This window comes from Eleutherodactylus coqui, chromosome 6 (genome assembly GCF_035609145.1).
Source record: "Eleutherodactylus coqui strain aEleCoq1 chromosome 6, aEleCoq1.hap1, whole genome shotgun sequence".
NCBI classification, from domain to species: Eukaryota; Metazoa; Chordata; class Amphibia; order Anura; family Eleutherodactylidae; genus Eleutherodactylus; species Eleutherodactylus coqui.
Window position 1 is genome coordinate 219,819,877 of NC_089842.1, and position 56,063 is coordinate 219,875,939.

Below are 56,063 nucleotides of genomic sequence, written 5' to 3' on the forward strand. Positions count from 1 at the left end.
GAGACAGCACACTTCAATGTTTGAGAGAGTGCTCCTGCACCGAAGAGACAGCGTATTAGTGAGAGCCTGTGCTCTCCTGCTGCAGAACTAATTGGCTTGTACAGAGACTCATTAAGGAGTAAGTGCAGAAGACTATATTCAAGTATTACTCTCTAGAGTTTCCTTGCCAATGTCCAGGGGTTCAAGCTGAACCAACTTATCCACACTGGGGGGTATTGGGCAAGTCCATTGCAACACATTTCTAAACCTGAAAAACAGCAGTTACCCTATACCGGTATTGATGGGATATGCTGAGGACATGCCATCAATAGTTGTCAACCCCCTAAATACAGACTGTAAGTTCATGAACTGGTTAACCTGTTCCACTTGGTGACCATCTAGTTAGCAGTCCATAAGTCTACAGTTAACAACTCCTAATCCATTCACAGTCACCAGCCTCGCCTGTGATCAACCAGTTGGTGAACATGTAGTTTAGCAGTCAACAACCTGCTAGTTCATGGTCAGCGAGCGTTATCGTGCGCGCTCCGTAGCTCCGCTCGCTGTGGTTCTGTGATCGCTGATGAGGGAATCATGGATCGGAAACAATCGGTGGCGCTCAGCTCTTTGGTGTCCGTTCTACCCCGATGGGTTCCATTCAGTGATGCCCTGACAGCGCTGTTCTCAGCAGAACCCGAGCGGAGTCACGTAGTGCGTACAATAACGCTGTGTGAATGCTCCCTTAGGCTGGCTTCACACGGACAGGAAGACTGCGCGAGATTTGGGCATTGTGACACGCACAAATATGAATCCCATTCATTGAATGGAGTCATACACACAAGCAATCTTTGGGGGGCTCTTGCATCGTATGGGGTCCTTTTTTTGGGCATGACCTAGCATAGCATCGCCACAATCGGAGAAACTCCGCAATCCTCTGCCGTGGCTGACAGCCGCAATGGAAGATCGCTACCTCCCTGAAATGATGAGTCACGGCCCGATATTGCGCTCGCCCGTGTGAGGTTAGCATTACGCTGTTTTCACATATGGCCTTTTAAAAAAAAAAAAAAAAAACGCTAAACCAAATACTGGATGTGTACGCAGAAAGCGGAGGCGGGTTTTAACAATATGTTTGCTGTTTAAAAAAATTGCAGGTAGTTTTTGGATGCGGTTCCTAATTGGGGCTAAAAACCGCAACAAAAAACGCCAAGTGTAATAATAGCCTCGTTTGGTTAATAGCATTCTAGTCCACAGTTAGCCAGTTGATTACCTTTTCTATAATTAACCAGTTGATGACCATTTCGTTAACCAGTCGATAACCTTCTGCTCCATAATTAACCAGTCCTAAATGGTCAGCGTATTACAGTCCAGTCAGAACTGACTCAGTGACACTATTGGCTTGATGAAGGTGCCTGTGTGCACAGAAACGCGTCGCCAAATTTGTTGTTACTTGCTATTCCAAACTAATAAATAGCAACCAGAAAAAATACTATCCTGGCTGGAGTTCCCTGCGTCTCCACTCGACAACCCGGATTTAATTAAAGTTTACCATCACTAGGAGGGGGCTTTTGTGTTCATCATATCCCCCTCCTTCCAAGTAGGTTTTCGGCCTATGACCAATAGTGCCAAATTGATTCTATTCCTTATTATATGCTCCTCTTATGAGCACAGGATTTTTTTTGACCTTTTTGATTTATACTATTGGGGCGCCGACTGTTTTGGAGCCCCTGTGGATGGCGCCATTACATCTGGTGTTTCTGTCCACCTCCTGATTATCAAGCGCTGCTGGGTGAGATTATCCTTCCTGCTTTTTCCTGGTAATCCGCGGTGCAGTGACCTTTCTAGGTGGTCATTAAGTCTCAGTTTAGCCTTCTTTCGTTACCGTTGGCCTTTAGTGGTTACAAGGAGAGGCGGGTCGGAACGACATGTGACCATTCCAACACTGGCCTCCATTATTCTTGGTCTATGTTTCAGAGGTGGAGTGGCACAGGGGCATGGCAGGGCATCTGAAAAGTAGTCCTCTACCTGTTCTCTCAACCCAGCTTTCCTGGCAGTTACTGACGTCATACCAGTGTCGCGGTTACATGCGCCTACTTATACTTACAGCAGGAAGTTACCATTCTCTGCAAATATTCTTCTGCTGGTACCACTGACATCGCAGGAGAACTAGCGGGTAGAGAGGATGAGTTTGTGGGAGTGGGTGCTGTGCCTGCAATAGTATGGGGTCAAATTATGACTGGCATTGTAAAAGAAGAGGGGCATACTGCAGATGACATTGTATGAAATGAGGCACCTGAACATGAAGAGGCATGAGATCCAGAGAGTATCATGTTCACAACGGTCTGATCTGGGGTCTGAATTTATGTTACTGCTGAGGCTGGTGATGACTTCAGGAGGAAGGGGCCAAAGATATCTCATCTTTGCCATCATCAAAAGTGGTTATGGCAGTCTGGGCCAGATAGAGAAGAAAAAGTATGAGCATCTATATTCAGAGAATATGTCAGCTGGGATCAGTGAAGGTAATTGCACTGTAATCATAGTCTTATGTGGTCCAATTTTGTAGAACTGGTATCTACCATTTATGTGATCACTGTAGTGCCAGCCACAGACATCCCCTATACTGGGGCCTGGCCGCTGACACCTTCATAAAAATGCACGGGTGGTTCAGGGGCTCCTAATGGCCTAGGGGTGTACATAAACTCATGGGGCCCTTGAGCAAAACACAGAGCTGCCTTTTATAACATGGCGGACTTTGCTGCAGTGGCTCAGCTCTAGTATAGCTCTATATAATAGTCAGATACGGTTATCACAGGTGACATCAAACCTGTTTGGTGTCTTCTGTTTCAATATATAGAGCATATTACAGGTCAGGGTGGAGAAAGTTTGGTCTGGTGCTGTATACAGGTATATAGAGGGTATATTACAGGTCGGGTGGAGTAGGCTCGGTCTGGAGGTCTATATAGAGGGTATATTACAGATCGGGGTGGAGCAGGCTCGGTCTGGAGGTGTATATAGAGGGTATATTACAGGTCGGGGTGGAGCAGGCTTGGTCTGGGGGTGTATACAGGTATATAGAGGGTATATTACAGGTTGGGGTGGAGCAGGCTTGGTCTGGGTGTGTCTGTCCTCTATCACTGGGGAACACCTCGCCTGGACTCTCACTGCCCGCTTGCTCTCCACCATGGTAAGTGGCTTTCATCACCCCCTGCAGTACCTTCTCTCCTGGCACTAACACTCTCTCTCCTCTCCTTTCCTAGGTGGCTTGTCTGGACATAAAGCTGCGCCTCGTCGTCATCTTCTGTCTGTTTTGCTCTCCTGTGCTGTCTCAGGTAAAGTCTCATCATCATCATACAGTGAGATCTCTACTAGTGGGGTAACCGTTCCCCTGAGCCCGTAGGTCCAGCACCCTGACAGCGGGACATCAGGAAGGTGCAGCACTATAGAGACAAAGTCACCAGCACAGAGGGGACGCTATTACTCTGAGGGGCACAAAGGGGACAATATTACTTTGTAGGGGCACAGAGGGGACTCTAGTACTCTGGGGGGCATAGAGGGGCCTGCATCATTCTGAGGGCTTAGAAGAAGCACTAAGGCTCTGAAGGGCACATAAGGGGCAGTATTACTTTATAGAGGCACAGATGGGGCTCTAAAACTTTGTACTGAGCTTCTAAATCCAATCCTCTCCTGTGTGATACCTTGTTTACCCGAAAATAAGACAAGGTCTTATATTAATATAGGCTCCAAAAAGATTACACTTTTTTCCATATATAGCTGCCTGGACACTATGTAAATTGACTTTTTTATTACCTTTAACTAGGGCTAAATTTTGTAGTAGGGATTATAGTTCAGAGCGATGTATCTAATCCTATCCTGTGTGATACTGCCTGCTGAGCTCTGTATCTAATCCTATCCTGTGTGATACCGGTACTGTCTGCTGTATCTAATCCTATCCTGTGTGATACTGTCTGCTGAGCCGTGTAGCTAATCCTATCCTGTGTGATACTGACTGCTGAGCTGTGTATCTAATCCTATCCTGTGTGATACTGACTGCTGAGCCATGTATCTAATCCTATCCTGTGTGATACCGTCTGCTGAGCCATGTGTATCTAATCCTATCCTGTGTGATACTGTCTGCTGAGCCATGTATCTAATCCTATCCTGTGTGATACTGTCTGCTGAGCTGTGTATCTCATCCTATCCTGTGTGATACTGTCTGCTGAGCCGTGTATCTAATCCTACCCTGTGTGATACTGTCTGCTGAGCTGTGTATCTAATCCTATCCTGTGTGATACTGCCTGCTGAGCTGTGTATCTAATCCCCTTCTGTGTGATACTGTCTGCTGAGCTGTGTATCTAATCCTATCCTGTGTGATACTGTCTGCTGAGCTGTGTATCTAATCCTATCCTGTGTGATACTGTCTGCTGAGCTGTGTATCTAATCCTATCCTGTGTGATACTGCCTGCTGAGCTGTGTATCTAATCCCCTTCTGTGTGATACTGTCTGCTGAGCTGTGTATCTAATCCTATCCTGTGTGATACTGCCTGCTGAGCCGTGTATCTAATCCTATCCTGTGTGATTCCGGTACACACTGAGTTTTGGCGCTAGACTCCTGGCTGTGGATTTACGCATTTCCGTTTTTACAGATAAACACGATGTCGCTGAAGGACACAGTTATTGCGGACATCTTTAAAAACTACGACAAATATGCAACGCTGGAGGGGAAGGAGGACGCCATGAGCGTCACGGAGTTCACACTCTTCCTAAAGGAGAACTTTCCGATATTCATGGAGGTGAGTTCATGATACAGTACATTGTGGGACACGTGCTGGCGCCCCCTATAGCCCGCTGATATACAAGCAGCTCACCCCAACCCTACTGCTACTGCTTAAATCTCCAGACCAGCTTCATCAGGGGCTCTGCTCCAGTCACATGCAGAGCTGCATTCATAATTCTGCCCTTACATCTCCCTGCTGCCCCCTGCTGGGTCAGTGATTACAGCAGGGACTGTACATCTAGAATGCATACATATAAGCCCTCCATGTAGCACAGCAGTGCATTGTGGGAGTACAGTGGCAGGAGTGCATCTCTGGACGCCACTGAAGTGACATAACAGGACTGTAAGTGCTCTTTCACACAGGGGTACTTACCTCCGGTCTGTGAGTACGCTGCATATTCACGGACCGAGTCTCTGCCTATTTATTGCAGATTTTGTGGCCCTTTTCGCTTCGCATGTACGGGTCTAAAAGAATCTGTCAGCTGGTCACATTGACTTCACACGGAAATGTGCATGTATGGCGTATATTCCCAATATTGCTCATTCAGCTTTATGGGTGCGATTAAAAAAAACGGATTGCATTTGTTTGATGCAAGGAGATCCAGATACGCAAGGAATACGCAGGTCGGTCCGTAAAAACGCTACCTATTCACAGACCGAAAACTGCATATGTGAATGAGCCCTAAATGCTTGCTGTGGGCACTGCTTTGGCTGTGACTGGAGTAAAACACGTGCTGCAGCTTTGAGTGTAACTGTGAGGGGCTACATGGATGACGGGTCGGTCACTTTCATCTGCAGGGTAAGAAGCCGGACGCGGTGGAGAGGTTGCTAGCTTCCATTGATGACGATCGAGATGGTGAGCTGTCGTTCAGGGAGCACGGTAACTTCCTGATGCATTACCTCGTGGCCCTCGGCAACAAAAATATGTAGCGGGCACGCCGCACCCTATGCCATGTCTGATGTTGATAATAAAGACCGTGGCTCAAAAGAATCCACCGCAATCTAGAAAACGGGTGTCGGCCATTTCTGTCATCTTTGATAAAACGTTAAAATACAAAATGCGGAAGTGCCTGCAGGGGGCGTAACAATGGCGGGCTGAGAGATATTACTGTAAAGGGGCAGAGAGGGAACACACTGCACAGAGACGCTATTACAGTAGGGAACACAATGATGTACTATTTCTGTATGGGGGCACAAAGGAGGGTACTATTACTCTGTGGGACCTAAAGGGGGCACTAATATTTTATGGAGGCACATTTTACTGTATGGGGTATTAATACTATATGGGGGCGCTATCACTATATGGGAGCACTAGTGTTGTATGGGGAATACAATGGGAGGTATTACTCTATAGGGGCAGAAAGGAGTCACTAATACTGCACATGGACACTATTACTATATGTGGGCACAAAGGAGGGTGCCATTACTTTGTATGGCCTCAAGAGGCACTAATACTGTATGGAAAAACTATTGCTGTAGGGAGACATAATAGGCACTATTACTATATGGGTGCACTAATAATGTAGGGAGCCCTACTGCTGTATGGGGGCACAATGGGGGCACTAATACTGCCTGGGAGCTCTATTTCTGTATGAGGGCACACAAGAACTATTACTGTGTGTGGCCTAAATTGGGAACTACAACTGTATGGGGGTACTATGGTATTACTGTAGGGGGAACAGACACGGTGGGGTACTACTACTGTATGGGAGGAGAAAGGGGATACTAAATCTGCAAAGGGACGCAAAGTCGAGTACTATTACTACCTAAAGGGGCACTGTTAATGTTTGTGGGACACTACTGCTGTGTGGGCAACCAAGGGGGACATTATTATAGTTTGGGCCGCTATAGATGGAATATTTAGGTAGAAGTGGGGATGTGCTAGAAAACAGAGAAGCCGAAGCTGTCTGTGTTAAATATTGCTGAGGTGAATCATGGCTGGAAGAAGTCGTCATGGCAATCTGGGCTGGATTAAGAAGAAGCATAAATGATATGAGAGGAGGTCACCTGTGATCAGCGGTTTTAATTGTCCTACGATTACTTAAATGGTCTGCAGACTAGATATATACATAGACCCCGGCAATGCAACTGGGCCCCGAGTATACAAGCAACAAGCTCGGCTGGGGTCCAAGTCTTGCTCTGGGGGTTATTCTACTTATTAAGCCCATCCTCCCTGGACAAGAGGCAGGTTGGGTGCACATACTTTTTGAGAATAAGGGTGCAAACTTTTCAGTGACACATACGTTCATTCTCTTGGGGTTTACACATAATCTTGGGGCTGCATATACTTTTCAGGCCAGACACATATTTTTCATAGGGGGTGCACAGACTTTTCAAGAAGTGAGTTGTCACTAACTTGCCTTTTACAGCTTAAGATTAGTTTACAGCCCATCGCTCCAGAAGTCCATAGACACTGCTGCATCCCCTTTCTTCTGTCTTCTTTCTCCCTCTGTGGAAGGAAGGGGGGGGGGGGGGGCACCAGCCTGGCTCAGCACTAGGAGGTGTATGGGCACTGCGAGGGCAAGCATCAACCCCTGAAGAGCGCCGCCTGCAGAGGACGGGGACCATTACTTCTGCAGACTTCTGGCATGTAAGGAGGGACTGATGTGCGCAGAGACCCCTCCTACCCGATCTGATCTCTGATGCTCCATTATGGGGTCACTTGGGATAATTGAGAAAAATAAAGAATTCCGTATAACGCTGCGGCCACATGGCGATTATTTACTAGCTACATTACACCAGATTGGTAAATGCGCAGTTACAGCCGGATCAGCACCTTCTGGAGCAAAACAGAGGATGATGGATCAGAAGTGGTGATCCTGAAAAACAGCACTATTGCAGTACCTGATCTTAAGCAGCAGGTGGCGCCAGGGGCATGTTAGACTACTGTCCTGTGTCAGAGCTGCTGCCCTTTATGTCACCTGTCACAGAGCCTGCAGTGACATTACTCATCTGTAAGCTTATCATGGAGGCCGGTCACTATGGTCATGATGGATCATTCAGCAATCTGCTGTCATCAAAGCTCTGCAGCCAGGGGGCGCTGCGGGATGTGAACAGAGGCAATGCACAGAACCCCACACATCACACATATATCCAACCATCACACAGTTATCATATATACATTCCTACATCACACATACATGTTCATTGCACATATATCCTTCACACATATATATATAGTACACCTGCTGCACACAGAACCATCACGCATACAACCATCCCACAAATCGAGTAATCATACATCTATCTATGACGCAGAGCATCATTGAATCCATCACACAACCATTACACTAAGAATGATCACACATCCATGACTCATACAGCCACCCTCCATCCATCACACATCCATGGCCTACAGTATATTTGACACACATAGAGCCATGATGCATTGAGCCATTATCACACACAGAGCCATGACACAGAGATCAAACATACATAGATCTAAAGCCATCGAACATACGTCTATCACACACATAAAGTAATCATACATTCATCTATCACACATAGACCCATCACCCATCCTGATCATTTCATGTGCTGCATGCAGCATTATTAATAACGGGACACGGTTACTGGGAGCTCTGATACACACTGCGTACAACTGCCCCTAACACTCCTGCGCCTCGCGTACGGGCTGTCACAGCCCCGCGCCTCGCGTACGGGCTGTCACAGCCCCGCGCCTCGCGTACGGGCTGTCACAGCCCCGCGCCTCGCGTACGGGCTGTCACAGCCCCGCGCCTCGCGTACGGGCTGTCACAGCCCCGCGCCTCGCGTACGGGCTGTCACAGCCCCGCGCCTCACGTACCCCGCACCTCATATACAGACGATCACAGCCCCGCACCTCATATACAGACGATCACAGCCCCGCACCTCATATACAGACGATCACAGCTCCGCACCTCATATACAGACGATCACAGCTCCGCACCTCATATACAGACGATCACAGCTCCGCACCTCATATACAGACGATCACAGCTCCGCACCTCATATACAGACGATCACAGCTCCGCACCTCATATACAGACGATCACAGCTCCGCTCCTCACATACAGACGATCACAGCTCCGCACCTCATATACAGACGATCACAGCCCCGTGCCTCTACAGCTCAGGTTAAATAGAGGAGTAATGCCTAATTAACCTCACAGGTGAGCTGAGAGACAGAGAGCTGGTTAACCCACTCAGTGTTGGATTAAAGTAGATATGTAGGATCCATTAACACAGGAAGAGCAGAGCAACGCCTACAGCTGCCTGGAACCACGTGAGAGTTCCATACACGTGTAACAGACCTTACAGTGAGCAAGGAAAGGAGAGAGGGTTGTCCGACAGCCGCCTTGTAGATAAGTGGACTTCTGCTTGTGAGGACGCTTACAAACTACTGAAGAAGAGATTGACAAAGGCCCCTGTACTAGTGTATGCCAACCCGCAGAAACCGTATGTGCTCCATGTGGATGCCAGCTTCGAAGGACTAGGTGGTGTGCTGCACCAGCAATACCCAGCTGGGTTACAACCCATATCTTTTATCACCTGAAGCCTTGCTCCCAGTGAACGAAACTATCCAGTCCACAAGTTAAAGTTTTTAGCACTTAAATGGGCTATTGTCAATAAGTTGCCTGACTACTTGTATGGAGCGCTGTTCGAAGTAAGAACGGAGATCAAGCCATTGACGTACATCCTGATGTCAGCTAAACTTGATGCCACACATTAAGTGCCCCTTTAAGTCGAACCTCTCATTCCTGCCTCCAAGACTTCTACAGAGCAGCAGCGGTCCTCTGGAACGCACTGCCAAAAGCTATCTAGGCAATCACTGACACACTAAACTTCAGTCGTGCTCTGAAAACGCACCTCTTCAGGGAGGCATACCATATCCCCTAAACCAAACCCCTCTGAACTCTGCCTGATAACATGCTCCCTGACCTACTGACTGCAGCTCCTGCTAGCCGTAATCAACCGGCAGCTGCAGTTATACCGATTCAGCCACTATAGGACCTGACGATTGTCTGTGTGTATAGCATCCCACACTCTCCACCTCGCCATACAGTGCACATCTCCAGCCCCTTTACCTTCTGTATCCCCCCATTATTTGTAGTATGTAAGCTCGTTGGAGCAGGGCCCTCACCCCTACTGTCTGTATCAATTGATTACTTCATGTAACTGTAGTCTTGTTTTTATTTCCCCTGTATTGTAAGCACTGTGGAATATGTTGGCGCTATATAAATAAAGATTATTATTATATTATTATTGTTGGTTGGCAACGTTATCTAACTACCAGTTCATGTTAGAATATAAACCAGGACTTTAAAACACTGTGGTCGATGCTCTCGCTCTCTCTCGCCGACCAAGATTACCTAATGTGGAAGAAGAGAATAAGTGGGAAGAAGTTCCTAGGCCTGGAGTAAAAGTTTTATGTGCTATAGCTGCCATAGTTAACGACCAAGTAACCTTTTCTGAAACACAACTTATAGACTCCATTGGAGGTGCGTCTGACGCTGTACCCGACCTGTTTGTGTACCGTCACCCTGGGGTCATTAGAGAAGTGCTCTTTATCCCCTAAGTAGATGAAAGTCAAAAAGCTGGTCCTTTTTATTAGAGTGTGAGTGCTAAAGATATGTTATGGAAATCTTTGCCTATGGAATGTGGCTAATTCCTACAAGACTAGGAGAGGCTCAAGATCGGCAAAAGTTTGCTCTATCATGTGATACTGTACCATGATCAACCTTGGAGACGTCAGTTGGTTATCCCATACTGCTTCCAGCAAATGTTTTCCAGAAGTTTACATGATCACCATGGCCATTTGGGGCCCAAAAAGACTTGTGGTTTAATACAAGGCAGATTCTACTGGTCCAGGATGAGAGACACTGTGATTTGGTTGTGTAAACGCTGACTCTCCCAGCTCGAGTGGTCTTCATGGGCCACTTGAAAAGTTCTGGCCCCATGAATCTTGTCTACATGGACTTCCTCTGTATCAATAATGATTCAAGAAGATGTACTGGTGGTGACTAACCATTTTACTTTATATGCTCATACCTTTCAAAAACCAGTTACCATCGCAAGAGTACTTTATACACTACGGTTTACCACGCCAGTTGCATTCTGTTCAAGGCAGGGACTTTGAGAGCAAACTAATTAAAAAGTTGCTTCAGTTGCTGAATATCCACAAAAGTCGGACAACACCTTCTCATCCTGAAGGGGATGCTCTCCCCGAAGGATTTAACAGGACTCTGCTGGATAGAACTCAATAATAAACTGGGTTGGAGTCGAAAGGTCAGAGCCAAGGTGCATGCCTATAAAAGTGCCAGACATGAGCGTACAGAATATTCACCGTACTTCCTAATGTTTGGAAGGGAGCCTGGATTACCTATTGACATCCTACTGGGAGTTTCTACTGATGGAGTTAGTCATCAGAATCATTATCCATACGTGGCCCGTTTGAAGGAGACACGTAGGAGAGTCATCAACTGTCTAAAGAGAATGGTACATAATACCCACAGTGTGGTCAGTGCACTAGACAGGGACTGGTATCCAGTATAGGGATAGCGATAGATTAGGTGACCACGGGCCCATAGGAGGAGTAGTAGTCCGATCATAGTGGTAGACTGGATAGAGGTAAGGAACTAGTGTAGTATAGTTAGGATGATCATCAGATGAAGAAGCTTCCAGTCATCCTCACTTTTACTGTGTGAGGGTCATTATAAGCAGTCCGGTGTGGGGCTACAGGGGCACAGTACTACTTGGTGGGGTACCACCTGTGGCATTATTACTATCTTGGGTACTATAGCAGAGGCATTGTGTAGAAGGTAGATAACGTAGGGAGGGTCTTGGAAAAACAAGAAGCCAAAGATATCTGTGTGTTAAAGACTACCTGCACTTTGACCTTCGGAGCGCTTCTGCTCCATCTGTAGTTTTCAGCTCCTTCCCACAGCTGAAGGCAACCGCATACAGCACTCTATGGAGCCATTTTTGGCTGCAAGGAACCAAAAACTGCCACCGGCACAGAAGCGCTACAAAGGTGAAAGTACAGGTGGGCTTTAAATTCCATAGAGACAATTTGGGGCTGAGAAAACTTGTTATGGCGATCTGAGCTGGATACAGAAGAAAAAGGAAAAACTGAATGATTCAAGTCAGAGAGAGGACATCGCCTGTGATCTCCAGATGTAATGCTACTGAAATCACATCTATGGTCTGTACAGCTGGTATCTACAGGTATGTGGCCATACACTGAAAAGGGGCAGTAATAGAGAAAAGTGTTTGCCAGAAGGGCCCTTTAACTAAGTGATCATCAAGTGGTTAACTATGGAATAGCCACTAGTGCATTAATTGGGGACGACCATTGATATCTGCAGGCCAGTGGGCGCTCTCTGTCCTCCACAGCTTATCTACGAGTCGTAGAGCGGTACACCTTTACATTCTCACGGGTCATCATCCCCCCCCCCAAAAAAAAAACGAAAAAAACCTGGTTATGCAGAATGAGGGGTTTGTCAATTTCACACACACTGTCAGCGAACAGGAGGCACCCCCATAGCAGATGGTGGAAACAAGGGTCCCTGCCCACCTGACATGGTACAGCAAGCCGGGCAACCCACGAGATGTGATCAGCATCTACTGTAGAGGGCAAAAACATAGATGAAGGTGGTTAGAATATGCCCCACTAGTAGGAGAGGGCATTTTGGCCCATTAACCCAGCCCCCTCACTTTGAGGCTTGGGTTAGTTGGGGGTCTCGTGTTCCAAGACCCATTGATAGCCACTAGGCCTTCCACAGTTCAGGAAGTAGAAGTCATAGTCGGCGCCCTCAGACAGACCGCGGCGCGCACGCTGAACATTTTATCATTTTATTACAACAAAACTGTCACTCCGCACATGTAATACTGGCGAGACACAGGGGACACAGCGGCTCACACTCTCTTCAGGTGTTTCATGAGAGCGGCATGGCAGCCCACCATTATCCCTCCTATCATGTTCATGAACTCCTGGAAATTCAGCTGTCTGTCTTGTTTGCCGTCAACCGTTCCATCCACAGACTCCATCATCTTACGGACGATGTTCGGGTCCTTCTGGTTCTGTGGGTGAGAGGTGAATGAAGGCATATTGAGGGGTCAATGAGCAGAAACCAGGACCCTTGTGGCAGACAGGAACAGGTCACCCCTCCTAAACTAGAGGAGCACCCTCTTTTACTCTCCCCCTACTGTGCAACTCTCAGGACTGCCCACATCAGTCTGCTCATTCTCAAATACTCTGTGCTGCTGGGAGCAATTTCCACTTACATCTGTGAAGGACTTCAGCTCAGTTTTCATGAAGGCCTCAAACTCCATATAATTCATCTGATTCATGTCGCCCTTCTTGCCGGCGTAGTGCTGGAAGCAGCGGATGATGCTCTCCATGGCGGATTCCATCTCTGTGGGAGGGCTGGTGGGGACTGGGTTCTGAGAAAGACACCATTTAAAAAAAATAAAAAAATAAAAAAAATTGGCACGCACACACGCACGTCCTGATGGGCAACTCAGAGTGTACAACCAGTATATGTGAATGATGAGGCCTCTTAAAGGGACCCTCCAGTCAGTCTACTATGTGAACATATAGGAGTGCTGTGCTTTCACACCAGGTAGCTGTGAAGGGTGCATGGAGCGGGCCTTGGAACAGAGTGAGAGAGTGCGAGTGAGCATGACCCCTTCCTGCACCCCATTGGCACTCCTCACAACATGACTGTAGGGCATTGGTGGGTCCACATGGCAGTTTGGAGCTTACTGAAGGCCTCCAGGGCTGCCACAGATGCCTGTTGAATAGAGATGAGCGAACCTACTCGTTTCGAGTGCGCCGCGATTTTCGAATACTTCCGCACTCAGGTGAAAAGATTCGGGGGTCGCCGGGGGGGCAGGGGGAGGTGTGGCGGAGCAGCAGCGGGGAACAGGGGGGGGGGGGGGTGAGCCCGCTCTCTCTCCCTCTCCCCCCCCACTGCAACCCCCCACTCACCCACGGCGCCCCCCGAATCTTTTCGCCCGAGCGCCGCGATTTTCGAGTACTTCCGTACCCGGCGTGGCCGGGTAGGTTCGCTCATCTCTACTGTTGAATCCTCCCCGTAGCAATATCAAAAGTCACACTATACTGCAGTATATAGTTAAAGTGATCACATGACCGACCACAAGTTAAAATCCTCTGTGGGGATTAAAAGTGTTCAGGGGGGAAAAAAAGAAAGAAATTATATACTAGATAATATACATAGTAAAAAAAAGAAATGAAGGCAAAATGCTTATTTTGTTCATTTGGTCTCCCACAAACATGCAATAAAAGTGATTAAACAGCCTTATGTACCTCGATATGAAACAAAAACTACAGCTTATCATGCAAAAAGCCCTCTGTGAAAGTGTAGGAGAAGCTATGGGACTTTAAATGCAGCCATGAACAAATAAGATAAATATATATTCGAAGACACTGGTCCTGAAATGGTTACATCCTCTCCACGGCTCTCTCCGGAGGTTGGCATCCGGTATTGCACAATACATCGCTGCTGAGATAACAGGTGACTCATTTTACATATACACAGATGTCACTGGGCAACAGGAACACAGAAGCCGTCACCCCACGATGCACTATCAATACCTTTTGTGTAGGAGGACACTTGGCCAAGGCGTCATTACACGCCACCATCATGCCCCCGATGAGGTTAAGAAACTCCTGGAAATCCAGCTGCTGGTCCCTCTTTCCGTCAATCCCGCCGTCCACGGAGTTCATCATCTTCTGTAGGACGTTTGGGTCCTTCTGGTTCTAATGGGGAAGAAAGGGGACATTATATAGACTGGAGACCCTTGTAGCCGTGGACAGCGACATCACTAGAGGTGGCAAGGCCATGAACGCCAGCCCCACCCCGAGATATGCAGCAGGATACATGGCGCATTCAGGATTAGGGGTCTCCTTCACAACGATGCCCAGCTGTGCAGGGAAAGTCCATAGAGGGCCACAGCGCTCAATCAGTCTCAGAATTATAGGGGCACTAGAGGTTGAACCCCACCAAAGTGACAGAACATCCCAGGAAAGCTTCTTCAAGACACGTCCACAAGGAGTACTAAAATTAATGATACAAGGAGTTTGTACTGTGGGGTTTATGTGGGCCATTAGTTCCTCAGGGGAGGGACTACATCTTGTACTAATCCAATAAGGACAGTGCAAATACTACATGAGCCTTGATGGAAAGAGATGCCCGTAGCTGGTGTAGATATACAGTGTGAACCTGTATGGAGTCCTCCCAACTGTTCCAGGAAAGCCGGCTCATGTCCCGTTATCTCAAACCAGACCTTCCTTCTCTGGGTTGCTGGAACCACGTGACTGGCACCGGACGTCAAACGCAGTGCACACAATGGCAGGAGTCAGTACGGCGGCAGCAGCAGCGACCAGAGGGAGAAGGGTTTGAGATAACAGGACATTAGCCAGCTATCGACTGAGTGTAATTAGGGAAATCATTGTTTACAGAGCATCACTGGGGGCATCATACTGTGTGAGGGGCACTGGGACTGAATATTTACTGTGTGGGTGCATCATGATGTGGTAGAGTTATTTCTAAGGGGGCACAAGCATCTTTACTTTATGGTGGGCACTATTACTGTGTGGGGGGGCACAAAGGAGACTGGGCAGGGTAAGCAGCATGGCTTAAAGGGAACCTGTCACCACCTATGAGCAGCATAAACTAAGTTATAGTTCACACAGGGCAGGTTGTGAGGAGCCCAGGGATGTTTTTATACCTCACCCGGCTTTCTGCTATCCCATTATCACCCGTGGAAGTCAGTGCCAGCAGAATTATCTCTACACGCAGGAGCAGGAAACTGGGCAAGTAGAAAAACCTACATCTCCGACTCCTCAGGTTCCCTCAAATTTGCCAGTAGTTAGCACCTCTTCATGGTTTGATAGCTAGGAGGTATGGGTGAATGGGGCACTAGATATTCAGCTAAAAATTCTAGGATGGTTGTAGCTTCCTGTAGCGGTAAGCCCCCCCTACCACCACCTCACCCACACCCCAACTACAGAAACCAAGGGGACATTCCTGATCATTATCTGCAGGACCAGTAGCCTAAATGACATGTGCTACTTCTGGCCCACAAGTTGGTGTGGTCAGGTCCTGGCTCTGCAAGGAGGCAACTGGTCATACCGGTATGTAGGACTGCCCTCAAGGAGCTATGGTTCCACCCAATACGATGACACAACCCGATAGAGCGGAGTTGGTGGGCACTTACCTTGGTGAAGGAGCACAGCTCAGTTTTCATGAAGTTCTCAAACTCCTTGAAGTTCATGGTGGCCTGGTTCCCCTCCTTGCCAGAGTATCTCTGGAAGATGGTGATAATTTTCTCCATGGAGCGCTCCATCTCGGTGGGAGGACATTGCCGACTTTGTGCCTAGAAGTAGTATAGATCCTGGAGTCAATTCCCTTGAAGATGACCGCCCCTGGCACCAAGGGGTGTCAGATTGGAGTGAGTCCTTAGCTTATAATGGAGCTAACAGATTGTGTGCGGGGTCGGGGGGAGGGGGTCACCTAATTAGGACCCCCCCCAGCATCAGGTTGGGAGACTGCACCCATCTCCACTACATGGACAACCCGTTCAAACAACCAGTTACTGAAAGAAGCGGACAATGTTGGCCAGTTTGGGTTCAATCACGGATGCTGGGTCTCCAGGTTGTAGATAGGAACTTCGACTGCTACCCAACTGCGCCCTATAGCAACACTCCTGTGCCATTTATAAGAGGGACGCTTCACTTTATCCACAGCAAACTCTCTGACCTGCATGGAAATGTTGCTTCACCTACACAGAATAATAAGTGGTGGCCTCCATCTTGTATCTACGGGGCGGTGGCTGCACCCCAACGTCTCCCATGGTGATGGGCCGGGAATCTCTGGAATGTCAGAACATGCAGGCATGCCCAGCCGCCGCAGACGCGACAGACTGTCGTTAGCATCACGTGTCTGCAGAGGGAGGGAAATCTCCTAAAAGCCACAGGAGTGGAACGTGCCCCAACACTAAAAAGGGGGCACAACCGTCTGCCCAGCGCCATAGTGAGCCGGACATCACCAGGCCCGCAGATGGAGCAGATTATATGTAGCCTATGGAGGCCCTCGGGTTGCTGCCTCAGATGCATCACCCATGGGCATGAGTCAGGGCCTTTTGACTTCTTTGCTGTGACACAATAGGTCATCGGAGATCAAACAGGATTAGTCACAGCGAGCTTGCAAAAAAACATTTTCCCAGATATTGGAAGCCCCAGAATTAAAAGGGACAGTCACCCATAAGCAGCCCCGCCTTCACAGCGCTGGCAACCGTTATAGGTCAGGCCCCTCCCAGTCTGTATACAGGTGGAGATAAGGGCAGTCAGCCACAGATTAGAGACTAGTGACAGATAAGGAGAGGTAAAAGCTGTTCCTGCCCCTCACCTAACGGTCCCTGATGACATCACACTGCACAGGATCCATATACAGGTTATGAGAACATCATTATTTTGGCATGTATGGATCCTGTGCAGTGTGATATCATCATGCAGTCTAATAACATGTCACAAGACTGCATTAACCCTTTCCAATCCAATTTGTATCCTGGTTTTCTTAGGCGGCTTACTCTTTTTCTGCCGTTATACAATGGCGCTATATGCTGGCTAAAGCCAGTACTGCATAAGGTGACACGTTGGATAGGCTCCGACAGCAGAAAGGCTGGCAATATACAGTAAGAGACCCCCGACAGGCGTCTTCCAAAATTGGAGCTGTACAGCCTTAAATCATAATGTCTTCAGAGGTCAGACAGTGGATTGGAAAGGGTTAACCTTATGTGATGTTGATAGAGACTGTGTGCTGACATCATGCTGTACATAATCCATATGGAGTCTGACATTATTATAGTGCGATGTCAGCATGCAGTCTTTAGTGACATAGTTTGATGACATCATCCAGCACAGGATCCATACACTAGAATAGTGATGTCAGCAGATCCTCTACAGCACAATGTCATCAGTCTCTGGTGACATCATGCAGGAGACATAGACTCCAGTAACCTCGCTATAGACTGGTTAGGACATTATACGGCACTCTGCGCATGCTGGAAGTTGTAGTTTTGCAACAGGTTAGAGACGACTGAATAACAGGACATCATCTGCATGGGATCTCGCGCGCTTCTTTAGCAGAGGCCTCTCCAGACTGCGACGGCTGCCCTAAACTACACTAAAATAGTCTGCGAAGTACATAATGGGGCAGCCCAGCCAGAGGAACTACAAGGCCTAGCATGTCCTAAGCTCACAGGTTGACTGCGTATATTAGTCACTAAATGCCAACAATCCCAGTGCACACTCACCATGGTGAGCCGAGTGGAGGGCCGCTGCTGCTCCTCAGTAGGTGAGACTGCTAGCACTCAGGGAAGCTTTAAGAGAAGGCAGCCGCACCCACCAGCCAACGCCCGCCCAAACTTCCACATTCCTCCTCATTCTGCCTGTCTGGTGACTAATCGCAGGAGGAGGGGGGAGCCGAACTCCTTCACTACTACTGCTCTCATTTCCTCACTGTTTTCAAGATCTCTGCTTGCTGATGGTGAATGAAAATGGTCTTGTTTACCTTATTTAATCCTCTGATTGTAAAGACCTGCTGCTCCTCACAGCTGAAGGTTGTTACAATGTATCAGTGCAGACAATCCTCTGTGAGCTGAACACATCAGCAGCACAAATCTCTCTGCTGTGCTGATAGTTTGCTACAATGTATCAGTGCAGATCACATGTATCAGGCTGGATACATTGTGTCTCCTCATTCTCAGCTTTGACAGTCCGACTGGAGTCAGGTCAGGTGTTTGTTTTTTCATTTTTTTGAGCCAATCACAGGAGTTGCTATGGGCAAGTTAAAAAAAAAACAAACAAAAAAAACGCATTGCACTTGCATGTACATGTGAGTGCAATACGATTTTTTAACTCGCCCCTAGGAAATAATGGGTGTTTTCTGCAGTATCGCTGTAAAATAGGACATGATGCAGATCTCCCCTTCACAGCATGGCTGCAAAATTTGCAAGAGAAAATCACCTTTGTATGGGTGCGTCCACACGGGCGTTTGCGTTTTTGGGCAGGCAAAAAACGCAGCGATAGTCCAAATGTGCGTCTGCTTTGGAAAGTGCGTCGTCTTGGCTTTTTTTCACCCAAATCGAACAAATGATGGCTTCATATGGAAACTTAGGTGCATAATAAAGCGAAAAAAGCTGAAAGATAGAACACGCCCCGATTTTTTTTTACTATCGTAGCATCGCAACAGAGAACACAGCGCAGATGTAAATAAAACCATTGAAAGACATTGGTTTCGTAAATCTGCCTTTTTACTCACTCTCGCATAGAGAAAAAAACGCTGCAATTTAGCGCCCGTGTGGAGGCACCCTAAGGCTGGATTCAGATGAACGTATATCGGCTGGGTTTTCATGCCCATCCGGTATACGTCGTCTGTCTCTGCAGGGGGGGAGCCTGGAAGAGCCAGGAGCAGTGCTCTGAGCTCCCGCCCCCTCTCTTCCTCCTCTCCCCCCCTCTGCACTATTTGCAATGGGGAGAGGTGGGATGGGGGCGGGGCTAATTATCTGAACTTAGCCCCGCCCCCACCCCAGCTTCTTTCATTGCAAATAGTGCAAAGGGGCAGAGAGGGGGCGGGAGCTCAGTTCCTGCTCCTGACTCTTCCATCCTCCCCCCCTGCAGTTGAGGACACCGTATATCGGCTCGGCGTAAAAACCGAACTGATATACGGTTGTCTGAATCCACCCAAAATAAGACGCTGCAGAATATTCCACTGTCAAAATCCGTAGGTCAAAATGCGGATTTTGACTTGGAATTGCCAGCAGGATTCTGCCATTTTCAATTCCGCATTAAAATCCAATTAGACCTGCAGATTTTTATGCTGATGGTGAAATATTCCGCAGCGTCCTGCAGAATATTCCTTCTCTATAATATAAACTTTTTCTTCTCTTTGGGTTTGCTCTTGACTCAAAAAACTGCAACAAAAACGTCCACCTGTGATTTCAGGCTACTGACAGCAAGCGGAGATCTTTTAAATAGTAAAGAATTGCAATACAAAAAGTAAAATAGAGTAAAACAAAAAGTTGCAGGTTTTTTTGCAAATCTCAGAAATTTCTGGCATTTGAGCTTTGACAAGTTTCTCTAAAATGGGCGGGATTTAGAAAAAGCAGCAACCTTGTAAGCCTATCAGATTTATTATAATTTATGCCAAAAACTGCTGTACGTTATAGCTGATGCTGGGGCCATCAGCGGCATCTTTACATAAGTTGGCGTACAAAACTGCTGTCTAAGGGCTTATTCGGATGATTTTAGTCCCTTAAAAACGTACCAGTTTAGTCCGTGCTGCATTCGTATGCGTTGCGTGTGTCCTTTTTTTTACTTCTTTGTGTCATTTATTTTTTTTGGCTGGAGGGGAGAAGACAAAAAGAGCTTAGATCTGTGATTGTCAGATAAGACCAGAATAGCCCCAGTGACTGTGATGGGTCCGTGTGCTGTCCACACGCAGTCAGTTGCAAACACGCACAGCACACAGATGTGAAAATCACTGTGTGAATAAGTCCTAAGTAGATTCCCAGTACAATGTATTAGAAGTGTATCACAGCACCCTCCACTCTGACTAATAGAGGATGGTCTGAAGCATGAACTTCCCATGATGGAACACCCCTGTCAACATTATTTATAAGGTCCTCAGCATTCCCACCATAGAACTACCTGAATAACTATATACATGACGCCTGAAGCTTAGATTTCTTAGCATGTCAGGTAGAGGACATCACTCCCACCTCTAATCACTCCTCGGAGGTTCAGCAAAGCAGAAGGGCTGGTTATGTGGTTTCCAGATTTATGCACTGGCCCTGAATGCATCAAGTGAAAGTGCTGTTCATCCTGCAGTCACCGGGTATATAGATCAGTCTTACTGTGTCAGAGCACCCCCTGCTGGTATAATGTACAGTACGTTATAAATACTAAGTGGCCTCTTATCGGTACTAGACTAGTTAGGGTCTCACTGCCAACTGCGGGGAGTTTGTCATTCAATGATGTGGAGAGCATACCGAGAATGGCGTGATCGAGGAAAACATGCAGCTAAAGGGGATCCTGTGGATGGAAACAACTTGTCATCGAAAGGGGTCAGACGAGGATGTCAGGAATCGTTCTAATGAACAGGAGCTGCACAGTCAGATGAAGACAATGCTGGGGCTCTAACTAACATGTCCGAAAGCACAACTCGCCATTCCTTAGCACAGATAGGCTATAACAGCAGTCGACCAGCTTCAACGCCATTGTGTCTAAGAGAAACAGAAAGGCAAGGCTCCAATGGGCAAAAGAGCACAAAACTTGTATCATTGAGCAGCGGAAAAACATCTCCCGGTCAGATGGATCCAGATTTCTTTTGCACCGTGCTGATCGGAGATCAGAATTTGGCGCAAGCAGCATGAATCGATGACTCCTTCCTGTTAGGCTGGTGGAGGTGGAGTAATGGTGTTGGGAAGGTTCTCTTGGTGCACCCGGGTCCTCTGATACCTAGAGTTGGACACCATGATGAATTACTGCAGTTCTGAAAGCCAAAGAAGGTCCAACACTGCAGCGGTTCTGGCACTAATGTGGAATCTCAGGTGTAGCAGCCATAGGTCTGGAGAGTAGTCAAATGGAAAGCCAGGAGTCAGCAATGGGTAATCATGGTATGCAGTACAAGGGATGAGGCTGGTAACATAGTCAGGAGAGAAACCCAGAAGTCAGTATCAGGAAGTCTTGCAGCAATTGCAGGAAGAAGGGAAGCTGGATCAAATGCTGTAGAGCAAAATAATCTCACACTGAGGGAGTGGCAGGGCTAGGCTTTTATAGGAAGTCCAAGGGCTACTGCTTGGAGTGCAGGAGGCTCCCAGTTCAAGTCCCGACAGTCTATTCCAGGATGGCCTCCGGATGTCCCAGGGGCTGGCTCACAGAGGTAACTCCCCTGTGAACCAGGGAACTCACTTCCCTGTGAGTCTCAGGGCATGCACATTTTGTTCTGGTTCCTAGGAGATTTCCTGTGACCCATATCCCTGCCACTGTATGAGCTATTGTAACCTTCCTCAATGTCATCTGGAGTCAAGGATCTCCTCTACCATAAATTCCTCTTGGCCGTGAACCCTTACAGGAGGGGGAGGTGGTTGATGTCTTCCTGAAATGGTTTTAATAAAGACACGTGGAAGACAGGGTGAATCCTTAAACTGCCTGGGAGCTTTAAGCCACCTGGCTGACCCCGATGAGATTAGGAAAGGCCAGATAAACTTTTGACCAAGTTTGGGAGAGGGTACGTGGCCTTTCAGATCCTTGGTGGATAACTACATCTTAATCCAATCCTGAAGGTTGGAGTTGCTTGGCGGTGTTAGTCTGCCGCTTTTCTATAGGCAACCTGGGCTTCTTGCAAGGTCTTTTGAATTCTTTTTGAATCTCTGCCAATGCTGCAAGTCTGTGGTTGACGGTTGGGACAGGAGTGTTAGCAGGAAGGCTAAGAATGAAAACAGGGTGCGTCCCATGATTGGCATAGAATGGGCTCTGGGTGATTGAGCTGTGTTGGGCATTGTTATAGGTGAACTCCGCAGTTAATAGATAATTATCCACCCAGTCATCCTGAGGATAGGAGATGAAGCAATAGAGATATTGCTCAAGCCTACTGTTAATTCTCTTGGTCTGGCCGTTAGATGAAAGGCAGAATAGAGACCCAGGGTAATTCCCAGGGCCATGCAGAAATGTCTCCAGAACTTTGAGGTGAATTGAACCCCTTTGTCCAAGATGATATAATCTGGAATTCCATGTAGTGACAACACTTCCCAGATCATCAACTCCGCGATGTGCTCGGTGGTGGGAATTTTTTCAATGGGGACGAAGTAAGCCATCTTTGTAAGTCGGTCCACAACAAACAAGATGGTAGCCATTCCTTTCGAGGGAGGGGCAGTTCCACTATCAAGTCCATCGATATAGATCCCATGCCCTGGATGGAATTGGCCGAGGTTATAGGAAACCCAGTGGACAGGCTCATGGTGTCATGTTCCGGACACTTACATCAGAAGAGGTGACATATCTCTTCACATCCTTCTTGCAGTCGGGCCATCATAAGTAACAAAGCAGGAGTTCCAAGAGGTACCTAAAAAATTCTTTAGAGATAGAATTGTGTGGTCTGTATTTAACTTCTCTTCAGGCTCTGAAAATATTCTGGACAATGTATCTGCCTTGCCATTTCGGGAACCAGGGCGGTGGGACACAACAAAATTAAACCTGGAAAAGAACCGGGCTCATCGTGCTTGTATCACAGATAACCTCTTGGCAGTATGGAGAAATTCTGAATTTTTATGGTCAGTAAGGATTGTTACTGGATGTTGGGCTCCTTCCAAGAGGTGTCTTTATTCGGTGAAAGCCACCTTGATGGCCAGAAGTTCCTTGTTCCTGACATCATAGCTTTTTTCCGCGGATGATAAGGTGTAGGACAGAAATCCACACAGATATAGTTGCATTTTATCTCCTACTCATTGTGATAGGATAGCTCCCACAGTGGAGTCAGAGGCATCCACCTCCACGACAAAAAGGCAATTCTGGTTTTGAGGGGATCAGCATCAGTGCTAAAATAAGTAAACAGAGTCTTTAGCTTCTCCAAATCGACTTGTGCCTCTGAGGACCAGGAAAACGTGTGCTTTCTTTGTGAGGGAGGTGATAGAAGAGATGACTTTTGAGAAGTCCCTTAAAAATCTTTGGTAGAAGTTCGCGAAACAGATCAAGCGCTGTACTTCCTTCAAATTTCTTGGAATGGGCCAATCCATAATGGCTTTAATCTTGCTAGGATCCATACTTAAGCCATCTGGGGAGATAATGTATCCCAGGAATTGCATTTGGGACTGTTCAAACTCACACTTCTCTGACTTGATTTAGAGATTATTCTTTTGGAGTCGTTCCAATACCACCCGAATGTGCCTGCGATGTTCCTCCAAATTGTCAGAGAAGATGAGGATGTTGTTGAGATATGCTACTATGAATTGATCCAGCAGGTGTCGAAATACATCATTGATAAAGTACTGCAAGGCAGCGGAAGCATTGCAGAGACCGAACAGCATCACTAGAGATTCATAGTGTCCATATCTTGTTCTGAAAGCTGTCTTACATCTATCTCCGGGGCAGATCCATACCAGATTATATGCTCCTCTGAGGTCAGTTTTAGCAAAGACCTTGGCTGCCTGAAGCCTCTCCAGCAGTTCTAGGATTAACGGGAGAGCATAGTGATTTGTAACAGTAATCTTGTTTAGTTCCCAGTAATCGATGCATGGTCAAAGCGTAGAATCTTTCTTTTCAACAAAAGAAGATGGGAAAGAAGATTTTCATTCAAATATTCCTGAAGAGTTCTTAACACTGGTTCCTGAAAGGTTGTAGATACGCTCAAATTTAATAGAAGATCCGGGGAACAGCTTAATAGGACAATCATCTGGCTGGTGAGGTGGCAGCTGGTCAGCTTTCTTCTTGCTGCAGACATCCCTGAAATCTGGTAGTGAACTGGTAATTTCTCAAAGTCCAGTTGACCATCCTCGAGGTCTTGCATCGGTTTAGAGGTGGATGGTGCCATCAGACAAATCTCTTTATAGTATTGTGAAGGAAGGCAGTGGTCCTTGTTTCGCAGTCGATAGGGATTATGGGTAGAGAGCCAGGGGACCCCAAGAATCACTGGAAATTTAGGGGACATGATGAGCTGGAAGCTGATAGTTTCTTGGTCAGGGTTCATGCGGAGCTTCCGTTCACTTATCTCCTGTGTGACGGGACCTTAGGACCAGGGTGACCCATCCACGGTTTCCATATCAATGGGTATGGGCTTAATCTGGTAACAAGGTTTTTGTCACGTGGAAACCTTAAATCCATGAAGCTTCCTCATGCTCCGGAATCCAACATCGCTGAGCACTGTGTCTTCAGATTACCTGGTAAAATTTCTATTGGGAGGACAAAATGGTGGAGCAGGGGAAGGGTTTTCACACCGTTTTGAACTACTGGTGCAAACGTGTGTTTGGTGACATCCCTTTGTTTCCTGACGGCTGGACTGGTTGTGCTCTTCATGTTGGCTAGGGCAATAGTCCTTTGGAACTTGTTTGGCTTGTATAAGGCATAATGTCCTGAGCTTCGACGATAAACAGTGAAATGTGGATCGCGCTCCAGAGGGTGAGTACAGATAAAAGGGTAGAGAAACTGTAAAAAGAACTCACCTGACGACATCGGACCAGTATATAACAGGCACCGGTATGTCACAATCCAAGATGGCGTATAGCTCCAATGGTCTGGATTTTTCACCAGGATCCAAATATGGCAATATGCACTGGTCAATTAAGACATCCTCAAGAGAGCGTCATAGTAAATTCCAAGGGTAAAAATACAGCCAAAAGTGGTCACCTTTTCTTCCTGCAATATTCCTGTATCATTTTATCCTCACCACTCTTGCACTGGAGAGCTGGTAACTTTTGTTTTACCTTGCTGTTGTGAGCTTCCACAATAAAAGCACAAATTTGCAGCCCGGCGCCTTTCTTTTTCAGTGGTGGAGAGGGGTTTGCGGATGGCGGTAGCCTGCATTGGTTCAGGTGCAGGTTCAGTCCTCGGCTGGGGACTCAACATGGATTGACTGAAGGAGTGAGGGGTGTTGGTGCCCAAACCCCGCAGTCTCTTCTATCGTTACTTGGAAAGTCTCTGATTAATGCGGATGCACAGCTGGATGAAATCTCCTAGGTTATCAGGGGTCTTCACCCTACCAAGTTTGTCTTTTATCCACTCCCCTACGGAATTGGCTCTGCTGTGTGGCTGGGTTCCAGAGGATATAATTCTTCCAGCAATGAAACTCCGCCATATACTCTGCAATGGAACGTCATCCTTGTCATAGGTTATGCAACCTCCCTTCGGCCGTGGCACAATGGTTTGGATCATCAAAGATTTGACCTATCGAGGCTGTTGATAGGAGGCACAGAACTTTGGGGGCACTGTATCTTGCTTTCTCAGAGTGATTACTACAGACTCTATTGTGGATGACATTATTTTGTAGCGGTTCAGGCACTAAGGTCGAGCCTCAGGTGTAGCAGCCACAGGACTAAAGAGTAGTCAGATGGAAAGCCAGGAGTCAGCAATTAGTAATCACGGTATGCAGTACAAGAGATGAGGCGGGTAACGTAGTCAGGAGAGAAAGCCAGGAGTCAGTATCGGGAAGTCTTGTAGCAATAGCACGCAGAAGGGAAGCTGGATCAAACGCCATGGAGCTGAATAATATTGTATTGAGGGAATGGCAGGGCTAGGCTTTTATAGGAAGTCCAATTAACAGGTAGGGTGGAGCCAAAACAGGGACTAGATCAGGGTTGCAGAAAGAAGGTTGAATTTCGGAAAGGGAACTGTCCAAGCATCGGATAGCTCCGTAACAAGGGCTACCACTTAGAGTGCAGGTGATTCCTGGTTCGAGTCCTGAAAAATGCACTATTAGATGGGGGTCTAATTAAGAGGTCGTTTAGTGTATTAGAAGCTTCTGCATCAAATATCCAAAAAGTGTGTCTACTTGTAATAATGGAGGACCTGTTGCCATCTAGTACCCAGGTTGTCATAGTCCTGTGGTTTGCTGGTTATATTCAACACCAGTATGGATAGAGTTATATAGAAAATGGTTTGTTTTCATTTTGTAGTTTTGCCGTAAACGTCTCAGATGGGAATACTTCTAGAAGAAGATCTCCCATCTTCTACGTCAGGGCTGTGACCTCTGACCTGCATACAGGATGTGCAGGACACAGATGCTATGGGGGTGGGGAGAGGTCAGAGGTCACAGCCCTGACTACAGCAGCAGTGCCCGAATTGGAGAGAATGAAATATATGATGGTGTGAAGTGAGGAGGGCACAAAGAGGAGGCACTGTTATTTCTGGAGCAACTACAGAGGGCACTATTACTACTGGGGACACTGTTACTACTCTAGTCACCCAAAAAATAACCGAGGAAATTGTAAGTATATGGGGATTAATGGTTTTGGGTGCACTCAAAATACGGGCCTGTTTTTATATACAGTGTCCATTAGTAGTAGCTGTAATTTGCCCAGCAATGAGATTACCTGTAATCGGCCCACTAATCAGAACCCCTTGCTATTGGCCATCTCTAAAACCCTAGCCATTGGTCAGCCTGGATAATGAGATAAATCCCCTGATTGGCTGAGCGCTGTGGTATGACATAAGGTGAAGTTCAGAGACAGCATCTGATTGGTGGCCAGTCCCAGGGGTTGTTGGAGAAGGAGGTGCGTGTGGTTGGCACACGAGAGACTGATATTCCTGCAGGACGCCAAGAGACGGAGTGAGAGATGGAAGAAAGAGAGTGTCTGAGAGAGCATCCAGCAACAGTTAAAGTGCCTCAGATCGAGCGCAAGACAGTCACACCAGGTGCAAAGATCCTGCATCGGAGGCCCAGAACACGCGGCAGATGGGGAGAGAAGATAGGCCCATAACTGATACTGTAGAACCGCATTACAGGGAGCAGGCTTATGCAGGGCTCACACGAGCCTGGCGGAATACAGCTGTACCAATCTCCCATCGGTGGCCATGTTGCTGCTCATACGAATTGTGCACAAGACACGCTCATACAGATCAAGATAATACATGGTGATTGGCAACACAAAGCCAGTATGCAATGTCTGTACTGGCTGTACTGTGTGTACTGGCTGCGTGCCACGCACGTGTCTCTCGCAGGCGGCACGCTGCAAGATATGTTCCTGTGAACCCGGCCTAAACCTCATTCATCAAGGAGACACAATCAGGGTAACGATGATCACCTCACCTGATGACTGCGGTGATAAGGAGGTATCGCACCCCACCTTAATGATTTGAAGTAAAATCCTCAACTGTTTGCACCCAGATTTCAGCCTCAGTGTTTTCATAAAGGTTACTGTGCTAATCAGCACTGGTTTCACAACAAACCTTATCAACAGTACCATCAAAGTCAAAATCCCTGTTTAACGCCCAGTAGAGATGAGCGAGCACCAAAATGCTCGGGTGCTCGTTACTCGGGACGAAATTTTCGCAATGCTCGAGGGTTCATTTCGAGTAACGAACCCCATTGAAGTCAATGGGCGACCCGAGCATTTTTGTATATCGCCGATGCTCGCTAAGGTTTCCTTGTGTGAAAATCTGGGCAATTCAAGAAAGTGATGGGAACGACACAGCAACGGATAGGGCAGGCGAGGGGCTACATGTTGGGCTGCATCTCAAGTTCACAGGTCCCACTATTAAGCCACAATAGCGGCAAGAGTGCCCCCCCCCCCTCCCAAAAACTTTTACTTCTGAAAAGCCCTCATTAGCAATGCATACCTTAGCTAAGCACCACACTACCTCCAACAAAGCACAATCACTGCCTGCATGACGCTCCACTGACACTTCTCCTGGGTTACATGCTGCCCAACCGCCCCCCTCCCCCCCACAGCGCACACCAAAGTGTCCCTGCGCAGCCTTCAGCTGCCCTCATGCCACACCACCCTCATGTCTATTTAGAAGTGCGTCTGCCATGACGAGGAACCGCAGGCACACACTGCAGAGGGTTGGCACGGCTAGGCAGCGACCCTCTTTAAAAGGGGCAGGGCGATAGTCCACAATGCTGTACAGAAGCAATGAGAAATCCAATCCTGTGCCACCTCCATCTGGAGCTGCACACGTGGGCATAGCAATGGGGAACCTATGTGCCACACACTATTCATTCTGTCAAGGTGTCTGCATGCCCCAGTCAGACCGCGGTTTTTAATTCATAGACACAGGCAGGTACAACTCCCTATTGTGAAGTCCCTGTGGACCCACAGCATGGGTGGCTCCCTGGAACCCACCGGCGGTACATAAAAATATCCCATTGCATTGCCCAACACAGCTGAGGTAGTAATGTCGTGCTTAATGCAGGTGGGCTTCGGCCCACACTGCATGCCCCAGTCTGACTGGGGTTCTTTACAAGTGGAAACAGATGCATTTATAATTCCCTGTGGACCCACAGCATGGGTGGGTGCCAGGAAGCCACCGGCGGTACATAGAAATATCCCATTGCATTGCCCAACACAGCTGAGGTAGTAATGTCGTGCGTAATACAGGTGGGCTTCGGCCCACACTGCATGCCCCAGTCAGACTGGGGTTCTTTACAAGTGGACAGATGTAGGTTAAACTCCGTGTGCACCTACAGCATGGGTGGCTCCCTGGAACCCACCGGCGATACACAAAAATATCCCATTGCATTGCCCAACACAGCGGATGTAACGTCAGCTGTAATGCAGGTGGGCTAAAAATTCATTTAATTACACTGTAGGCGAGGGCCCACAAAAATTGCTGTATCAACAGTACTAATGTACATCCAAAAAATTGGCCATGCCCAACCAAGATGGCAGGTGAAACCCATTAATCGCTTTGGTTAATGTGGCTTAAGTGGTAACTAGGCCTGGAGGCAGCGAAGTTTAACGAAAAATTGGTTCAAGTTAAAGTTTCAACGCTTTTAAGAGCATTGACACTTATAAAAATTGTTTAGAAAAATTATGAGTGAGCCTTGTGGCCCTAAGAAAAATTGCCCGTTCAGCGTGATTACGTGAGGTTTCAGGAGGAGGAGCAGGAGGAGGAGGAGGAGGAATATTAGACACAGATTGATGAAGCAGAAATGTCCCCGTTTTGGATGGTGAGAGAGAACGTAGCTTCCATCCGCGGGTGCAGCCTACGTATTGCTTACGTATCGCTGCTGTCCGCTGGTGGAGAACAGAAGTCTGGGGAAATCCAGGCTTTGTTCATCTTGATGAGTGTAAGCCTGTCGGCACTGTCGGTTGACAGGCGGGTACGCTTATCCGTGATGATTCCCCCAGCCACACTAAACACACTCTCTGACAAGACGCTAGCCGCAGGACAAGCAAGCACCTCCAGGGCATACAGCGCGAGTTCAGGCCACGTGTCCAGCTTCGACACCCAGTAGTTGTAGGGGGCAGAGGCGTCACGGAGGACGGTCGTGCGATCGGCTACGTACTCCCTCACCATCCTTTTACAGTGCTCCCGCCGACTCAGCCTTGACTGGGAAGCGGTGACACAGTCTTGCTGGGGAGCCATAAAGCTGGCAAAGGCCTTGGAGAATGTTCCCCTGCCTGCGCTGTACATGCTGCCTGATCTCTGCGCCTCCCCTGCTACCTGGCCCTCGGAACTGCGCCTTCTGCCACTAGCGCTGTCGGATGGGAAGTTTACCATCAGTTTGTCCACCAGCGCCCTGTGGTATAGCAACACTCTCGAACCCCTTTCCTCTTCGGGAATGAGAGTGGGAAGGTTCTCCTTATAGCGTGGGTCGAGCAGTGTGTACACCCAGTAATCCGTAGTGGCCAGAATGCGTGTAACGCGAGGGTCACGAGAAAGGCATCCTAACATGAAGTCAGCCATGTGTGCCAGGGTACCTGTACGCAACACATGGCTGTCTTCACTAGGAAGATCACTTTCAGGATCCTCCTCCTCCTCCTCTTCCTCCTCCTCAGGCCATACACGCTGAAAGGATGACAGCCCAGCAGCATGTGTACCCTCACCAGTGGGCCAAGCTGTCTCTTCCCCCTCCTCCTCATCCTCCTCAGATGGCTGCCAACCAGGGCCACTCTTCTGTAAATAATTGAGGAGGCTGACTCCCACTGCGCCGCGCAAGTTGGAGTTGGTATTCCACTATAGCTCTACGCTGCTCATAGAGTCTGGCCAACATGTGGAGCGTAGAGTTCCACTGTGTGGGCATGTCGCACAGCAGTCGGTGCACTGGCAGATTAAACCTATGTTGCAGTGTCCGCAGGGTGGCAGCGTGCGTGTGGGATTTGCGGAAATGTGCGCAGAGCTGGTGCACCTTTCCAAGCAGGTATGACAAGTGGGGGTAGCTTTTCAGAAAGCGCTGAACCACCAAATTAAAGACATGGGCCAGACATGGCACGTGCGTGAGGCTGCCGAGCTGCAGAGCCGCCACCAGCTTACGGCCGTTGTCACACACGACCATGCCCGGTTGGAGGCTCAGCGGCGCAAGCCAGTGGTCGGTCTGCTCTGTCAGACCCTGCAGCAGTTCGTGGGCCGTGTGCCTCTTCTCTCCTAAGCTGAGTAGTTTCAGCACGGCCTGCTGACGCTTGCCCACCGCTGTGCTGCCACGCCGCGTGACACCGACTGCTGGCGACGTGCTGCTGACACATCTTGATTGCGAGACAGAGGTTGCGTTGGAGGAGGAGGAGGAGGAGGAGGAAGGTGCTTTAGTGGAGGAAGCATACACCGCCGCAGATACCACCACCGAGCTGTGGCCCGCAATTCTGGGGGTGGGTAGGACGTGAGCGGTCCCAGGCTCTGACTCTGTCCCAGCCTCCACTACATTCACCCAATGTGCCGTCAGGGAGATATAGTGGCCCTGCCCGCCTGTGCTTGTCCACGTGTCCGTTGTTAAGTGGACCTTGGCAGTAACCGCGTTGGTGAGGGCGCGTACAATGTTGCGGGAGACGTGGTCGTGCAGGACTGGGACGGCACATCGGGAAAAGTAGTGGCGACTGGGAACCGAGTAGCGCGGGGCAGCCGCCGCCATCATGCTTTTGAAAGCCTCCGTTTCCACAAGCCTATACGGCAGCATCTCTAGGCTGATCAATTTTGCAATGTGCACGTTTAACGCTTGAGCGTGCGGGTGTGTGGCGTCGTAGTTGCGCTTGCGCTCAAACTGTGGCACTAGCGACGTCTGGACGCTGCGCTGAGAGACATTGCTGGATGGGCCCGAGGACAGCGGAGGTGAGGGTGTGGGTGCAGGCCAGGAGACGGTAGTGCCTGTGTCCTCAGAGGGGGGTTGGATCTCAGTGGCAGGTTGGGGCACAGGGGGAGAGGCAGTGGTGCAAACCGGAGGCGGTGATCGCGCATCGTCCCACCTTGTGGGGTGCTTGGCCATCATATGCCTGCGCATGCTGTTGGTGGTGCCTCCCCAGCTGATCTTGGCACGACAAAGGTTGCACACCACTGTTCGTCGGTCGTCAGGCGTCTCTGTGAAAAACTGCCACACCGTAGAGCACCTTGACCTCTGCAGGGTGGCATGGCGCGAGAGGGCGCTTTGGGAAACAGTTGGTGGATTATTCGGTCTGGCCCTGCCTCTACCCCTGGCCACCGCACTGGCTCGGCCTGTGCCCACACCCTCACTTGGCCCTCCGCGTCCTCGGCCGCGTCCACATCCTCTAGGCCTACCCCTACCCCTCAGCATGCTGTATTACCAGTGATTTGATTTCCCAGGCAGGAAAGAAATTGGCGCAAGGCTGCACTCAACCGTAGCTGGTTGCGTCTGATTTTTGTAAGTTGTCCACGCAGCACACACGTACACGGAGACCTTAGGACTGACACAGGCAGGCCAAATATAATTTTTTTCCTTTTTAGCAAAGGGAAGACCCCACTGCGTGTATTCAATGAAAAACAAGAAGTTTAATATCTGTGGTGTGGCCCTCAAAAAGTGTCACACAACTATAGTGTAGCAGAGTTATTAACTCTAGCAGAGCAGGTATTTGCCAGTCAGGAAAGACAATGGCGCTAGGCTGCAGTAAAGCGTAGCTGGTTGCGTCTGATTTTTGTACGTTGTACACGCAGCACACACGTACACACGTACACCTTAGGACTGACACAGGCAGGCCAAATATAATTGTTTTCCTTTTTAGCAAAGGGAAGACCCCACTGCGTGTATTCAATGAATAATAAATGTCTTCTGGCCCTGCCTACACAATTCTATCCCTGTAGTATTAATGCCGGGTGCAATGGTCTGCACAGCCGGTTTTGAGAATAAAAAAAAAAAAATGCAACACTGCTAACAGCAGCCTGGACAGTACTGCACACGGATAGAAGTGGCCCTAGAAAGGACCGTTGGGGTTCTTGAAGCCTACACTAACTCCTAACACTCTCCCTGCCTAACCCCCACTTCTGTCCCTATTGCAGGGCGCAATGCTCTGCAGATCCAATGTTGGACAAAAAAAAATAAAATACTGTGCTAACACAGTACTGCACACTAGTAGATGTGGCCCTGAGAAGGGCCGTTGGGGTTCTTGAAGCCTACACTGACTCCTAACGCTCTCCCTACAGCAGCACCAGCAGCAGCACTTTCCCTCAGCTAAGTCACAAGGCATGTGTGGCGAGCCGCGGGAGGGGCCGACTTTTATACTCGGGTGACATCAGATCTCCCCAGCCACTCACTGCAGGGGGGTGGTATAGGGCTTGAACGTCACAGGGGGAAGTTGTAATGCCTTCCCTGTCTTTCAATTGGCCAGAAAAGCGCGCTAACGTCTCAGAGATGAAACTGAAAGTAACCGGAACACCGCGTGGTGCTCGTTACGAGTAACGAACATCCCGAACACCCTAATATTCGCACGAATATTAAGCTCGGACGAGTACGTTCGCTCATCTCTAACGCCCAGCAGTCCAGTCTCCTGAGGAAGGTGGTACTAATAGCCACCGCGACAAGGCTTAAAGAAACCTAACATTCACATAACTCCCTTCCCACTCTGGCCTGCTACACTACTGTGGGCACTATTACTACTGGGGCCACTACTGGGGTATTATTACTATTGGGGACACAGTTGTTGGCACTATTACTATTGCGGATACTACTGAGGTATTAGTACTATTGGGGCCACTGTTGGTGGCACTATTACTATTGGGGCCACTACTGTGGGTACTATTACTATTGGGGCCACTACTGTGGGTACTATTACTATTGGGGCCATTACTGGGGTATTATTACTGTTAGTGGCACTATTACTGCTGGGGCCAATACTGAGGGAACCTTTGTGGCCACTACTTGGGGCACTGTTGTAACAGAGGGCACCCTTAACATTGGAGCTCCTACCAGGGGCACCATTACTACTTGGGGCGCTGCTACTACTGGGGCAACTACTGAGGTCATTGTTAGTATTGGCACCACTACTGGGAGTCACTATTATTATTGGGGACACTGAGAGGGGCACAATTACTAGTTGTGGCTACTAGAATAACGAAGGTAAAAACATACACTGTAATAAGCCACACCCCCTAACCATACCCCCTTTGACCTTATCCAGTATTTTTTATGATAGAAGTGGCAACCCTATCCGGGATGTTCGCTTCATTTCCTGCAAAAGTCTCTTCATTGTTAACCACTAGACACTGGTAAGTCGCTGAGCAAGTGAAGCGGAAACCCAATTGTATCACAGCGGATCAGGAACTGCTGGACATCACATGGGTCACAGACGCCATGCAGTTGCATCTGTCTGGTCATGTGAACAGCTAAAACACAGCATAATTGGGAAAAAAATTGACATTTTTTTCACATTTTCAACTGCAATATACCAAGTATGTGCAAACATACTGTGCAAATTTTTGATAAGATAAATAATTCCATCTGTTTACTTTATTTTGGAAGCACATCGGAAAAAAATTAGTTTTTTTAAAACAATTTAGGAGATATACAAATTTAACATTAAATTTGAGGAACATTTTGTTTTTCTCCACCAAGCCAAGATTGCAAAGGCTCATAGGTGTCACAATGATAGATACCCCCATAAATGACCCCATTTGAAAAAAAAAAAAAATACATATCTTAATATATTCACTGAGGGGTGTCAGGAGTATTTTGGCCCCTACAGGAGTCTTTCAGGAGTTAATTCAATTTAGAGGAGAAAACATAAAATTTCATATCTTTGAAAATATGTTATTTTAAAGACCATTTTTTTTCTATAGTGCACATGAAAATGAGGATTTGCACCCCAAAATGGATACCTCTGTTTGTCCTGTGTTCAGAAACATACCCATTGTGGCCCTAATCTTATGTCTGTATGCATAACGGGACCCAAACCAAAAAAGGGCAGCCAGTGGCTCTCAGACATTTTGCTTGAAGGTGTTTTAGGCCCCATTGCCCACTTCTAGAGCCCTTAGGTGGCCAAAACAATGGAAAACCCCACAAATGACCCCACTAGACCCCTTAACGAATTCATCTAGGGGTGTACTGTGTATTTTGACCCCACAATTTTTGACTAAATCTAAGCAAAGCAGAAAGGAACAAATACGATTTTTATTTCTTTGACAATTGTGCCATTTTAAAAACAGGTTTTTTTTGTACAGCACACATATGAATGAAGACTTTCACCCCAAAATGGATACCCCTGTTTGTTGTGTGTAGCCCCAATCTGCTTCTAGGACACATGGCTAGGCCTATAATGGAGGGAACACCCGTTGGATTTCAGGGCACAACTGAATAATTCCAGGCCCCATTGCCCACTTGTAGAGCCATCAAGCTGCCAAAACGATAGAATGCCCCCCACAAGTGATCTCATTTTGAATTCTAGATCCCCTGGCGCATTTATCTAGGCGTGTACTGAGTATTCTGATCCCACAGGTTTTTGTAAAAAAAACTATTATAAAGCAAGTGAAAAATAAATAAAATATAATTTTTTTTTCAGAAATGTCACTTTCATGAATGTTTCCCTTGTTTCAAACAGGAAAAACTGGGAAAATACACCCCAAATTTTATTTTTACCATTTTGGGGTACATATGGCTCTTATATCACTTTTAATTTCTTTGGGAACTGAAATAAACAAAAAAACTATTTTGGCCTCATCTTTTAGCTTTTTTTCCTTTTACAGCATCTGCTGTGCAGGATAAAACATATTCAGTTTATTGCGTGGGTCGTTACAGATGCGACGATACCAAACTTTCCTTTTTTTTTTTAAACAAAGAAAGCAAGGTAGTCAAAAAAGTTTTTTATTCCCATTTTTATGGTTATTTTTTTTACAATTTTTTAGATTTTTTAGGCTAATTTCACAAGGGCGAGCGCAATATTGGGCCTGAGGATTCCGGGCGTTTTCATGTTAAAACAGCTTCACATCACTTCGGGGAGAAGCAATCCTTAGCCGCACCAGAGGATTGCAGAGTTCTTCCATTGCTTTCAGTGGGAGACTTTACGCTGCTGCCGCCAATCCCATTGGAAACAATGGGGCTGCGATGCGAGATCACGCAGCCAGATAGAACATGCCACGATTTGTTTCCCACATTGCGGTGCCTTGCAGGAAAACATTGCTCATGTGTTTGAACCCATTAGAAACAATGGGGTTCATATTTTGCGACATTTGTGCGTCTCGCAATACAAAAATCTCGTACGATTTTAACACGAGTGTGAAGGCAGCCTTATGTCCCTTTAGGGGACTTGAACCTGTGAGCCTATGATACTAAGATAACACTTTACAGTACTTCTGTACTGCAATGTATTATCGTTAATAATAGCAATTGTAGTTTTCTTTTTACAAAAAAGGTCTATTTTTTATTACAATTTAATTTTTTTTTAAACATTTTTATGTTTCTGTAGGGAACTTGAAACTGTAATGCCATGAGCGTGCTGTTAATACACTGTAGTACTTTTGTATTGCAATGTATTATTGCTAATAACAGAGAACATAGGATACTGCAAGCCATTGGCCTTCAGCAGTTATATAGCAGAGAGCGAATGAGAGCTTCTCAGCCCGTGCCATCCATAGGATATAAACTTTTGTCCATTTGTGGGAAGGGATTAAAGGGTAAAGAGTTTGCCAATTAACCCTGCACCGCTGACGCACTGAAGAATAATATTAACTATGCACTCTCAACAACTTGGAGTATTGGGTTCAGAAGTGCCTGGAGGTGGGCAGAGGCCACTTTCATCTTCTTTTGTGATGACTCTGAGCTCACCAAGAACTGACATAGGCGTAAGTATTAACTCTTGTGAAATGTCATAGTCCCTAACACAAGTATTGCATCATTACTGGGTTACAATTTGAGTAAATCACCCTGTATTATGGATGTAGAGGTCAGGTTGTAATGATAGCTATTGGCACTAGATGGCTCTGTCATAGCAAATCTATATATATAAAGACGAAAGCCCTGACTGACTCGCCAAAAGCTCTCCAACTTCCCGATGTCGTAGAAACATGAATTTTGGCACAAGCATAGATTATCTCCAAAATAGGAAAAGTAATTGGGTCCCAACTCGATTATTTAATTCTAGCGCAAAAGAATTAGCGTCGAATTTAACGTACATAATCTAAATCTCTCACTTCCCAATGTCATAGAAACTTAAAATTTGGCACAAGCATTGATTGTGTCATAAATATGAAAAGTTAATGGGTCCCAACTCGATTATTCAATTGTATGCGCAAAAGAATTAGCGTCCAAATTTTACGTACGGAATGTAATTTTCTCACTTTCCGGTGTCATAGAAACGTGAAATTTGGCACGAGCATTGATTATGTCATAAATAGGAAAAGCTAATGGGTCCCAACTCGATTATTCAATTCTAAGCGCAAAAGATTTAGCATCTAAATTTTACGTACGTAATCTAATACTCTCACTTCCTGATGCCATAGAAACATGAAATTTGGCACGAGCATTGATTATGTCATAAATAGGAAAAGCTAATGGGTCCCAACTCGATTATTGAATTCTATGGGCAAAAGAATTAGCGTCCAAATTTTACGTACGGAATGTAATTTTCTCACTTTCCGGTGTCATAGAAACGGGAAATTTGGCACGAGCATTGGTTTTGTCATAAATAGGAAAAGTTAATGGGTCCCAACTCGATTATTTAATTCTAGCGCAAAAGAATTAGCGTCAAAATTTTACGTACATAATCTAAACCTCTCACTTCCCAATGTCATAGAAACATGAAATTTGCCATAAGCATTGAATATGTCATAAATAGGAAAAGTTAATGGGTCCCAACTCGATTATTCAATTCTAGTGCAAATGAACTAGCGTCCAAATTTTACGTACGGAATCTAATTCTCTCACTTCTTGGTGTCATAGAAACAGGAAATTTGGAACGGGCATTGATTATGTCATGAATAGGAAAAGCTAATGGGTCCCACCTCGATTGTCCAATTCTAAGCACAAAAGAATTGGCGTCCACATTTTACGTATGAAATCTAATTCTCTCACTTCCTGATGTCATAGAAACTTGAAATTTGGCACGGGCATTGATTATGTCATAAATAGGAAAAGCTAATGGGTCCCAACTCGATTATTCAATTCTATGGGCAAAAGAATTAGCGTCCAAATTTTACGTACGGAATGTAATTTTCTCACTTTCCGGTGTCATAGAAACGTGAAATTTGGCACGGGCATTGATTATGTCATGAGTAGGAAAAGTTAATGAGTCCCAACTCGATTATTCAATTCTAAGTGCAAAAGAATTAGCGTCCAAATTTTACGTACGTAATCTAATTCTCTCACTTCCTGATGTCATTCTATATAAAGGAAACATCGCATGGTTACCTCCCCGTGGTGTTTCCTGGGTAATGCAGAGAACTATGCAAAATGGTGAACATATGTTTTTCCAGTATCTCTAAAGTAACCACGACTTCATAAGATTTTCTGTGTGAACACCAGATAAACACCAGTACCAAATTAACTCGGGCGAAGCTGGGTATTTCACCTAGTATACGGTAGTATGTAACACAGTAACTTAGTATGTAAGGCCAAAAAAAAACATAGGTCCATCCAGTTCAGCGTTTTATCCCTCAATGTTGACCCAGAGGAAGACAAAAAAAACCCAAATAAGGTAGAAGCCAATTTTCTCCATTTAAAGGGGTTGTCTCGCGAAAGCAAGTGGGGTTATGCACTTCTGTATGGCCATATTAATGCACTTTGTAATATACATCGTGCATTAAATATGAGCCATACAGAAGTAATTCACTTACCTTCCCTGCACTGGCGTCCCCGTCTCCATGGCTCCGTCTAACTTCAGCGTCTAATCGCCCGATTAGACGCGCTTGCGCAGAAGGGTCTTCTGCCTTCGGGTCTGTCCGGCAGCAGCAGCGTTTTGGCTCCGCCCCCTTCTACGCGGCATCACGTAGCTCCGCCCCATCACATGTGCCGATTCCAGCCTCCTGATTGGCTGGAATCGGCACACGTGACGGGACGGAGCTACGCGATGACGCGTAGAAGGGGGCGGAGCCAGAACGCCGCTCGTGCCAGACCGAGATTCCAGGAAGATAATTTGCATATTCACAATGCATTCTGGGAAGAGTGAAGAGTCACTGTGAGCGTGAAGATTGCTGGATCTAGCTGCTTGAAGGACATCGCCAGAAGTTTTACACTCAGTAGCATCTTATGGGTTATATATCATCACTAGAATCCTTGATTATGTAAGGGAATAATTACCTCACATGATCTAGAAACATAGAGTCTAGATCACGTGGGGTAATAATCCCCCTCTATTCTTCCTAAGGCTGCCTGTCCACGAGCGGGTTTGAATTGCATTCCCTGCGGCGATAATCCGGCTGTGGGGAACGCAGTGAAAGCTCTCCATTGCTGACAGCGGAGATCTGCCTGCCGGCTCCTGCTTCCGAATCTCCGCTGCGCGATACCACAGCGGCCGTGGACAGGCAGCCTTAGTCAGACAAATCTGGAATACTGTGTCCATTTCTGGGCACCCCACTTTAAAAAAGACATCGACAAACTGGAGCCAGTTCAGAGAAGAGTGACCAAGATTGTGAGCGGTCTCGGAGTTCCAGAAAGTGGGATTGATTATGTCCTTATTTAGGGTTTCCCTTAAGACATGGGCCTACTCCTTACCCAAGAGTTCGGCTTGCCTGCAGTCAGTTGATTTGTTTTTTTGGGAACTTGGAGGTATATTTGATGAGCTGGACTGTGTGGGGTTGGCCGTATCTCAGCTCATGTCTCTACGTCAGGAGCAGCTGTGGGTAGAGGACTATTGCTCTAAATTTAGACAGTATGCAGGTGAAACCTCCTGGAACGATAGCGCCCTTAAAGATGTGTTTTTGTTGGGTCTTTCTGATGCTGTCAAGGATCTACTCATTCCCCATCCTGCTCCCGTGACACTCAATGAGGCGATGGAATTGGCAGTCAAGGCTGACAGAAGGCTGAGATCTAAAAAAGAGGAACGTCAGGCACATAAGGCTAAGGAATCCAGCAGACCTGCTCCCACTCTCCCAGGCCAACTTCTGGTGCCGAGCCTATGGAAGTGGGCCAGCTAAGTCCCGAGGAACGGCGACGGTTCCAGATGACGCAGCATCTCTGTCTCTATTCCGGGAAAGCTGGACATCGTGTAGCAACCTGTCCTCAGAAGCGGATGCAGCATCAGCCTGAACCGGCGTAAAACTTCAGATCCTAGGCGAATGTCGGTAGGGTCGCCTAGGATCACAGGTACTCTCTAAGTTGTTGGTGCCCTGTCATATTGGCTTCCGGAATTTCACTCAGTCCGGTCAGGCTTTTATTGATTCGGGTGCTGCCGTTAATTTGGTTAGTCTACGCTTTGTCAGACCCCTGATGGAGGTTGGAGACGCCCACATGCTTCACTAGCATTGATTCCACTCCTCTGTCTGCAGGTATTGTCCAGTGGAGGACTCCCATGGTTCAGTTTACTGTGGGTGTTCTCCATTCTGAGAATCTGTCGTTCTTAGTAATGGAGAGGATGTACGTTGATGTAGTGCTTGGTATGCCCTGGTTGGCACTGCATAATTCCCAGATTTGATTGGTCCACTCAGGAATTGACACATTGGGGGTTGTCCTGTCATAGTCACTTAGCTACTATACCTATGTATTCAGCAGATGCCATATTTATTCTCGAGTATTTGTCTGATTTCCATGACGTATTTTCCAAGAAACTGTCTTTGCCTCCCCATAGGGAGTGGGACTGTGGTATTGATTTGATCCCTGACAGTCCAATCCCAAGGGAGCCATTTTCAATTTGTCTGGGCGTGAGCACGAAGCCCTTAAAGGGGTTGTCTCGCGAAACCAAGTGGGGGTATACACTTCCGTATGGCCATATTAATGCACTTTGTAATGTACATCGTGCATTAAATATGAGCCATACAGAAGTTATTCCACTTACCTGTTCCATTGCTAGCGTCCCCGTCTCCATGGTTCCGTCTAAATTCGCTGGCAGCTTGCTTTTTTAGGCGCGCTTGCGCAGTCCGGTCTTCTCCTTTCAGCACGAGCCGCTTCAGTGTGCTCCCCGCTACAGCTCTTCTGCGCATGCGCAGACGAGCTGTCACTGCTCGGGAGCGCGCTAGAGCGGCCATTCTGTACCATCCTCTGTTAGAGGAAGGTGCAGAAACTGGAGCTGCCGTCCCGAGAAGCCGCCCAGGTGTCCAGCTGTCCCGAGAAGCCGCCCAGGTAAGTGATGGGTCGGGGGTGATGTTCACTGACAGGTGAAGGCCCCGGAGCCCAGCGCTGGGCTCCGGAACCTAGCGCTGGGCTCCGGGGCCTTCACCTGGGCTCCGGAACCTAGCGCTGGGCTCCGGGGCCTTCACCTGGGCTCCGGAACCTAGCGCTGGGCTCCAGGGCCTTCACCTAGGCTCCGGAACCTAGCGCTAGGCTCCGGAACCTAGCGCTGGGCTCCGGGGCCTTCACCTGGGCTCCGGAACCTAGCGCTGGGCTCCGGAACCTAGCGCTGGGCTCCGGAACCTAGCGCTAGGCTCCGGGGCCTTCACCTGGGCTCCGGGGCCTAGCGCTGGGCTCCGGGGCCTAGCGCTGGGCTCCGGGGCCTTCACCTGGGCTGAGGGTCTAGCGCTGGGGAGCCGGGAGCGTAGCGCTGGGGAGCCGGGAGCGTAGCGCTGGGGAGGCGGGGGCTAGCGCCGGTTACCTGCTGCCTGGCGGTGGGTGACTGGTCGGCGGCTGCGGTGGGTCCGGTCGGCAGCTGCGGGGCATCTGGTTGCCATGGAGACACAGCTGGTAGCGTCTCGGGAGCGCGCACGTCGGGCTGCAGCAAGCGACGGGAAAAGAGCCGGCGGCCATCTTGGGGAAACTTTTATAGGTTGCTGAAACGCTGGAACGGTAAGTACAAACCAGCTAGAAAAGTCATTTACAGGGGGGCTTAGTAATGTATGCTTAATGGGGGGGACTGGGCAAAAAAAAAAATTCACTGCTTCCTCGAGACATCTCCTTTAAGTTCTATATCTCAGAGTCTCTGGCCAAGCAACACATCAGGCCGTCCAGGTCCTCGGCCAGGGCAGGTCTCTCCTTTGTAGAGAAGAAGGATGGCACATTAAGGCCTTGTGTGGATTATCAAGCTTTGAATAAAATTACTGTGAAGAACCAGTACTCTTTGCCCTTAATTCCTGACTTAATGAATTAGGTGGTAGGGGCCCACTGGTTTTCCAAATTGGACTTGGGGAGGGGGGGGGGGGGGTACAATTTAATTCGCATTCGAGAGGGAGATGAGTGGAAGACCACGTTCAACACCCCGTTAGGACATTTCGAATGCCTGGTCATGCCCTTTGGACTTTGTAATGCCCCCTCTGTGTTCCAGGGTTTTATGAATGCAGTCTTCCACGACTTCTTGGGGGTATTCCTGGTCATATATCTCAATGACATTCTGGTGTATTCCCCAGACTGGGATTCACATGTGTGGCACCTGAGGCTGGTTCTGACCCGTTTGTGTGAGTACCAACTTTTTGTCAAGTTGGAGAAATGCAATTTTGGTACTAAACAAGTGTCCTTCCTCGGTTATGTGATTTCACCCACGGAGATTCAAATGGCATCTGATAAAGTGGCAGCAATCTCCCAATGGGTCAGACCAGATAACCTGAAAACTCTCCAGTGGTTCCAAGGGCTCACAAATTTTTACCGCAAATTCATTAAGAATTATTTGGCTATTGCGCAACTCCTGACCGATCTTACCAAGAAGGCGGCCGACTTGGTAAGATCATCGCCAGAAGCCCTAGAGGCTTTTAGTCATCTCAAAAGGGCATTTACTGCTGCACCGATACTAGTACAGTCTGACGCGTGGTGACCGTTCTTCATTGAGGTCAATGCGTCTGAGGTGGGGGCTGTATTGTCTCAGGAAGTCAGCGGGAGATCTGGGTATAGCCCATGCGTGTTCTCCTCGCGAAAGTTCAGTTCGACGTGGGTAATCGTGAGTTATTGGCAATTAAGTGGGCTCTAGAAGAGTGGCGTCACCATCTTGAGGGGGCAAGGCATCCCATTACCGTATATACTGATCATAAAAACTTGGTATATCTCGCCAATGCTAAGAAACTCACAGCTCGCCAAGCCAGGTGGGCGTTGTTTTTTGCCAGGTTTAACTTCATTGTTACTTATATTCCAGGGGAGAAGAACGTGAATGCGGATGCCCTCTCACGGAGTTTTGGTTTGCCGGAAAGTGAGACAGTGGTTCCGAGAATATCTTGTCACCTAGGGCGGTGGTGGCAGCTGTAGGATCTGATCTTGTCCCTTGTCTACAAAATTATCAGCAAGACACTCCCTCGGGAGTGCCGGAGGACAGATGGTTTGTGCCAGAGACCTTGCGTTTCAGGGTCATTGAAGAATGTTACTCATCTGTGCTTGCAGATCATTCAGGAGTTTAGGGGACTCTGGATCTTTGTTCTAGACACTTCTGGTGGCCAGGCATGTCCCGGGAGAGCCGCGACTTTGTTAAAGGATGTTCTGTCTGTGCACCCAGTAAAAGTCGGCGTCGGCGTCCGAAGGGGCCTTTGAGACCGTTACCGGTGTCTTCTCGTCTGTGGTCGCATTTATCGGTAGATTTTATTACCGATCTACCTGAGTCTCAGAAGTTCACCACGATCCTGGTTGTTGTGGACCGCTTCTAAAAAATGGCTCATTTTGTGGCGCTAAAGAAGTTACCTACCACGATAGAATTTTCCAAGGTTCTTGTAAAAGAAATCATTCATTTACATTGGGTTCCCGAGAACACTGTATCTGATCGCGGGGTTCAGTTTGCTGCACAATTCTGGCGAGCATTCTGTAGAAACCTGGGAACGTCACTTTTCTTCTTGTCAGCATTCTACCCGCAAACTAATGGTCAGACTGACCAGGAGAACCAGGATTTGGTGCAATATTTGCGGTTGTTTGCTAGCAAAAAGGCTCATCAGTGGGCAGAATTCCTGCCACTGGCCGAGTTTGCGCTAAATAACCATACTTGTTCTTCCACTGGGGTATCTCCCTTCCTTTGCGTATATGGTCAGCATCCTCGCTTCCTTACAGCTATCTCTACTCTGTCTGCCTCTCCTGCAGCAGATGTCGCCACAGATGTGCTGCAGGGGGTATGGAAAGAAGTACAGAAAAATCTGGAAGCAACGGGGGCTCGTATGCAGTTGCATAGTGGGAGGAGTCTGTCAGTATCTGAACCATACAGGATGGGACAGAAGGTGTATTTGTCTTCTAGAAATCTCAAATTGAAGGTTCCATCCTTGAAACTGGCGCCGCGTTACATGGGTCCCTTTGTCACTACGCGTGTAGTAAGTCCGCTGGCTTATGAACTTGATTTGCCAGCTACATGGAGGGTACACAGGGTTTTTCACAAGTCGTTATTGAAATCTTTTGTCCCTATTCTCATCTGCACAAGAAAAGACAGGGTAGATTACTGTAATACGCCCCTCTCACACCCCTAGCTCCCGATAGGGTGAAAGCAGGAAGGTCCTAGCAGCACAGTAGGGATAGATTGTCGGCTGGGTGAGTGACAGGCAGCCCTCACAGAACCTCGAATTATTACTCAGGGAAGTCTGTAGCTCCAATTTCTTCTCCGCCCTCTTCTGCGCACCGTATTCCACCAGAGCCCCGCCTCCAGGAGTGCCTCTATGCACATTTATAGCCAAACTAATAAATTACAGGGATGGAGATAAAGTGCTAGAACTGAACTGCAGGATGGACCCCTAAAAGTACAGGGACAGTATGTGAGAATCTTCCCCGACTATTCCCTGGAAGTACAGAAACGTCGCCAAAGTTTCATGGAGGCAAAGCTTCTCTTACGCGCTAAACAGCTGTAATATGCAATGATGTATCCGGCTAAGCTTAAGGTAATCAAGGATAACCGGTCTCACTTCTTTGATAGGCCAGAGGATGTGATAATCATTGATGCTATTAGTTTTGCATTTGCACTGTTAATGTTGGAAGAATACTTGACTTTGTACTATGTTAATGCAGAGACTGTTCTATGCTTATATAAAGAGGACATTGAAACAACTGTTTGGAATGCATAATCTCTCCTTCCTTTTCAGGCTACTGACCGACTGACCCTAAAGCCAAACTTTGACCAACAAGGTCTGGTATACTATAGCCTTATTTATGACCCCTTTGCTGAGGGGGATATTCCCCCCCCCCCCCACCGAAGCTGAATGGGCCACTGTTATATTTTTCGTATTGAGTTTTTCTGCCATGGCTGAACGGGTCCTTCTCCTTTATTGAGTTACTTAGTACGCTGCAGAATATGTGATCTCCGGTTTTCTATATGGGTTTATGGATGTCAAAATGTTCTGGATATAGACAGGGGAGTTCTCTTTCTTCTCTTCTTTCTTTCAAACCTTTCTGCTGCTTCTTTCACTTTTTTTTTAGGAATAGCCTGGTGGACCTGTGCCCCCCTTCTGATTGTAATAGTTATGGGATTCAAACCTATCCTCGGTTGGGTTGGATGGGTAGGGCGAAAAGGGAAGTTGATGTTCGTTCATAACAGTTTAAATCTTAAGCTTGACCCACAGTGCGGTTGTCCATGCGCAGTTAAACAATTGATTTGTACAGATGTGACCTCTTCATATTATTTTTATGAGCCATGGGTTCCCAATGGCTCATAAGCTTAAGCTGATTTCATGGAATGTCAGAGGCCCTAATTCCAAGATAATATCATTTTTCGGTGGCCCAGTTGCGGACAAACACCCATATATCTAAGCAGTTTTCCCTTGGTAGAGGGATGCATCAGGGCTGTCCTCTGTCCCCAGCCCTCTATCGCAATTGAGCCACTTGCAATACAGATTCGAGTGTCAACGGCAGTCACGGGGTTCCAATTGAGAACTCATGAAGAGCGGGTGGCATGGTACGCGGAAGATACTCTTCTGTTTCTGCAAGACCCAGAATCCTTTTAGCTTCTGTGCTCTCAATTTTTAACATTTACAGAAAGTACTCCGGAGTAAGGGTTAACTGTGATGAAACTGGGCTGTTGGCGGTCGAACCTCCTGCGGCATCACTAGCCCTTCCTGCCCCCCTGGAGTCAACAAATAGCATCACCTATTTAGGAATAGTGGTGCGGAGATCTACTGACCATTTTTACACAGATAATCTTGCTCCACTTTAGGACTGGGCAAGAGACATGGCAATGCAATGGGCTTCACTCCAATTGACCCTAGTTTGTTGTATAAACCTAATTAAAATGAAGTTATTACCCAAATTTTTATATATATTTTAGAACACCCCTATCCTGATCCCTAAAAGATTCTTTACAGCTCTTCACATATTATGGTGGGGCTCCACCTCAAGAATCAAATTGAAAACTCTCTGCCTGCCCACAGATGGAGGGGGTTGGCCCTTCCCCATTTCTACTCTTACCACCTGGCTAGTCAATTGGTATGTCTGGGGTGGTGGTTGTCGCCTACTGACTATAACCCAGTAGTGGGACTCAAGGGCAGTGTGGTGGGCTCAAAACAACGTTTGAGAGGCTCATTACTAAGGGGCCCAACCTCGCTTGTAAGTGCCCTACCTGCACCCATGTGGGTGATTCTCAAAATCTGGAACACCACCCTTAATTTGATACCTGATGAGGCAGCCAAGTGGTCTCCTCATACCCCTCTATGGTGTAACCCCAACCCCCTACACTTGCAATGTATGCCTGATATAGCCTCCTGGAGATGGCATGGGATCACTACCCTGTCAGATGTTGTTTAAGGTGGCATTTTCTGTACCTTTTTACAATTGCAGACACGCTTTGGCCTCCCTAGTAGCTCCCTTTTTAGGTATTTCCAACTTCGCCACGCCCTCAGGGCCCAATTTGAGGGCCTGAGTATCCCCCTTGTCTTGACTCAGCTGGAGGGGTTGGCACAGATGGCTAATATTCTGAAGCCGCTCTCCTGTTTCTATAGACAGCTGACATGTAGCCTTGCTTGGATATACCGGACCTGGACTCGGATGACCGGATAGGCCTTTCGGCAGGCTCTGGGCCTCCCTTAATAAGTACTAGTGACAGGCTAATACAAATCAAGTTCCTACATAGAGTCTATTATACTCCTAGCTGTCTAAACGCTATGGGCTTATCTCCTAGTTCAGACTGCCCAAGGTGCTTGATGGATACAGGCACAACTATGCATATGTTTTGGGAGTGTCATGTTTTACAAGCTTATTGGAGGGATGTTCTTGAGTTCATGGAGACACATCTGGGAGTGCCACGTATCCTACACTCTAAGGTCTGTCTCTTTGGCCTTGTGGAAGACATTCCGGTCGATGCAGCAGCACGCACCTTATACAGATTGCTTTTTCTATGCTAAAAAGGTAATATTACCTATTTGGAAACATCCCCCCCAAAAAACACCAGGGCAGCCTGGCTGCGTGAGTTAAACAGTGTTACCCCGTTATATAAATTGACATATATGGCTAGGGAATGCCCTGCCAAGTTCACCAAGATATGGGGTCGGTGGGTTGACTTCCCCAATACTGCGCTGGACGTATCTGACTAACTGCTCTTTTCTGGGAAAACTGAAGGTCTTTTCTCCATTGGTTGTTGTGACTCACATGGACAATATGTATACATAATATTGGTACTGGAGCTGTGGGATTAGTTTAAAGTTGTTCCTTCTATGTGTTACGATTCCCTAGATTGGGAATCTTGGTCTCCTTTGGCCAAAATTGTTTAAAAGAAAAAAGGGGATTTTATTATAAACTCTGACGGGAGTGAGAAAACTATAATGTTTTGATTTTGTGATGGCTCTCCCTTGTTCTGTATTGTGATGTATGACATGCCCAAAAAACAATGAAGAGGTACAGCAAGAAAAGACTATTCACAAAAAAACTGTGTAGTAAGCACTCAGAATCTTCTTGGATAGAGAAAAAGAAGTGCTGTTGTGAAGAAGAAGAGGAGAGTGCTGGTTGTGGAGGATTCCCTAGAGAGGAACAGACGCCACTGTCTGCAGCCCTGACATAATCTCACTAGACATGTGCTGTCTTCCAGGAGTAGCAATTAACCCCTTCCCACTCCATGTCTTACCGGTACGTCATGGAGCGGCGGGATATGTATGAAGTGAGGCTGCGTGGCAACCTCTCTTCATACAGTGCGGGCGTCAGCTGTTTATAACAGCTGACACCCGCGGACAATAGCCGCGATCGCCCATTCGGCCGATCGTGGCTATTAACCATTTAAATGCTGCTGTCAATTCTGTCAAACGATGTTCTGGGGTCCTGCATGGCCCCCCCGCAGTGAGATCTGGGGAGTCGTGCAGGTGTCATGGCAGCCGGGGGCCTAATGAAAGGCCCCAGGGCGGCCTTACCAGACTGCCTATCAAGTCATCCCTGTGGGGTGGCTTGATAGACTGCCTGTTAAATTGCAGTATGATGTAATACTATAGCATTACGTCATACTGCAGGAGCGATCAAAGCATCACATGTTAAAGTCCCCCAGGGGGACTTCAAAGTAAAGTAAAAAAAAAAAAATTAATAGTTTTTTTAATTGTAAAAAAAAAAAGTTATAAAAGTTTAAAACACCCCCCTTTTTCCATATCTATTATTAAAAAATCAAAATCATAAAATAAAAATATGTATTTGGTATCGCCGCGTCCGTAAAAGTCCGATCTATCAAAGTAGTGCATTATTTTTCCCGCATGGTGAACGTTGTCCGAAAAAAAAAATAAAGAACACCAGAAATGCACTTTTTTAGTTACCCTGTCTCCCCGATAAAACGCAATAAAAAGCGATCAAAGTCGTATGTATTGATACTATCGGAAACTACAGGACATCCCGCAAAATATGAGACCTTGCTCAACTATGTCGACGGAAAAATAAAAAAGTTATTGTGCGCACAAGATGACGGCAGAAAATAATTGAAAAAAATTAAATGTCTTTGAAAAAAAAAAGAGTAGTATAGTAAGAAAAAATCTATACAAGTTTGGTATTGTAGTAATCGTACTGACCCATAGAATAAAGTTATCATGTCGCTTTTGTTGCCGTTTGTGCGCCGTAGAAACAAGACGCACTAAAAGATGGCGAAATCTTTTTTTTAAATTTTACTCCACTTATAATTTTTTAAAAGTTTTTCAGTACATTATATGGTACTTTAAATAGCACCATTGAAAAATACAACTCGTCCCGCAAAAAACAAGCCCCCATACAGCGACATCGATGGATAAATAAAGGAGTTACGATTTTTTTGAAGGGGGGAGGAAAAAACGAAAATGGAATAAGAAAAAGGGGCCGCGTCATTAAAGGGTTAAAGGGGTTGTCCCGCGCCGAAACGGGTTTTTTTTTTTTTCAATAGCCCCCCCGTTCGGCGCGAGACAAACCCGATGCATGTGTTAAAAAAAAAAAACGGATAGTACTTACCCGAATCCCCGCGCTCCGGTGACTTCTTACTTACCTTGCGAAGATGGCCGCCGGGATCTTCACCCTCGGTGGACCGCAGGTCTTCTGTGCGGTCCATTGCCGATTCCAGCCTCCTGATTGGCTGGAATCAGCACACGTGACAGGGCGGAGCTACGAGGAGCAGCTCTCCAGCACAAGCAGCCCCATTCAACACGGAGAAGACCGGACTGCGCAAGCGCGTCTAATCGGGTGATTAGACGCTGAAAATTAGACGGCACCATGGAGACGAGGACGCTAGCAACGGAGCAGGTAAGTGAATAACTTCTGTATGGCTCATAATTAATGCACAATGTACATTACAAAGTGCATTAATATGGCCATACAGAAGTGTATACCCCAACTTTGTTTCGCGGGACAACCCCTTTAAAGATGTGTCTACAAATCACTACCCAGTCCTATTAACACATGTAGGGACAAATGACACTGAAAACAAGGACCTTGCAACTATCTGCAGAAACTTTGAAGACCTCAGAAAGAAGGTGAAAGAACTAGGAGCACAGGTGATCTTCTCATCCATCCTCCCAGTGGATGGCCATGGAATAAGAAGATGGAACAGGATTCTAGAGGTGAACAACTGGCTACGTTGATGGCGCCATCAGCAAAGATTTGGATTTCTAGACCATGGAGCGAATTACCTATATGATGGATTGCTTGCTAGAGACGGGTTGCACCTTACAAAAACAGGTAAGCATATATTTGGTGGGTGCCTTGCTTCCCTCATTAGGAGAGCTTTAAACTAGAACAATATGGGAAGGGAAGTGAAAGGCCAGGTAAAAATATACAGCTAATTAATACATTTGAGAACCTTCGTATTAGAAGTGGAAAGAAAGAACAAGACAAAAAATTCAGAAGGAAAGTAGAGGAGCAAGAGACACCGATCACAAACTAAAATGTTTTGTTAGCGCAATTTTCGCTATTTGATATACTGTGGGTGCCATATTAGATAGGAATAATGTACAGGCCTGGAGACCCTTTAAAAGACCACACGTTTACATCATGTGCACCAAAAAGGTTCTAACTTTATTTAGGCGGGTAAAAGTTTATATAAGGTTTCAAAACACAGGAAGTTAGGTAGTTACAGCATTTTGTGTGCTGATAGGCCCTTCTCATAGGGAAGTATTTGTGAGGTAGCTGTGAGATCATTCACCGAGGAGGAGCTTCCCTTGAGCATTCTCTATTCATTCTTGACTTGCTGTCCAAAGGAGATACTTCCTGTTTGTATTCAGCCATTTCCTCTCCTTTAACACAGATATTCCTTTTGGCCACGTGGCTGTAACTTGAGCCCTGGATAAGTTTTTCCACTGGTCAAGAAACCAGTTAGACCTGTTGCACATTGCACTGCTCCTTCAATTCTTGTGGAGGTGCGGGGGAGGGGGGGTTCCCTTCCCCCAGGGGTTTAGATTAGAGACACCAATATCATCCCCATTTTATCTTCATAGCTGACAACAGAAAATGCACAAAATGGTGAACCTCTCAGCCATCTCCTACAGTTTCTATACAAATGCCCAGAGCATGGGAAACAAACAAGGACAATTAGCTCCTAACACAGGAAGAGAAATATGATGTCATAGGTATCACGGAAACTTGGTGGGATGATACACATGATTGGAATACAAGGCTTGAAGGATACGACTTATTTATAAAAAAAACAGATCTAAAAAACAAGGGGCGGAGGTATAGTGTTGTATGTTAGGAAAACATTCATCTCCACAGAGATTCAAGCTTCAGAGCATGGGAGTTCTGTAGAAACTGTTTGGGTAAGAATACAAGGAGAGAACAACAGAAAGGACACCATTTTAGGCATTTACTATAGGCTATCTGGACAAGCAGAAGATATTGATAAACGCTTTCTACATCAGATGGTCAAGTTCTCAAAAAAGTACAACACAATGATCATGGGAGATTTTAACTATCCAGACATTTGTTGGGAATCACTATCAGGTAAATGGGTTAGAAACACTATCTTTTCTCATTAGGGAGAGCACCTAGACAGTGAGCGAGGAGACTGAAAGGGCCATTCATGCTCATCTGTGTAATATGCAAATAAGAGAGATGGAATAATACCTCCACAGTGCCACCTATTGGAAGGCGGCATTCCTTCAAGCCAAAGTTAGGCTCTTTATTCAAGCCTTGTAACAATGACTGAGAATTTAAAGCAAAGCCAAACTCCATGCACAGACAGCTGTTTCAGGATATTTGCCCTTCATCAGTGTACAGTAGGAGTCTGGCTTTGCTAGTAAGAGGCCTGGGACGGGGGTCAGAAACGCTATCTTTTCTTCTTTCATCCCAGGCCTGTCAGGGAGTGTGGGAAGTGTAATGTTTCAAAAGTGCAAGGAAAGTTGTTCTGGGGATGGATGATGTGACTAGGAGTAGAGACAATAGTTACCGGGACATCTTACATTACACCCTTCGGGGTCGGAGATAGTTGAGGTATGGGTAAAGGGATCTGATCGTCTGAAACATATTGTCATACCTTTTGTTTTAGTTGGAGATGTTGCCAAGAAAAAGGTGGGGAAATGAGAGGACAGGTAGGGGACGGGGGAAGAAAAAAAAGAATTCCTCATTGGAACCTAATCATCAAGCAGAAGCCAGTCGGTGAAAACCAAATGTTCGAACTTTCAACTTCAGCAGGGTATAAAGTTTTCCCAGGTAACTGACGTACATTTTCATACCATGGAGGTCTTGCTTTTAAGCTGGAAGTGCCTATAGTAATTGTCCTGTTGGTATGTGCTGGTATTGAGGTCGGACCATGGAGGGACCTGTCTGCCAGAACTCAGTATTTAAAATTGGGAGATCTTGAAGAGAGAGGACGTGTATCACGCGAGCTCTGTACCTCCATGAGGCAATCCGTACAGGGATATAATATTTAATCCCCAGAAGAGTCGCATACTGCTTCAGAAAAGGTCCTTTGGGGTCACTTTGTCCAGAATGGGGGTATTTTCTGTAGTTACAGCTCCTTAGTTGTATTTAAAACTTCAAAGAGATCTAGATGATTGCGGTGAAGTTGGGGAGCCTAGATTTTGGGATGACTGTTAGAACCATAGGTCTTAGAGGTAGCTTTGAGCTCCCTCGAGGTATAATTTGGTATTAACTTTATCTTGTATGGCGAATGTCGGTTTTACTGGGAGCCCCCCCCCCCCCCCTCTATAATTTCTATGTAGGGTGTAGTGATTCTTCTTTCTGCAGACTTCAAAAAAGACTGGTCAGGAATCAGGATGTAATTGGAAATTGTGTTCTTGGGAAGTAGGTCATAGAAAGAAGACACTTGAGGTCTGTGCATCACAATTATAGGGTACAATCTGCTTTTACGGATCCTTATTGGTATTTAGTGATCGGGGAGAACTAGGAGATTGCGATGATGTTGGAGAGCCTAATTGCTGGGATGGTTGCTGGAACTTTAAATTCTCAAAGCATCATCAGGTTCCTTCCGTAAATAAGATGGTGTGGGTTCTGTCTTGAAAAGCAAATGAAAGCCCCCATCTATACTGGATGCGCTTCTGCTGCAGGATTTCTAAGTAGGGTTTAAGGGCTCCTCTTTTTGCTAGAGTCTAAGGGGCTAGGTCAGAAAGCAATTGGTAGTTGTGTCCGTGGAATGTGAGCTTAGGGGTGGAATGGGCTGCTTGTAGGAGTTGCTCTTTGGTGCGAAGGAAGTGCATTTTTAGTATTAAATTTTTTGGTGGACCTTTCGTCTTGTGGGCTCGCAATGCTCTGTGGAATCTATCCATCTCCAGCCACTCTATGGGGATGTTGGGACATAACTTTTGGAACAGGGCCGTTGTGCTGGATTGGTTGTCTTGGATAGTTTTGGGGAGGCCACATATTCACAGGTTGTCCCTATGTGCTCTGTTTTTAGCATCCTCCCATTTGTCATGAAGGATCAAGATTTCTTCATGTAATTGTTCTATTTCTTTTTTGTGAGACTTGAGGACTATTGCTGCATTATCCATTCGGGCTTCTAGCGCTGCTGTACGGTAGCCAAGGTCTCGGATTTCTTTAATGAGTTTGGACGTTATGTTACCTGAAATTTGCGATAATTCTTTTTTCAGCATTAATTCAATTTGGGATAAGAGTGAGTTAGATAGGGAGGTTGTAGCCACTTCAAGCTCACTAGGACATGTTGAAGCTGAGGCTTGGAATGGTATAGGGTCTCCAGTTGACAATTCAGATGACTGATCCGAGGAAACCAATGTCCGGGACCGTTTAGATGACCGTTTGGCTGTTGAGTGTGATGTGGTTTTCTTCAGCTTCGGGTGGGATGTTCAAAGGGGCGGAAAGGTAGTGGGGAAGCGCAGAAGTAGGGGTCTCGTCTAGCTGATGTTCTTTTTACGGCAGTATATGTGGTAGTAGTTACATTTGGACCTTACGAGCACCCATGAAATCGAATGTTGCCTGCCGTGTCTCTGTTGGGGACAGGGATTACCGCACTAGAACGTTTGGTAGATTTTCTACTGTTGAGTATGTTTCATGAAAGTACAATTTTTTGAATTTAAAAAAGGGTCCGGGAGAAATTATACCGGTGAACTATACTCCATTCCTGATTTAACCACTAGATGTTAGCAGAGTCCCTGTTTTGTCTGGATAGTGTTGAGTTGTATGAATTAGGAAATAGATTCCCTCTCACTTTTGATTCCTTTCTGTGAGTTTTCAGGTAGGATTGAGGAATATAAATTATAGTGCTCCTTAGAGAGCTGGTGGATGGGATAACCAGGCTTGTATTCCAGAGCTCTAAGTATGCAGGGAGAAGAAGTCTGTTGCATTGGCAATGTGGCAGCTATTGGTCAGATGGTTTACTGCAGGATGGCTGGACCTGCTTATACTGATCTTATACTGGGGTTTGGGATCCCCTGATAAACAGCCTGTCTGATACTGACAGTTGCAGAGAGACAGGCTCCTTTTGCTGGACAGTATGCTGTGGGTTGTGGACTGCAGTTAAGGGGTTGAGAAGTTGGGGGGTCCCAAGATAAACATTTGCACCTGGGCCCATGAGCCTTTAGTTATGCCCCTGACTGCATTACTATACTGGGCATCCTGGGTAGGCTGAGCAGGAAGCAGGAGGGTGCCCTCCTGGGCTTCCCCAGACTCTGGGAGATTGTTGGGGAAATCAGACAGTGCTGTCTGCCGGCTGAAGTCGGAGACACCAGCAGACAGCGCAGACTCTTCCCCTGCATATGAAGGTACAGCCCGCTCTCCTCCTCTGTACAATGTCCAGGAAGCAGAGGCGAGTGAGTCACCAGGACTGGCTGCAGGAAAGCCTGTGGCTTCAGGTGACTGGTAGGCTGCAGTTCTTTGCATCCGCTCCGAGGTGCAGACTGACTCTCCACCCGTACCTTTCATTCTCCGGTGCTCAGGACTACAGACAGGAGCAAGGTGTTAGCCGTAGGAATCACTATAATGGGGGTTTTATGAGATTCCACGCGTCCTCTCTGTTCAGCTGTGAGGCCACGCCCCATTGTTTTTGGTTTGTTTTTTTTACAGAGTTAATCATGCAGCAATAAATGACACAATACATTTTTTCTGCGGGTCGGTTCAATTGCAACAATACCAAAATTCTTATTAGGTTTTTCCTGTTCTCCGCAATAAAATCCCTTTCTTTGAAAAAAATTTTTTTCTAAATCGCTGCAAGTTCTATAACGCTTTTATTTTTCCATGGATGGAACTCTGTGAGGTCTTGTTTTTTGCGAGACAAGCTGTAGTTTTTATGGGTACCATTTTGTGGTACATATGGCTTTTTCGATCTCTTATATTGCATTTTTTGGGAGGCAAAATGAAAAAATAAGCATTTTGCCTCCGTTTTTTAAAGTTTTTTTGTGCTTTTTGCCATGCAGGATAAATAGTGTGTTCACTTTTTATCGCTGAGCTTTGACAGCAATGCATGTTCTATTTTGGGGCGTTTTCAGCCCTGCGTCGCCCATTGAAATGAATGGGCAGCGGTTTCAGCACTGCTGAAAACGTGGCAACAATTGGTGCCACGTTTTCGCAGCGTTAACCGCTCACCGATTTTCCGGGGGAAGGGCTTGCAATAGAAGCCCTACCCCGAAAATCATTCCCAGCTTGGCTAGATAGAGGGAAAAAAAAGTAATATTCACCTAGCCGCTGCGGTCCGGGTCGCGGCCGCTGGTCTCTGTCACTGATCTGGGCTTCCCCTGCACTCACAAGTCTATTGCCGTAGGCCAGGTTTGAGAACTCTGATTGGCTGAGACAGTCAATGAAGGGCTGTGATTGGGCATCGAGCCAGTGCCAACAACCAATGACAGCACTCCATTGCTGGAGGCGGGGTTCTCAAACCTGGCCTACGGCAGTAGACGTGTGAGTGCAGGTGAAGCCCGGATCAGCGGCAGAGACCAGCGGCCACGTCCCAGACTGCAGTGGCTAGGTGAGTATTGCTTTTTTTTCCTTTTCAGCATCCTTGGCTGCGTTTTCAGCTGTGCTGAAATCGCAGCCAAAACACTGGCATAAAGTATGCCAGCGCTGCTGAAACCGGGCGGAATTTGCAGTACACGTAACGTTGAAAAACGCTGCGTTTCTACAAACGCCCTGTGTGAGGGAGGCCTAAGAATTGGAGAAGCTGATCTCTCTTTGGGGCAACCTAATCAGTCCAGTAACTCAGTTGGGAAGCTCTGTAGAAGTCGTGGAAGCACGGTAGACCGCTTCCCCCTTCTGAACCCCTTCTTGTCATGAGACTGAAAGCCAACCTCGGTCTCTTCTGTCTCCAAACATAGCCTATGAAGGTTGAGCGAAGATTTTTAAAGAAAACTTTCGGGAGGAAAATAGACAACATACAAATTTTATAGAGTATTATGGACAAAATGTAGGTGTTTAGAATATTTTTCCTACCAAACCATGATATAAGTGGGAGATCGTAAGCTCTTAAAAGACACTTAACTAGAGATGAGCGAACCTACTCGGCCACGCCCCTTTTTCGCCTGAGCGCCGCGATTTTCGAGTACTTACGTACTCAGGCGAAAAGATTCGGGGGGCGCCGTTGGTGAGTGGGGGGT

The 56,063-nt window shown here is 47.0% G+C and overlaps 2 protein-coding genes across 2 annotated transcripts; one reads left to right on the forward strand and one right to left on the reverse strand.

Moving 5' to 3' along the window:
• The first annotated feature begins 3,087 nt into the window (after nt 1-3,087).
• Nucleotides 3,088-5,755, forward strand: LOC136631615 (protein S100-G-like). The gene is made up of 4 exons (XM_066605900.1): nt 3,088-3,157; nt 3,231-3,302; nt 4,617-4,763; nt 5,546-5,755. Exons 1-4 carry the CDS (start codon nt 3,155-3,157, stop codon nt 5,675-5,677), a joined length of 354 nt encoding a protein of 117 aa, XP_066461997.1. The 5' UTR covers nt 3,088-3,154; the 3' UTR covers nt 5,678-5,755.
• Nucleotides 5,756-12,566: 6,811 nt separating this feature from the next.
• On the reverse strand, nt 12,567-18,210 carry LOC136633242 (uncharacterized). Its single transcript, XM_066608820.1, has 5 exons — nt 18,068-18,210; nt 15,971-16,129; nt 14,346-14,510; nt 13,013-13,171; nt 12,567-12,808 (listed from the first exon to the last, which is right to left on the reverse strand). Exons 1-5 carry the CDS (start codon nt 18,068-18,070, stop codon nt 12,644-12,646), a joined length of 651 nt encoding a protein of 216 aa, XP_066464917.1. The 5' UTR covers nt 18,071-18,210; the 3' UTR covers nt 12,567-12,643.
• Nucleotides 18,211-56,063: the final 37,853 nt, after the last annotated feature.

Excerpts from the sequence above, each read along its gene's own strand:
- LOC136631615 (XM_066605900.1), top strand. Across the intron at positions 3,303-4,616 it reads GCTCTCCTGTGCTGTCTCAG|ATAAACACGATGTCGCTGAA; the intron begins GTAAAGTCTCAT and ends CCGTTTTTACAG. Across the intron at positions 4,764-5,545 it reads ACTTTCCGATATTCATGGAG|GGTAAGAAGCCGGACGCGGT; the intron begins GTGAGTTCATGA and ends TTTCATCTGCAG.
- LOC136633242 (XM_066608820.1), bottom strand. Across the intron at positions 14,511-15,970 it reads AGCTGTGCTCCTTCACCAAG|AACCAGAAGGACCCAAACGT; the intron begins GTAAGTGCCCAC and ends CTTCCCCATTAG. Across the intron at positions 12,809-13,012 it reads AGCTGAAGTCCTTCACAGAT|AACCAGAAGGACCCGAACAT; the intron begins GTAAGTGGAAAT and ends TCTCACCCACAG.